This window comes from Heterodontus francisci, chromosome 34 (genome assembly GCF_036365525.1).
Source record: "Heterodontus francisci isolate sHetFra1 chromosome 34, sHetFra1.hap1, whole genome shotgun sequence".
In the NCBI taxonomy this organism is placed as follows: domain Eukaryota; kingdom Metazoa; phylum Chordata; class Chondrichthyes; order Heterodontiformes; family Heterodontidae; genus Heterodontus; species Heterodontus francisci.
The window spans coordinates 3,078,068-3,149,839 of record NC_090404.1 but is presented as its reverse complement, the minus strand read 5'-3'; the positions used below and the strand labels follow the sequence as shown (position 1 = coordinate 3,149,839).

At 49.8% G+C, this 71,772-nt stretch overlaps 2 protein-coding genes across 3 annotated transcripts; both read left to right on the top strand.

The window, feature by feature from the left end:
* The first annotated feature begins 36,603 nt into the window (after nt 1-36,603).
* On the top strand, nt 36,604-68,061 carry LOC137348916 ((Lyso)-N-acylphosphatidylethanolamine lipase-like). 2 transcript variants are annotated; one of them, XM_068014150.1, is made up of 7 exons: nt 36,604-36,755; nt 38,703-38,791; nt 45,031-45,406; nt 46,658-46,812; nt 50,352-50,463; nt 64,686-64,872; nt 67,128-67,425. In XM_068014150.1, the coding sequence occupies exons 1-7, from the start codon at nt 36,733-36,735 to the stop codon at nt 67,329-67,331; spliced, it is 1,146 nt and encodes a 381-aa protein (XP_067870251.1). In that variant the 5' UTR covers nt 36,604-36,732; the 3' UTR covers nt 67,332-67,425. The 2 variants fall into 2 exon arrangements, with proteins under 2 accessions (XP_067870251.1, XP_067870252.1); XM_068014151.1 differs by lacking the exon at nt 64,686-64,872 and having other exon boundaries at nt 67,128-68,061.
* A 577-nt stretch (nt 68,062-68,638) lies between these two features.
* On the top strand, nt 68,639-71,326 carry LOC137348456 (uncharacterized). Its single transcript, XM_068013762.1, has 4 exons — nt 68,639-68,643; nt 69,309-69,819; nt 70,269-70,686; nt 70,746-71,326. Exons 1-4 carry the CDS (start codon nt 68,639-68,641, stop codon nt 71,324-71,326), a joined length of 1,515 nt encoding a protein of 504 aa, XP_067869863.1.
* The last annotated feature ends 446 nt before the right edge of the window (nt 71,327-71,772 follow it).

The following is a 71,772-nucleotide window of genomic DNA, read 5'->3' as shown; positions in this document are numbered from 1 at the left end:
TTCACATGTTTTAGTCAGATTATCACAACCCAGATATTATGAGAGTCTGGGCATCTCTCCTCAGTAATTTACCTCCCCACTGAGGAGTGTATGGAAATGGATTCATGAGTTAGTGATACCAAGGACTATGTGAGACAATATAAATTCTAAATTATATAAAAGTTTATTGTAGAGTCGAACATGCGGTTTACAGGTACTGAAAAGTTCAATCGCAACATTAATAGTTCGAGGACAAGATAGAATGTACCATTTCACTTCTACTTGGGAATACAATTTTTAAATCCAAATGTTGTTACAGTAAAATATTTACTTCGGAAATCCATCAATGATTAAAGTAGAATTAACCTTAAAACCCTGAGCAGAATCTCCAGAATTCGTGAAATATCTCTGTCCCAGTTCAGGGGAGAATTGTCATCGACGCACTCCAACCTTTACTGTGAGAGTGTTTTTTTTCCAAACATATAGTCTATTCATAAAAATCTGTAAAAAAATACATTACAAAACAGCTCCAAGTTGACATTCCAGAAAGTGCAAAGGAAATCAGTTTTCTTCAGTACAGGAGTGAGTTGCCTCACAACCCTTCCACTCCATTTTACATGTCATATACATTTTACAGCAAAACCATATTTTGCTGTACACAGCCCGAGGATTTTCCCAAGGATCAAGCCCCTCAGTTCAGCTTGGTGTGGGTCCTTACACTGTGGTCTTTCCCCATTAAGCTTTGCTGCGGCTGCCCCAAGCTTTTGTGCGTCCCTCAGCACGTAGTCCTGGACCTTGGAATGTGCCAGTCTGCAACATTCGGTGGTGGACAACTCTTTGCGCTGGAAGTCCAGCAAGTTTCGGGCAGACCAAAGGGCGTCTTTCACCGAATTGATGGTCCTCCAGCAGCAGTTGATGTTTGTCTCGGTGTGCGTCCCTGGGAACAGCCCGTAGAGCACAGACTCCTGTGTTACAGAGCTGCTTGGGATGAACCTCAACAAAAACCACTGCATCTCTTTCCACACCTGCTTTGCAAAGACACATTCCAGGAGGAGGTGGGCAACCGTCTCTTCCCCACCACAGCCACCTCGAGGGCAGCGTGCGAAGGGGATGAGACTCCGGGCGTGCAGGAAGGCTCTGACGGGGAGGGCCCTTCTCACCACCAGCCAAGCTACGTCTTGGTGCTTGTTTGAAAGTTCTGGTGATGAGGCATTCCGCCAAATGACTTTGGCGGTCTGCTCGGGGAACCATCCGACAGGATCCACCATCTTCTTTTCCCGTAGGGCCTTGAGGACATTCCGTGCAGACCACTGCCTGATGGACCGGTGGTCAAAGGTATTTTCCCGCAGAAACTGCTCCACGAAGGATAGGTGGTACGGCACGGCCCAACTGCATGGTGCGTTCCGCGCCAATGTGACCAGGCCCATCCTTCGCAACACCGGGGACAGATAGAACCTCAGCACGTAGTGACACTTGGAGTTTGCGTAGTGGGGATCTACACATAGCTTGATGCAGCCGCACACGAAGGTGGTCATCAGGATGAGGGCCATGTTGGGTACGTTTTTTTCCCCCTTATCTGGAGGTTTGAACATCGTGTCCCTGTGGACACAGTCCATTTTCGACCTCCAGATAAAGAGATAGGTAAAAGAAGTGACAGTGACATGAGGAAGAATTAGTTTACACAGCGAGTGGTTCGGATCTGGAATACACTGGCTGAGAGGATGGTGAAGGCAAATTGAATCGAGGCCTTGCAAAGGGAATTGGATAAACAGCTGATGAGAAAGGAACTACAGCGCGATGGAGAATGGGCGGGGAGTGGGGCTTACTAAACTCCTCGGGCAGAGAACCAGCATAGACTTGATCGGCCAAATTGGCTCCTTCTAGAGTCATAGAGAGATACAGCACTGAAACAGGCCCTTCAGCCCACTGAGCCTGTGCTGACCATCAACCACCCATTTATACTAATCCTACAATAATCCATTTTCCCTCTCCCAGCCCCACCTTCCCTCAATTCTCCTACCACCTGCCTACACGAGGGGCAATTTACAATGGCCAATTTTACCAATCAACCTGTAAGTCTTTGGCATGTGATCAGGAACCTGGAGGAAACCCACGCGGTCACAGGGAGAACTTGCAAACTCCACGCAGACAGTATCCAGAACCGAACCTGGATCATTGGAGCTGTGAGGCCGCGGTGCTAACCACTGCGCCGCTGTGAGGCCGCGGTGCTAACCACTGCGCCGCTGTGAGGCTGCTATTTCATTCTGTAAGATGACTTGAGGTGGTGTCCAGCATACTGTCACCCCTGCTGGATTGCCCAACCTCATTGATGATTCAGTAGCTGCCCCCACCCAGGCAGACTGGCCTCGGCATTGCTTGTGGAAGTGGGGTGCAGATCCTGGGTCTCTTCCTGAAGGCCTCTGGTGTCCAGGAATTGTTGTACTGACCCTGGGCTAAGATGCTGGTTCCCCGCGAGAGGGCAGTTCCACCGGAGTGACATTGGTGTGGGGGGTGGGGGGGAGATTGGACTGCCCGCTTTTCCCTCTGATCCTCATCTGGGACATCACTGCTCCCAGATTCCCAGAGCTGGGATGTGCTGGGCTCTTTGCTGCTCCAAGTTTTCCGGAGCTGGGACACATTGGGCAGGTTCACTGATCCAAGTTTTCCGGAGCTGGGACACACTGGGCAGGTTCACTGATGCCAGTTTTCCGGAGCTGGTACACACTGGGCAGGTTCACTGATCCCAGTTTTCCAGAGCTGGGACACACTGGGCAGGTTCACTGATCCCAGTTTTCCAGAGCTGGGACACACTGGGCAGGTTCACTGATCCCAGTTTTCCAGAGCTGGGACACACTGGGCAGGTTCACTGATCCCAGTTTTCCAGAGCTGGGACACACTGGGCAAGTTCACTGATCCCAGTTTTCCAGAGCTGGGACACACTGGGCAGGTTCACTGATCCCAGTTTTCCAGAGCTGGGACACACTGGGCAGGTTCACTGATCCCAGTTTTCCGGAGCTGGGACACACTAGTCAGGTCACTGATCCCAGTTTTCCAGAGCTGGGACACATTGGGCAGGTCACTGATCCCAGTTTTCTGGAGCTGGGACACACTGGGCAGGTTCACTGATCCCAGTTTTCCGGAGCTGGGACACATTGGGCAGGTTCACTGATCCCAGTTTTCCAGAGCTGGGACACACTGGGCAGGTTCACTGATCCCAGTTTTCCAGAGCTGGGACACACTGGGCAGGTTCACTGATCCCAGTTTTCCAGAGCTGGGACACACTGGGCAGGTTCACTGATCCCAGTTTTCCAGAGCTGGGACACACTGGGCAGGTTCACTGATCCCAAAGCTGAGACTAGCTTTCAATGCCAGATTTGTTAATTACATTGACCTAAAATGAACAACTGCCCTGATGCAAGTTGAAATCTAAAGCTTGGGATTACTTGCCTGTACCTGCCACTGGTAACATAAACACAAGGCAGTCAAAACTCCAAACTCCACCGCTTAAAGTTTAGGGACCTGAAAGCACAGTCACAAATAGTGGGGCAATTCGAATAGGAGATGTTTGAGAGGCCAGAATTATAGGAAAGCAGAGATCTCGGAGGGGTGTAGGGGTTGGAGGAGGTTACAGAGATAGGGAGGGGTGTAGACCTGGGGAAGATTACAGAGATAGGGAGGGGTGTAGACCTGGGGGAGATTACAGAGATAGGGAGGGGTGTAGACCTGGGGGAGATTACAGAGATAGGGAGGGGTGTAGGGGCTGGAGGAGATTACAGAGATAGGGAGGGGTGTAGGCCTGGAGGAGATTACAGAGATAGGGAGGGGTGTAGGGGCTGGAGGAGATTACAGAGAGAGGGAGGGGTGTAGGGGCTGGAGGAGATTACAGAGATAGGGAGGGGTGTAGGGGCTGGAGGAGATTACAGAGATAGGGAGGACTGTAGGGACTGGAAGAGATTACAGAGATAGGGAGGGGTGTAGGGGCTGGAGGAGATAACAGAGAGAGGGAGGGGTGTAGGGGCTGGAGGAGATTACAGAGAGAGGGAGGGGTGTCGGGGCTGGAGGAGATTACAGAGAGAGGGAGGGGTGTAGGGGCTGGAGGAGATTACAGAGATAGGGAGGGGTGTAGGGGCTGGAGGACATTACAGAGATAGGGAGGGGTGTAGGGGCTGGAGGAGATTACAGAGATAGGGAGGGGTGTAGGCCTGGAGGAGATTACAGAGATAGGGAGGGGTGTAGGGGCTGGAGGAGATTACAGAGATAGGGAGGGGTGTAGGGGCTGGAGGAGATTACAGAGATAGGGAGGGGTGTAGGGGCTGGAGGAGATTACAGAGATAGGGAGGGGTGCAGGCCTGGAGGAGATTACAGAGATAGGGAGGGGTGTAGGGGCTGCCGGAGATAACAGAGATAGGGTGGGGTGCAGGCCTGGAGGAGGTTACAGAGATAGGGAGGGGTGTAGGGCTGGAGGAGATTACAGAGATAGGGAGGGGTGTAGGGCTGGAGGAGGTTACAGAGATAGGGAGGGGTGTAGGGACTGGAGGAGGTTACAGAGATAGGGAGGGGTGAAGGGACTGGAGAAGATTACAGAGATAGTGAGGGGTGTAGGGGCTAGAGGAGATTACAGAGATAGTGAGGGGTGCAGGGACTGGTGGAGATTACAGAGATACGGAGGGGTGTAGAGGCTGGAGGAGATTACAGAGATAGGGAGGGGTGAAGGGACTGGAGGAGATTACAGAGATAGTGAGGGGTGTAAGGGCTGGAGGAGATTACAGAGATAGGGAGGGGTGTAGAGGCTGGAAAAGGTAACAGAAATGGGGAGGGTTGTAGGGGCTGTAGGAGATTACAGATATTGGGAGTGGTGTAGGGGCTGGAGGAGGTTACAGAGATAGGGAGGGGTGTAGGGGCTGGAAAAGGTAACAGAAATGGGGAGGGTTGTAGGGGCTGTAGGAGATTACAGATATTGGGAGTGGTGTAGGGGCTGGAGGAGGTTACAGAGATAGGGAGGGGTGTAGGGGCTGGAGTAGGTTACAGAGATAATGAGGGGTGTAGGGACTGGAGGAGATAAGAGAGATAGGGAGGGGTGTAGGGGCTGGAGGAGATTACAGAGATAGGGAAGGGCGAGGCCAGGGAGGGATTTGAAAACAAGGAAGTGAATTATCCCGAGAGACACCAACAGAGGGAGATAGAGAAAGATGAAACTGAGTATAAGATATAGAGAGACACCAACTGAGAGAGATAGAGAAAGATGAAACTGAGTATACGATACAGAGAGACACCAACTGAGAGAGATAGAGAAAGATGAAACTGAGTACAGTGATACAGAGAGACACCAACAGAGGGAGATAGAGAAAGATGAAACTGAGTACAGTGATACAGAGAGACACCAACAGAGGGAGATAGAGAAAGATGAAACTGAGTACAGTGATACAGAGAGACACCAACAGAGGGAGATAAAGATGAAACTGAGTACAGTGATACAGAGAGACACCAACAGAGGGAGATAGAGAAAGATGAAACTGAGTATATGATACAGAGAGACACCAACAGAGGGAGATAGAGAAAGATGAAACTGAGTATATGATACAGAGAGACAGCAACAGAGGGAGATAGAGAAAGATGAAACTGAGTATATGATACAGAGAGACACCAACAGAGGGAGATAGAGAAAGATGAAACTGAGTATATGATAGAGAGACACCAACAGAGGGAGATAGAGAAAGATGAAACTGAGTACAGTGATACAGAGAGACACCAACAGAGGGAGATAGAGAAAGATGAAACTGAGTACAGTGATACAGAGAGACACCAACAGAGGGAGATAGAGAAAGATGAAACTGAGTATATGATACAGAGAGACACCAACAGAGGGAGATAGAGAAAGATGAAACTGAGTATATGATAGAGAGACACCAACAGAGGGAGATAGAGAAAGATGAAACTGAGTACAGTGATACAGAGAGACACCAACAGAGGGAGATAGAGAAAGATGAAACTGAGTATATGATACAGAGAGACACCAACAGAGGGAGATAGAGAAAGATGAAACTGAGTACAGTGATACAGAGAGACACCAACAGAGGGAGATAGAGAAAGATGAAACTGAGTATATGATACAGAGAGACACCAACAGAGGGAGATAGAGAAAGATGAAACTGAGTACAGTGATACAGAGAGACACCAACAGAGGGAGATAGAGAAAGATGAAACTGAGTACTGTGATACAGAGAGACACCAACAGAGGGAGATAGAGAAAGATGAAACTGAGTATATGATACAGAGAGACACCAACAGAGGGAGATAGAGAAAGATGAAACTGAGTACTGTGATACAGAGAGACACCAACAGAGGGAGATAGAGAAAGATGAAGCTGAGTATATGATATAGAGAGACACCAACAGAGAGAGATAGAGAAAGATGAAACTGAGTACAGTGATACAGAGAGACACCAACAGAGGGAGATAGAGAAAGATGAAACTGAGTATATGATACAGAGAGACACCAACAGAGGGAGATAGAGAAAGATGAAACTGAGTACTGTGATACAGAGAGACACCAACAGAGGGAGATAGAGAAAGATGAAGCTGAGTATATGATACAGAGAGACACCAACAGAGGGAGATAGAGAAAGATGAAACTGAGTACAGTGATACAGAGAGACACCAACAGAGAGAGATAAAGATGAAACTGAGTATATGATACAGAGAGACACCAACAGAGAGAGATAGAGAAAGATGAAACTGAGTACAGTGATACAGAGAGACACCAACAGAGGGAGATAGAGAAAGATGAAACTGAGTACAGTGATACAGAGCGACACCAACAGAGAGAGATAGAGAAAGATGAAACTGAGTACAGTGATACAGAGAGACACCAACAGAGGGAGATAGAGAAAGATGAAACTGAGTATATGATACAGAGAGACACCAACAGAGAGAGATAGAGAAAGATGAAACTGAGTATATGATATAGAGAGACACCAACAGAGGGAGATAGAGAAAGATGTAACTGAGTACAGTGATACAGAGAGACACCAACAGAGGGAGATAGAGAAAGATGAAACTGAGTACAGTGATACAGAGAGACACCAACAGAGGGAGATAGAGAAAGATGAAACTGAGTATATGATACAGAGAGACACCAACAGAGGGAGATAGAGAAAGATGAAACTGAGTATATGATAGAGAGACACCAACAGAGGGAGATAGATAAAGATGAAACTGAGTATATGATACAGAGAGACACCAACAGAGGGAGATAGAGAAAGATGAAACTGAGTACAGTGATACAGAGAGACAGCAACAGAGGGAGATAGAGAAAGATGAAACTGAGTACAGTGATACAGAGAGACAGCAACAGAGGGAGATAGAGAAAGATGTAACTGAGTACAGTGATACAGAGAGACACCAACAGAGAGAGATAGAGAAAGATGAAACTGAGTATATGATATAGAGAGACACCAACAGAGGGAGATAGAGAAAGATGTAACTGAGTACAGTGATACAGAGAGACACCAACAGAGGGAGATAGAGAAAGATGAAACTGAGTACAGTGATACAGAGAGACACCAACAGAGGGAGATAGAGAAAGATGAAGCTGAGTATATGATACAGAGAGACACCAACAGAGGGAGATAGAGAAAGATGAAGCTGAGTATATCATGCAGAGAGACACCAACAGAGGGAGATAGAGAAAGATGAAACTGAGTATATGATACAGAGAGACACCAACAGAGGGAGATAAAGATGAAACTGAGTACAGTGATACAGAGAGACACCAACAGAGGGAGATAGAGAAAGATTAAACTGAGTACAGTGATACAGAGAGACACCAACAGATGGACGGTGACCGAGTGACTCACACAGACACTGTGTGAGAGAGACTAAAAGGGACTGAAGCTCGGCAGCACACCCACAAACTGCAGTCTGCACTATGTCACCAGGCAACATGAGAATGGGGCATGAATTTTAATTCATGCATCTTCAATCTCGACCTTTCACCATGAGGACAGTAGTAGTGTTGTGGTAATGTCACTGGACTAATAACCCAGCGACCCAGGGTATTGCTTTGGGAACATGGGTTTGCATCCAACAACAGCAGATGGTAACATTTGAATTTAATTAATAAGTCTGAAATTGAAAGCTACTATAATAATAACTATGAAACCATTGTCAGCTATTGTAAAAACCCATCTTGTTCCCTAATGTCCTTTGGAGAAGGAAGTCTGCTGTCCTTACCTGGTCTGGCCTATATGTGACTGCAGACCCACAGCAATGTGGTTGACTCTAACATGCCCTTTGAAATGGCCTAGCAAGCCACTCAGTTGTATCTAACTGCTACAAGGTCAACAAGGAATGAAACTGGACAGACCACCCAGCATTGACCTTGGTACCAGAAATGACAATGGAAAACTGAGGCATGTTGACACTGCAAAGTCCTCTTTACTAACATATTGGGACTTGAGCCAAAATTGGAAGAGCTATCCCACAGACTAGTCAAGTCACAACCTGACATAATCATACACACATCATCATACCTTACATGCAATGTCCCAGCTCCCACTGCTGCTGGCGACGTCCAGGCCGGTCATCCTAGGCGGTGACTTAAACTGCATCATCGATGTAGCTGGACGATCCGGCAGAGACGACAGCAAACTGAGCGCTACGTCCAGATTCCTAATAGAAACAGTTAAAGATGCCAAACTGCACGACGGCTTCAGCAAACCTGCAGACGGAGCGCAGTGCAGATACACATGGTCAAGATTGGACGGGTCTGTCCGTTCCAGGATTGACTTCCTGTTTGTGTCCCGTGCTGTCACGGTCGGATCCACCGACGTCAAGCCGGTGTTCTTCTCCGACCACTGCCTCTTACTGGCCGACTGTCACTTACAGGACGACCAGCGGGTTGGCAGAGGGATGTGGAAGCTCAATGTTACACTGCTGACCCCAGAGAACGTTGAGGAACTCAAAAGGGATTACAAAGGTTGGAGGACCGTGAAACCCCTCTTTGAGTCTCCAGTTTACTGGTGGGAAGCGATCAAGGAGAACATCAAGAGGTTCTTCATCCACAAAGGTGTTCAGAGGGTGAGAGAGAGACAGAGGGAAATGTCCCGACTCCAGAAAATTATGCAAAATCTGCTCCGGTTGCAGTCGATGGGGATCGAGGTCAAGGAGGACCTCCAAGAGGTGAAGAGCCAGCAGGCCTCGCTCTTTGCCAAGGAGGCCTCCAAGATCATCTTCCGGTCCGGAGTCCGCTTTATCGAGCAGGATGAGACGTGCTCGCGTTACTACTTCCAAAAGGTACACAGAGAGAGCTCTGTTATCAGCAGCCTGAAGGAAGAAGATGGCTTGGTAACGTCTTCGCAGTCCAACATACTAAGGATCAGCAAATCCTTTTATGCTGGGCTGTATGACGCGAAGCCCACAGACAGCAGAGCCTCCCAGTCTTTCCTGTCATCTATCACAGAGGTCTTAGATGACAGCAGGAGGGAGAGACTGGACAAGCCGCTAACTCTGCACGAGCTGACAAAGGCCGTCGAGTCCTTCGAGACGAGTAAAACTCCCGGAAGCGATGGCTTATCAGTCGAGTTGTATTCGGCCCTGTGGGACTGGGTCAGCCCGGACATGCTGGAAGTATACGAGAGTATGCTCCTGGCCGGCAGCATGTCAGAATCCATGAGGAAAGGCATCATCACCTTCATTTAGAAGCGGAAGGGGGAGAGGGCAGAAATCAGAAATCGGCGGCCCATCTCACTGCTTAATGTTGACTACAAGATTCTGTCCAAAGTCATAGCCAGTCGAGTCAAGTCTGCTCTGGAGTTGGTGATCCACCCTGATCAGACCTGTACTGCACCCAGCAGGAAGATCTCCAATAGTCTCACGCTACTCAGGGATACGATCGCCTATGTACGGGACAGGAGGGTGGACACCTGCCTCATCAGCCTGGACCAGGAGAAGGCTTTTGACAGGATATCGCACACCTACATGATGGACGTGCTTTCCAAAGTGGGGTTTGGGGAGGGAATCTGCAATTGGATCAAACTGCTCTACACAAACATCAGTAGCGCAGTCTCAATCAACGGGTGGGAATCGGAAAGTTTCCCGATTCAATCTGGAGTCAGACAGGGCTGTCCTCTCTCCCCAGTCTTGTTTGTTTGCTGTATTGAACCCTTTGCTGAGTCTATTAGGAAGGATGTGAGCATAAGAGGGGTGACAATCCCAGGCAGTGGAGGCACTCAGGTCAAAACCTCCCTGTACATGGATGACGTCGCCGTCTTCTGCTCGGATCCGCTGTCTGTGCGCAGACTGATGAGCATCTGCGACCAGTTCGAACTGGCCTCGGGAGCCAAAGTTAACCACGGCAAGAGCGAGGCCATGTTCTTTGGGAACTGGGCTGACCGATCCTTTGTCCCCTTCACCGTCAGGTCAGATTACCTGAAGGTGCTGGGGAAATGGTTCGGAAGTGCCGGGGTATGCACCAAAACATGGGAGGAGCGAGTAGCCAAGGTACAACAAATGTTGGGCATGTGGGGGCAGCGATCTCTCTCCATTGTGGGTAAGAACCTGGTCATCAGGTGCGAGGCGCTCACGTTGTTGCTCTACGTGGTGCAGGTCTGGCCCATACCCCACTCCTGCACTGTGGCAGTCACCCGAGCCATTTTCCACTTCATCTGGGGATCTAAAATGGACCGGGTCCGGAGGGACACGATGTTCAAATCTCTGGACAAGGGCGGGAAAAATGTACCCAACGTGGCCCTCATCCTGATGACCACCTTCGTGTGCGGCTGCATCAAGCTGTGTGTAGATCCCCAGTACGCAAACTCCAAGTGTCACTATGTGCTGAGGTTCTATCTGTCCCCGGTGTTGCGAAGGATGGGCCTGGGCACATTGCCGTGGAACGCTCCATGCAGTTGGACCGTGCCGTACCACCTATCCTTCGTGGAGCAGTTTCTGCGGGAAAACACCTTTGACCACCAATCCATCAGGCAGTGGTCTGCAAGGAATGTCCTCAAGGCCCTACGGGAAAAGGAGATGGTGGATCCTGTCGGATGGTTCCCCAAGCAGACCGTCAAAGTCATTTGGCGGAATGCCTCATCACCAGAACTTTCAAACAAGCAACAAGATGTAGCTTGGCTAGTGGTGAGAAGGGCCCTCCCCGTCAGATCCTTCCTGCACGCCCGAAGTCTCGCCCTCTCCGCACAGTGCCCCTGCGGTGGCTGTGGTGGGGAAGAGACGGTCGCCCACCTCCTTCTGGAATGTGTCTTTGCAAAGCAGGTGTGGAAAGAGATGCAGTGGTTTTTGTCGAGGTTCATCCCAAGCAGCTCTGTAACACAGGAGTCTGTGCTCTACGGGCTGTTCCCAGGGACGCACACCGAGACAAACATCAACTGCTGCTGGAGGACCATCAATTCGGTGAAAGACGCCCTTTGGTCTGCCCGAAACTTGCTGGTCTTCCAGTGCAAAGAGTTGTCCACCACCGAATGTTGCAGACTGGCACATTCCAAGGTCCAGGACTACGTGCTGAGGGACGCACTAAAGCTTGGGGCAGCCGCAGCAAAGGCTCAATGGGGAAAGATCACAGTGTAAGGTCCCCCCACCAAGCTGAACTGAGGGGCTGGATCCATGGGAAACCCCTCGAACTGTATCGGGAAAATTTTCATTTGCTGTAAATGTAAAAATGTTAATGGCATGACAACCGTGAAAGGGAAGGTTTATGAAGAAACTCACAATAGTATAGAAGGAAACTGATCTCCCTTGCATTGTTTGTATTTTTTGGTGCTGTTTGAAACTGTTTGGCAATGTAATTTTTACAGATTTTTATGAATAAAGTATATTTTGGAAATTATAAAGAAAGATGCATGTCTTTGAACCTCAGTGGAACGACACAGAAACACGCTGCAGCCCCGGAATACTCCTCCTCGTTCCTTTGAAGTCTCCACACTTTGATGTTAGTGATGGCCTCGTGCCCAATTCCTGGTAGCAGTCTCCCTTTGTCCTAGTCACGCTTTTATGCAGAGTTTAAGCAAGCTCGATTGGGAAATCTGCTCTGCATGAGATGCCTGCATGTCTTGTGTGGCTGCACTAACAGCCCAGGAGATGGTGCAATGAGAGTGTGTGTAGGAACTGAGAAACTGCACAATACCTGGGACATTATTAATATCAATAATGAGAATGGCAAGAATGGGACTAAAAAGTAATGTTTTAAAAATCTTAATAGAAAGACTGTCACCAGTTATTGTAGCGAAAACAGCAATAAAGTCAATCTTTTTCCAAAAATATACTTCATTCATAAATTTTGCAAAATTACATTACATAGTTCAAATTGGATATTACATAAAGTGCAATACAGATCAATTTCTTTCAATACAGTATATGAGATGCCTCATTACACTTGCCATTCCAGGTTATATTTACAATGTACATTTAAGTCCCATGTCAGACAGTCCCTGCTGGATACAGCCCGAGGGGTTTCCCATGGATCCAGACCCTCAGTTCAGCTTGGTGGGGGGACCTTACACTGTGGTCTTTCCCCATTGAGCCTTTGCTGCGGCTGCCCCAAGCTTTAGTGCGTCCCTCAGCACGTAGTCCTGGACCTTGGAATGTGCCAGTCTGCAACATTCGGTGGTAGACAACTCTTTTCGCTGGAAGACCAGCAAGTTTCGGGCAGACCAAAGGGCGTCTTTCACCGAATTGATAGTCCTCCAGCAGCAGTTGATGTTTGTCTCGGTGTGCGTCCCTGGGAACAGCCCGTAGAGCACAGACTCCTGTGTTACCGAGCTGCTTGGGATGAACCTCGACAAAAAACCACTGCATCTCTTTCCACACCTGCTTTGCAAAGACACATTCCAGGAGGAGGTGGGCGACCGTCTCTTCCCCACCACAGCCACCACGGGGGCATTGCGCGGAAGGGGGCGAGACTTCGGGCGTGCAGGAAGGATCTGACGGGGAGGGCTCTTCTCACCACCAGCCAAGCTACATCTTGGTGCTTGTTTGAAACTTCTGGTGATGAGAAATTCTGCCAAATGACTTTGGTGGTCTGCTCGGGGAACCATTCGACAGGATCCACCATCTCCTTTTCCCGTAGGGCCTTGAGGACATTCATAAGAACATAAGAAATAAGAGCAGGAGTCGGCCATCCAGCCCCTCAAACCTGCCCCGCCATTCAATAAGATCATGGCTGATCTGTCCCAGGCCTCAACTCCTCTTTCGGGCCTGCTCTGCCTAACCCTCAACTCCCCGAGATTTCAAAATCTATCTGCCTCCTTCTTAAATACATTTGGTGATCTTGCCTCCACAACTCTCTGGGGTAGAGAATTCCAGAGATTCACCACCCTCTGAGAGAAGAAATTCCTTCACATCTCAGTTTTAAATGTGTGCCCCCTTATTCTGTAACTATGTCCCCTGGTTCGAGATTCCCCCACTGGCGGAAACATCTTCTCAACATCTACCCTGTCAAGCCCCCTTAGAATCTTATATGTTTCTCTAAGATCACCTCTCATTCTTCTAAACTCCAATGAATATAGGCCTAACCTGTTTAGCCATTCTTGATAAGACAATCCCTTCATCCCAGGAATCAGCCAAGTGAACCTTTTCTGAACTGTCTCCAATGTCAGTATATCCTTCCTTAAATACAGGAACCAAAACTATACGCAGTACTCCAGGTGTGGCCTCACCAACACCCTGTACAGTTGTAACAAGACTTCCCTATTTTTAAACTCTAACCCCCGAGCAATAAAGGCCAAAATTCCATTTGCCTTCTTAATTACTTGCTGCACCTGCATGCTAACTTTTTGTGTTTCATGTACAAGAACACCCAGATCCCTCTGTACTGCAATATTTTGTAGTCTTTCTCCATCTAAATAATAATCTGCCTTTATATTCTTCCTGCCAAAGTGGATTACCTCACACTTTCCCACATTGAACTCCATCTGCCAAGTTTTTGCACACTCACTTAACCTATCTATATCCCTTTGCAGAGCCTTTGTGTCCTCATCACAACATGCCTTCCCACCTATTTTTGTATCATCAGCAAATTTGGATACACTACACTCTGTCCCTTCCTCTAAGTCATTAATATAGATAGTAAATAGTTGAGGCCCTAGGGCCGATCCTTGCGGCACCCCACTAGTTACGGCTTTCCAACCTGAAAAAGACCCATTGATCCCGACTCTCTGCCTTCTGTGTGTTAGCCAATCCTCAATCCATGCCAACACATTACCCCCAATACCCTGAGCTCCTGTTTTGTGTAATAACCTTTTATGTGGCACCTTATCACACGCCTTCTGAAAATCCAAATACACTACATCTACCGGTTCCCCTTTATCCACTCTGCTTGTTATATCCTCAAAGAACTCGAACAAGTTTCTAAAACATGATTTCCCTTTCATAAAACCATGTTGACTCTGTTTGATTGCATTATGTTTTTCTAAATGTCCTGCTAATTCTTCCTTAATAATGGACTATAGCATTTTCCCAATGACTGATGTTCAGCTAACTGGTCTGTAGTTCCCTGCTTTCTGTCTCCCTCCTTTCTTGATTAAGGGTGTCACATTAGCGGTTTTCCAATCTGCTGGGACCCTCCCGGAATCCAGTGAGTTTTGGTGTATTATGACCAATGCCTCCGCTATCTCTGCAGCCTGATGGACAGTAAGGGCAATAATGGCCCTCATTGTTCCAGCAATGTGTCACGCACATATTTGCTAACAGATGAGCATGTTGTTTGTGTTCTGAATCTCCTCTTCCATGCATACCAGCAAGAGCCAATGGTGACGCTGCTTGCTAACATGTTAACTAGGTCACAGGTCACCAACCTTTTTAACAAGTAGAGCCATTTTTAAAAAAATTAGTCAAAAACGCAATATCTTAAGAGTCACAATGCTGTTTCTCAAACGCCAATAATAATGAAAATCATGATGGAGACATACAGGGAATCCAGACAAATTCAGCATGAAGGTGAATGGTCGTCTTGAAATTCTGGGCTTTCATCTTCAATTTTTCTCTTCTTTGTAGCCATTTCAACCCCTCAAATCATGTTTTTTTCTGTTGTGATGAAAACCCCACATGCCAAATGGACAATATTAATTTCTTCATGTGGAACTTGGCTTGAGAGTTTTACTGGAAATTGTTACAAATAACTTTTTAGAGAGAACAGCTAGCAGCCAAGATGGCCACGAACATTTGCATATGGAAAAAAAAAACCAAGGGATTAGACTGGAGACAGACATGATTGACTCAGCCTAGCCAGATCAATTGGGGTGCTCTCCGATTCCAATTATCTGAGATAATCTTATCAATGTGGTCATCAAAAGCCATCGACACCCTTTGACATTGAAAGAGCCAATCGCCAACCCCACCCCACCCCCCCCCAATCTCCTCCCCCACCCCAACCAAGGATGTCTGGGCAACCTGAGGGGAGAGCCTTGAATTTCAGAGACCATTCCAGAAGATTCTCATTCAAACACCAAAAAGTGGTCATATCATGTGACTGCTTGGGTCACTCATCAAGTCATCAAGGGAGCTTCAATCTCTCTCCTCTCTCCCCCTCTCCATAAAAGACCCAGAGAAGCCTCGGCTGCGACGACGACACCTCAAACCTACAGCTCAGCACGGCCAGTAACTAGGGAACAAGGATAAAGCCCCTCTTCTGCTTTCTGGAACCTGAGAAGCAAGCCCGAATCGTGCACGTGACCCGGCGAGGACTTCAGGACTACAATTTCAACTACGAACTCTGGGACTGAGATTCAGTATTTAAATTCCATTTATTACAGACTCTGTTTTTCCCTTTGCAATCTATTGGTGTGTGGATGGATATTGTGTGAATGTGGGACGTGCTTACACAGCGCATTTTAGTCATTTTAACCATGTTAAGGTTAAACAGTGTTAAGGTTAATAAACTTACATCTCTCCTGTTTAAACTCAAGAAAACCTGTCTGATTGGTTCATTTGCAATTATATTAGAGGAGCAAGTGCTCACTGAGGTGGTAAGTTCAATCACTGTGTTAAACAGGATAAACCCTGCTGCAATCAAACCAGAGAAGTGGTGAAAGGGGAGCCTGAGACCCCTTCCTCACCTGGTCATACCACCGTCAAATTAAATTCAAAGGCTACTCAGTTAAAAAAAGATGTCTGTGGATCCTGATATTCCGCAGAGTACTACAGCTGAACATTGTAAACTTCTCCTTCCTGGAATAAATTTAAATATTTTGTATCAAAACAAGGGCCGCAGTTTGTTCCTTTTATGAAACATGCCCGATCAGCTATTAGGCGATGCCCAAACCATGAACATGATGACGCCTGCAGTCATTCTGTTTGGCAAAACAGCAATGGTAACTTGTTTTTTGCTTTTGATCCAAGCAATGGTTTCAACAGAATTTCAGCTTTTCGTGATTAAACATATCACAAGTTCCAGATGTTTTTGGTTAACATATCCATCGCCAAGGAGACTTACAGCTATCTCATATTCCTTTTTTTTTAAATTAGAAACATATTCAGCTAACTATTTTCTCAAAATTGATCAAGAAAAAAAATGCCTCAAGCAATGAAGCTCGGGGTCCACACTCATGAGTCCTGAATGTACCATCTGTGGTTCTGGAGTTACAGCTGCCAACCTTTTTGTTATTCGTTCCTGGGATGTGGGCGTCGTTGGCCAGGCCAGCATTTATTGCCCATCCCTAATTATTCTTGAGAAGGTGTTGGTGAGCTGCCTTCTTGAACCGCTGCAGTCCATGTGGGGTAGGTACACCCACAGTGCTGTTAGGAAGGGAGTTCCAGGATTTTGACCCAGCGACAGTGAAGGAACGGCAATATAGTTCCAAGTCAGGATGGTGTGCGGCTTGGAGGGGAACTTGCAGGTAGTGGTGTTCCCATGTATGTGCTGCCCTTGTCCTTCTAGTTGGTAGAGGTCGTGGGTTTGGAAGGTGCTGTCTGAGGAGCCTTGGTGTGTTGCTGCAGTGCATCTTGTAGATGGTACACACTGCTGCCACTGTGCGTCGGTGGTGGAGGGAGTGAATGTTTGTAGATGTGGTGCCAATCAAGTGGGCTGCTTTGTCCTGGATGGTGTCGAGCTTCTTGAATGTTGTTGGAGCTGCACCCATCCAGGCAAGTGGAGAGTATTCCATCACACTCCTGACTTGTGCCTTGTAGATGGTGGACAGGCTTTGGGGAGTCAGGAGGTGAGTTACTCGCCGCAGGATTCTGAGCCTTTGACCTGCTCTTGTAGCCACGGTATTTATATGACTACTCCAGTTCAGTTTCTGATCAATGGGAGCCCCCAGGATGGCAATGGACCCAGGGTTGTTATTAACTTTACAACTTCCCTTTCCAGTTGACACTTTTGTTTTTGTTATTTGTATTTCTTCCACAAGACAAAATTAGAAAGTAAATAGAAAAGGAATAGGGAGAGAGGGAAGTTGAACACATGGCTGCAGGGATGGTGTAGTTTACTTTAGAGATACAGCACTGAAACAGGCCCTTCGGCCCACCGAGTCTGTGCCGACCATCAACCACCCATTTATACTAATCCTACACTAATCCCATATTCCTACCACATTCCCACCTGTCCCTATATATTTCCCTACCACCTACCTATACTAGGAGCAATTTATAACAGCCAATTAACCTATCAACCTGCAAGTCTTTGGCATGTGGGAGGAAACCGGAGCACCCGGAGGAAACCCACGCAGACACAGGGAGAACTTGCAAACTCCGCAGAGGCAGTACCCAGAATCGAACCCAGGTCCCTGGAGCTGTGAGGCTGCAGTGCTAACCACTGCGCCACTGTGCTACACTGTGTGTAGGAGGGAGGGTTTTGGTTTCCTGGATAATTGGGGCTCTTTCTGGGGTAGGTGGGACCTCTACAAACAGGATGGCCTTCACCTGAACCAGAGGGATACCAATATCCTGGGGGGGAGATTTGCTAGTGCTCTTCAGGGGGGTTTAAACTAATTCAGCAGGGGAATGGGAACCTAAATTGTAGTTCCAGTGTGCAGGATGTTGAGAGTAGTGAGGTCAGGGATAAGGTTACAAGGACGCAAGAGGGCACTGGCAAGCAAGAACTTGGTTTAAAGTGTGTCTACTTCAACGCCAGGAGCATCCGGAATAAGGTGGGTGAGCTTGCAGCATGGGTTGGTACCTGGGATCTCGATGTTGTGGCCATTTCGGAGACTGGGTAGAGCAGGGACAGGAATGGATGTTGCAGGTTCCGGGATTTAGACGTTTCAGTAAGAACAGAGGGGATGGTAAAAGGGGGGGGGTGTGGCATTGTTAATCAAGGAGAGTATTACAGCGACAGAAAGGACGTTTGAGGACTCGTCTACTGAGGTAGTATGGGTCGAGGTTAGAAACAGGAGAGGAGAGGTCACCCTGTTGGGAGTTTTCTATGGACCTCCGAATAGTTCCAAAGATGTAGAGGAAAGGATAGCGAAGATGATTCTCGACAGGGGTGAGAGTAACAGGGTAATTGTTATGGGGGACTTTAACTTTCCAAATATCGACTGGAAATACTATCGTTCGAGTACTTTAGATGGGTCAGTTTTTGTCCAGTGTGTGCAGGAGGGTTTTCTGACACAGTATGTAGACAGGCCAACCAGGGGCGATGCCACATTGGATTTGGTACTGGGTAATGAACCCGGCCAGGTGTTAGATTTAGATGTAGGTGAGCACTTTGGTGATAGTGATCACAATTCGGTTAAGTTTACCTTAGCGATGGGCAGGGACAGGTATATACCGCAGGGATAAATTATAGCTGGAGGAAAGGAAATTATGATGCGATTAGGCAAGATTTAGGATGCGTAGGATGGGGAAGGAAACTGCAGGGGATGGGCACAATCGAAATGTGGAGCTTATTCAAGGAGCAGCTACTGCGTGTCCTTGATAAGTATGTACCTGTCAGGCAGGGAGGAAGTTGTCGAGCGAGGGAGCCGTGGTTTACTAAAGAAGTTGAAGAGCTTGTCAAGAGGAAGAAGAAGGCTTATGTTAGGATGAGACGTGAAGGCTCAGTTAGGGCGCTTGAGAGTTACAAGCTAGCCAGGAAGGATCTAAAGGGAGAGCTAAGAAGAGCAAGGAGAGGACATGAGAAGTCATTGGCGGATAGGATCAAGGAAAACCCTAAGGCTTTCTATAGGTATATCAGGAATAAAAGAATGACTAGAGTTAGATTAGGGCCAATCAAGGATAGTAGTGGGAAGTTGTGTGTGGAATCAGAGGAGATAGGGGAAGTGTTAAATGAATATTTTTCGTCAGTATTTACAGTAGAGAAAGAAAATGTTGTCAAGGAGAATACTGAAATTCAGGCTACTAGGCTAGATGGGATTGAGGTTCACAAGGAGGAGGTGTTAGCAATTTTGGAAAGTGTGAAAATAGATAAGTCCCCTGGGCCAGATGGGATTTATCCTAGGATTCTCTGGGAAGCCAGGGAGGAGATTGCAGAGCCTTTGTCCTTGACCTTTATGTCGTCATTGTCGACAGGAATAGTGCCGGAAGACTGGAGGATAGCAAATGTTGTCCCCTTGTTCAAGAAGGGGAGTAGAGACAGCCCTGGTAATTATAGACCTGTGAGCCTTACTTCGGTTGTGGGTAAAATGTTGGTAAAGATTATAAGAGATAGGATTTATAATCATCTTGAAAAGAATAAGTTCATTAGCGATAGTCAGCACGGTTTTGTGAAGGGTAGGTCGTGCCTCACAAACCTTATTGAGTTTTTTGAGAAGGTGACCAAACAGGTGGATGAGGGTAAAGCAGTGGATGTGGTGTATCTGGATTTCAGTAAGGCGTTTGATAAGGTTCCCCACGGTAGGCTATTGCAGAAAATACGGAAGTATGGGATTGAAGGTGATTTAGTGCTTTGGATCAGAAATTGGCTAGCTGAAAGAAGACAGAGGGTGGTGGTTGATGGTAAATGTTCATCCTGGAGTTTAGTTACTAGTGGTGTACCGCAAGGATCTGTTTTGGGGCCACTGCTGTTTGTCATTTTTATAAATGACCTGGATGAGGGTGTAGAAGGGTGGGTTAGTAAATTTGCGGATGACACGAAGGTCAGTGGAGTTGTGGATAGTGCCGAAGGATGTTGTAGGTTACAGAGGGACATAGATAGGCTGCAGAGCTGGGCTGAGAGATGGCAAATGGAGTTTAATGCGGAAAAGTGTGAGGTGATTCACTTTGGAAGGAGTAACAGGAATGCAGAGTACTGGGCTAATGGGAAGATTCTTGGTAGTGTAGATGAACAGAGAGATCTTGGTGTCCAGGTACGTAAATCCCTGAAAGTTGCCACCCAGGTTAATAGGGCTGTTAAGAAGGCATATGGTGTGTTAGCTTTTATTAGTAGGGGGGTCGAGTTTCGGAGCCACGAGGTCATGATGCAGCTGTACAAAACTCTGGTGCGGCCGCACCTGGAGTATTGCGTGCAGTTCTGGTCACCGCATTATGGGAAGGATGTGGAAGCTTTGGAAAGGGTGCAGAGGAGATTTACTAGGATGTTGCCTGGTATGGAGGGAAGGTCTTACGAGGAAAGGCTGAGGGACTTGAGGTTGTTTTCGTTAGAGAGAAGGAGGAGGAGAGGTGACTTAATAGAGACATATAAGATAATCAGAGGGTTAGATAGGGTGGATAGTGAGAGTCTTTTTCCCCGGATGGTGATGGCAAACACAAGGGGACATAGCTTTAAGTTGAGGGGTGATAGATATAGGACAGATGTTAGAGGTAGTTTCTTTACTCAGAGAGTAGTAGGGGCGTGGAACGCCCTGCCTGCAACAGTAGTAGACTTGCCAACTTTAAGGGCATTTAAGTGGTCATTGGATAGACATATGGATGAAAATGGAATAGTGTAGGTCAGATGGTTTCACAGGTCGGCACAACATCGAGGGCCGAAGGGCCTGTACTGCGCTGTAATGTTCTATGTTCTATGTTCTAAAGTGGGTCAGCCAGGATGTGGAGAGATAGAGGCACATGTGATTGACACTGGCTGTGTGGAAAGTATGATTAAATAAACAAGTAGATTGCAGTGAGATAAGATCTGATTCATGGCCTTTTGCACCGAGGTTCAGACAACTGCAGGGCTTGCCAGTTGTCAGCAAATTCAATTGTACCATAAGGAGGCGAGGCTCGACTTGCAAACACCGAGCTCGTGAGAAGTTCAAAGCAGGTCGGCGCCTTTCCTGCAAAAACCCCATCCTGAAGAGGTTCAAATGTGGAAATGTTCCTGCATTCGCATAGCACCTTGGATGTAGCACAATACCACCCCCTTAGGGGCGGAACCTTGTGCTGGTTCGGCTCGGAGCATGAGTCGGTACCCCTTCCAGGTCGCGACCCCGCTCTGCCAGTCCTTCCTCTAATTCCAGCCTCTTGAACATTCCCTGATTTTAATCTATCCACCATTGGTGGCTGTGTTGCTGCAGTGCATCTTGTAGATGGTACACACTGCTGACACTGTGCGTTGGTGGTGGAGGGAGTGAATGTTTGTGGATGGGGTGACAATCAAGCGGGCTGCTTTGTCCTGGATGGTGTTGAGCTTCTTGAGTGTTGTTGGAGCTGCACCCATCCAGGCAAGTGGAGAGTATTCCATCACACTCCTGACTTGTGCCTTGTAGATGGTGGACAGGCTTTGGGGAGTCAGGAGGTGAGTTACTCACCACAGAATTCCCAGCCTCTGACCTGCTCTTGTAATCAAAGTGTTTATATGGCTACTCCAGTTCAGTTTCTGGTCAATGGTAGCCCCTAGGATGTTGATAGTGGGGAATTCAGTGATGGTAATGCCGTTGAATGTCAAGGGGAGATGGTTAGATTCTCTCCTGTTGGAGATGGGCATCACCTGGCACTCGCGTGGCGCGCGTGTTACTTGCCAGTTTTTGCTGCATTCCTACATGGACTGCTTCAGTATCTGAGGAGTCAGGAATGGTGCTGAACATTGTGCAATCAACAGCGAACATCCCCACATCTGACCTTATGATTGAAGGAAGGTCATTGATGAAGCAGCTGAAGATGGTTAGGCCTAGGACACTACCCTGAGGAACTCCTGTAGTGATGTCCTGGAACTCAGGTGATTGACCTCCAACAACCATAACCATCTTCCTTTGCGCTAGGTATGACTCCAGCCAGCGGAGGGTTTTCCCCCTGATTTCCATTGACTTCAGTTTTGCGAGGGTTCCTTGATGCCATACACTGTCAAATGCTGCCTTGATGTCAAGGGCAGTCACTCTCACCTCATCTCTTGAGTTCAGCTCTTTTGTCCATGTTTGAACCAAGGCCGTAATGATCTCAGGAGCTGAGTGACCCTGGAGGAACCCAAACTGAGTGTTAGGTTATTGCTAAGCAAGTGCCGCTTGATAGCACTGTCAATGACACCTTCCATCATTTACTGATGATTGAGAGTAGACTGATGGGGTGGTAATTGGCCGGGTTGGATTTGTCCTGCTTTTTGTGTACAGGACATACCTGGGCAATTTTCCACATTGCAGGGTAGATGCCAGTGTTGTAGCTGTACTGGAACAGCTTGGCTAGGGGTGCGGCAAGTTCTGGAGCACAGGTCTTCAGTACTATTGCTGGAATATTGTCAAGGCCCATAGCCTTTGCAGTATCCAGTGCTTTCAGTCGTTTCTTGATATCACGCGGAGTGAATCGAATTGGCTGAAGTCCGGCATCTGTGATACTGGGGATTTCAGGAGGAGGCTGAGATGGATCATCAACTCGGCACTTCTGGCAGAAGATTGTTGCAAATGCTTCTGATGTGCTGGGCTCCCCCATCATTGACGATGAGGATATTTGTGGAGCCACCTCCTCCAGTTAGTTGTTTAACTGTCCACCACCATTCACAACTGGATGTGGCAGGACTGCAGAGCTTAGATCTGATCCATTGGTTATGGGATCGCTTAGCTCTGTCTGTCACATGCTGTTTATGCAGTTTGGCATGCAAGTAATCCTGGGTTGTAGCCCATTCACACAGAGACACACACACATACACACACACAGAGACACACACAGACACACATTCACACAGAGACACACACACAGATACACACACAGAGACACACACACGCACAGAGACGCACACACAGACACTGACGCTCATTCACACAGAGACACACACACAGATACACACACACAGAGACACACACACGCACAGAGACGCACACACAGACACACACACACACAGACACTGACGCTCATTCACACAGAGACACACACACAGATACACACACACAGAGACACACACACGCACAGAGACGCACACACACAGACACAGACACACACACAGACACTGACGCCCATTCACACAGAGACACACGCACAGATACACACACACAGAGACACACACACGCACAGAGACGCACACACAGACACACACACACACAGACACTGACGCTCATTCACACAGAGACACACACACAGATACACACATACAGAGACACACACATGCACAGAAACACACACACACAGACACAGACACACACACAGACACTGACGCCCATTCACACAGAGACACACGCACAGATACACACACAGACACTGACGCCCATTCACATAGAGACACACACACAGATGCACACATACAGAGACACACACACGCACAGAAACACACACACAGACACAGACACACACAGACACACACACAGACACTGACGCCCATTCACACAGAGACACAAGCACAGATACACACATGCACAGAGACACACACAGATACACACACACACAGACACATACAGACACTGACGCCCATTCACACAGAGACACACACACAGATACACACACACAGAGACACACATACGCACAGAGTCACACACACAGACACACACGCACAGAGACACACACAGACACACACACACAGACACACACATGCACAGACACACACACAGATACACATAGACACTGACGCCCATTCACACAGAGACACATGCAGAGATACACACGCACAGAGACACACACAGACACTGATGCCCATTCACACAGATACACACACACAGATACACACACACACACAGACACACACGCACAGACACACACACAGATACACAGACACATACAGACACTGACGCCCATTCACACAGAGACACACACACAGACACACACACACAGACACACACACGCACAGACACACAGATACACACAGACACACACACCCATTCACACTGAGACTTATGCACAGACATACACACCTACAGACATCCATTCACACTGAGACACAGCACACACGCACGCACCTACAGACACAGACACACATAGAAACACACACTGTACAGACACACACACCTGCAGAAACACACACTTACAAATACACACACACCCTACAGATAGACATACACACCTGCAGATACAGACACACCCTACAGATCCCCACACCTGCAGAAACACATGCATACAGACACACACACACGGACCTGCAGAAACACATGCTTACAGATACACACATACCCCTACAGATACCCACATACACACATTACAGGTACCGAAACACACGCCTATAGATACACACACACCTATAGACAGACAGATGCACACACACACCTGCAGAAATACATGCCTACAGATACACACACAGGCACACCTGCAGACACACACACCTCTACAGACACCCAGACACAAACCTGGAGACACACAGACATAATTGGGAATGGTAGCTTGGCGGTAATGTTACTGAACTATTAATTTGAGGCCTGGACAAATACTCACTGGAGACATGAGTTCAAATCTCACCACAGCAATGGAAAGATTTAGGGGGAGAGGGTGGTGTCATGGTAATGTCACTGGAATAGTAATCCAGAGTCCAGGTTAATAGTGGAATTTAAATTCAACTAATTAATAAAAATCCGGAATTGCCAGCTGGTTCCATGGCACCGTTACTGAAAATATCATCAATTGTTGTAAAAACCCTTCTGGTTCACCAATGCCCTTCCGGGAAGGAAATCTGCTGTCCTTACATGGTCTGGTCTACATGTGACTCCAGACACACAGCAATGTGGCTGACTCTTAACTGCCCTCTGAAATGGCCTAGCAAGCCACTCAGTTGTCAAGGGCAATTAGAGGTGGGCAACAAACCATCACTAAGACCACGTATTTCCACCTCTGTAATATTTCCCTGTCTTATCTCTTCTGCTACTGAAACCCTCATTTATACCTTTGTTACTGCCAGACCTGTGGAAAGGATGTTTCCCCTTGTGGGAGAATCTCGAACTAGGGGGTCACTGTTTAAAAATCAGGCATCACCCATTTCAGACAGAGATGAGGAGAAATTCTTTCTCTCAGAGGGTCGTGAGTCTTCGGAATTCTCTTCCTCAAAAAACAGTGGAAGCAGAGTCTTTGAGTATTTTTAAGGCAGAGGTAGATAGATTCTTGATAAGCGAGGGGGTAAAAGGTTATCAGGGGTAGGTGGGAATGTGGAGTCCAGGTTACAATCAGATCAGTCATGATCTTATTAAATGGTGGAGCAGGATCGAGGGGCCGAGTGGCCTACTCCTGCTCCTAATTGGTCTGTACGTATGTATTTCTGCTGGTCTCCCACATTTGATCCTCTGTAAACTCGAGGACATTCTGCTCCATCTAGTGGTGGTAGCTGTCCTGGTCCTGCGGCAGTATCTTCAGACCCCCCCCCCCCATATCGCTTGATGCCTCTCCACAGATGCTGCATGACCTGCTCTGTTTTTTCCACATTGCTCTAATTTCATTTCACATTTTTGACATCTGCTGTAATTTCTTGGTTGTATTCGCTGCTGCCTGCGAAGGCAGAGGGAGCAGCTGGGTGTTGGAAAGATGAAACAAGCCCAGCAGCTGCTGGCACTGGAGAATTCATCGTGAAATTTATTTTCAGTTGGGCTCTAGGAGACCTCCTTCATGACGGTAACATATCTCAGCACCGCATTCTGGGAGCACTGGACACGGAGACACTCCTCTGTCTTTCTCTTCATCACCCTGCACAATTCTCTCCCTCCCTCTCTCTTTCTATCCCTCTGTTTCATTCTGTCTCTCTCAGTAACCATTCACACCTGTCACTGTCTCGATCTCATCACTCCCAGCTCTGACTGTCTCTGTCTCTCACTCTTTCTCTGTCTCCCTCTCTTTCTCTGTCTCTCTCTCTCTCACTCTGTCTCTCTCCCTCTCTCTCAATGTGTGTGTGTCTCTCTCTCTCTCTTCCCACCTCTGTCTGTCTCTTCATCAATGTCTCTCTACCTCTCTCTGTCTCTATCTCTCTCCACCTCTGTCTGCCTCTGTCTCTCACGCTGTGACTTCATCTCTCTCTCTCACTCTGTCTCTCTCTCTCTGTCTCAGTCACTCCACCTTTGGGAGGCACAGTGGCGCAGTGGTTAGCACCGCAGCCTCACAGCTCCAGTGACCCGGGTTCAATTCTGGGTACTGCCTGTGTGGAGTTTGCAAGTTCTCCCTGTGTCTGCGTGGGTTTCCTCCGGGTGCTCCGGTTTCCTCCCACATGGCAAAGACTTGCAGGTTGATAGGTAAATTGGCCATTAGCAATTGCCCCTAGTATAGGTAGGTGGTCGGGAAATATCGGGACAGGTGGGGATGTGGTAGGAATATGGAATTAGTGTAGGATTAGTATAAATGGGGGGTTGATGGTCGGCACAGACTCGGTGGGCTGAAGGGCCTGTTTCAGTGCTGTATCTCGAAACTAAACTAAAACCTTTGTTTCATTCTTTCTCTCACTCTTTTACTCTCTGTTTCTGTCTCTCTCTCTCTGTCCCTGTCTCTGTCTCTCTCTCTCTGTCTACCTCTATCTCTCTCTCTACCTCTCTCTCTCTCTCTGTCTGTCTGTCGGCTTCTCTATCCCTCTCTCTCCCTGCCTCACATTCTACCTGCCAGTTAAACAGAGAGTGGATAAAAATGTGTAACGTGCAGCAGATCACATTGATGTCGTCACCTGCGGAGAGAAGCTTGCCGTGAGCATGAGGGACAAAGGGGTTGTTATGACCAGCTGAGAAAGGTGTCGAGGGGTCTTTCTCAGCCTTCACCTGGTCTTGTAACAGGGTTTAATTTTTAAACGCACTGTGTTTGGAGCTCCCCCTTGGTGAATCCTTGTTCACCACTTTCCAATTACAAGGCAAAGAAATGAACACAAACAGGCTTTCTTAGGTTTAAAGAAGAAAAGTGACATTTATTAAAACTTAAACTTGAATTTGGCTAGCGCCTATGGACACATGCCGCACCACACGCGAGCATGTACATGTACATGATATACATATGCAAATAGGTACAGAAAAGAGAAGAAAAAATAGAGAGGTTTGAGGCAATCTGAAAAGAGTTTCCTGTTACTGTGCTTTGAGCTTACTGTCGGTAGTTCTTGCTTTTCAATGAGGCACATTAAATCTTGTTCACCAGAGCAGACTTTTCACTCTTAGGGTTCATGTGTCTTCAATGGAGTCTAGAGCTGGTGAGAAAGAGATGAGAAGATAGGAGAGAGGATGCGGCAAGCCAGGCACGAGAGGTCTTTACCAGTCCAGGAGTAAACAGCTTTCTGTGTTCCAATTCTCTGTGCCAAGCTCAAATTCAAAAAGCTCCAACAGTCAGTTAGTCATGTGGCTAAACTGATCTGACCAGGTCTTCTGTGCATGAGGGAAGCAGGGACTGGGTCCTTTGTTCCAACTCTGTCTGCTAGCATGCAAAAAAGGGTCTTTCCGCCGAGGGACCTGGCAGTTCCTTGTGATAGGCCCTCTTTTCTTCCCAGCAATAATTTTAAGTTTAATGTTTATGTGGTGAAATGACGTGCCTCATTCTCGGCAGGTGGGGGACTGCAAGACAAGGGGGGGTTAAGGGGAAAGAGGGAAGTAGAGTGGGAGGACGCTGTATGCGGAGTAGACAGTGGCACAGACCATGACGATGCACCCTCCCATCTCTAGGCCCAATGTGCTAGTGTGGGCCATCAGTTGCAAGGTTCTGGGTCCAGAGACCAGAGCTCCATAATCCAGATAACAAATCCCAGTGCTCGTACTGAAGGAGCACCGCACTGTCGGAGGGACAGTACAGAGGGAGAACCGCACTGTCGGAGGGTCAGTACAGAGGGAGCACCGCACTGTCGGAGGGTCAGTACAGAGGGAGCACCGCACTGTCGGAGGGTCAGTACAGAGGGAGTGCCGCACTGTCGGAGGGACAGAACAGAGGGAGAACCGCACTGTCGGAGGGTCAGTACAGAGGGAGCACCGCACTGTCGGAGGGTCAGTACTGAGGGAGTGCCGCACTGTCGGAGGGTCAGTACAGAGGGAGCACCGCACTGTCGGAGGGTCAGTACTGAGGGAGTGCCGCACTGTCGGAGGGTCAGTACAGAGGGAGCACCGCAATGTCGGAGGGTCAGTACAGAGGGAGCACCGCACTGTCGGGGGGTCAGTACTGATGGAGCACCGCACTGTCGGAGGGTCAGTACTGAGGGAGAACCGCACTGTCGGCGGGTCAGTACAGAGGGAGCACTGCACTGTCGGAGGGTCAGTACAGAGGGAGCACCGCACTGTCGGGGGGTCAGTCCTGATGGAGCACCGCACTGTCGGGGGGTCAGTACAGAGGAAGCACTGCACTGTCGGAGGGTCAGTACTGAGGGAGTGCCGCACTGTCGGAGGGTCAGTACAGAGGGAGCACCGCACTGTCGGAGGGTCAGTACAGAGGGAGCACCGCACTGTCGGGGGGTCAGTACTGAGGGAGCACCGCACTGTCGGAGGGTCAGTACTGAGGGAGCGCCGCCCTGTCGGAGGGTCAGTACTGAGGGAGCACCGCACTGTCGGAGGGTCAGTACAGGGGGAGCACCGCACTGTCGGAGGGTCAGTACTGAGGGAGCACCGCACTGTCGGAGGGTCGGTACTGAGGGAGTGCCGCACTGTCGGAGGGTCGGTACTGAGGGAGCGACACACTGTCGGAGGGTCAGTACTGAGGGAGCGACACACCGTCGGAGGGTCAGTACTGAGGGAGCGACACACCGTCGGAGGGTCAGTACTGAGGGAGCACCGCACTGTCGGAGGGTCGGTACAGAGGGAGCACCGCACTGTCGGAGGGTCGGTACTGAGGGAGCGACACACTGTCGGAGGGTCAGTACTGAGGGAGCGACACACTGTCGGAGGGTCAGTACTGAGGGAGCGACACACCGTCGGAGGGTCAGTACTGAGGGAGTGCCGCACTGTCGGAGGGTCGGTACTGAGGGAGCACCGCACTGTCGGAGGGTCGGTACAGAGGGAGCACCGCACTGTCGGAGGGTCGGTACTGAGGGAGCGACACACTGTCGGAGAGTCAGTACTGAGGGAGCGACACACTGTCGGAGAGTCAGTACTGAGGGAGTGCCGCACTGTCGGAGGGTCGGTACTGAGCGAGCGACACACTGTCGGAGGGTCAGTACTGAGGGAGCGACACACCGTCGGAGGGTCAGTACTGAGGGAGCGCCGCACTGTCGGAGGGTCGGTACTGAGGGAGCACCGCACTGTTGGAGGGTCGGTACTGAGGGAGCGACACACTGTCGGAGAGTCAGTACTGAGGGAGCGACACACTGTCGGAGAGTCAGTACTGAGGGAGCGCCGCACTGTCGGAGAGTCGGTACTGAGGGAGCACCGCACTGTCGGAGGGTCGGTACTGAGGGAGCGACACACTGTCGGAGAGTCAGTACTGAGGGAGCGACACACTGTCGGAGAGTCAGTACTGAGGGAGCGACACACTGTCGGAGAGTCAGTACTGAGGGAGCGCCGCACTGTCGGAGGGTCGGTACTGAGCGAGCGACACACTGTCGGAGAGTCAGTACTGAGGGAGCGCCGCACTGTCGGAGAGTCGGTACTGAGGGAGCGACACACTGTCGGAGAGTCAGTACTGAGGGAGCAACACACTGTCGGAGGGTCGGTACTGAGTGAGCGACACACTGTCGGAGAGTCAGTACTGAGCGAGCGACACGCTGTCGGAGAGTCGGTACTGAGGGAGCGACACACTGTCGGAGGGTCGGTACTGAGTGAGCGACACACTGTCGGAGGGTCAGTACTGAGAGAGTGATGCACTGTCGGAGAGTCGGTACTGAGGGAGCGACACACTGTCGGAGGGTCAGTACTGAGAGAGCGCCGCACTGTCGGAGAGTCAGTACTGAGGGAGCGACACACTGTCGGAGGGTCAGTACTGAGGGAGCACTGCACTGTCAGAGGGTCAGTACTGAGGGAGCGACACACTGTCGGAGGGTCAGTACTGAGGGAGCACCGCACTGTCGGAGAGTCAGTACTGAGGGAGCGACACACTGTCGGAGGGTCAGTACTGAGGGAGCACCGCACTGTCGGAGGGTCAGTACTGAGGGAGCACCGCACTGTCGGAGAGTCAGTACTGAGGGAGCGACACACTGTCGGAGGGTCAGTACTGAGGGAGTGACACACTGTCGGAGGGTCAGTACTGAGAGAGTGATGCACTGTCAGGGGGTCAGTACTGAGAGAGTGACACACTGTCGGAGAGTCAGTACTGAGGGAGCGACACACTGTCGGAGGGTCAGTACTGAGGGAGCACTGCACTGTCAGAGGGTCAGTACTGAGGGAGCGACACACTGTCGGAGGGTCAGTACTGAGGGAGCACCGCACTGTCGGAGAGTCAGTACTGAGGGAGCGACACACTGTCGGAGGGTCAGTACTGAGGGAGTGACACACTGTCGGAGGGTCAGTACTGAGAGAGTGATGCACTGTCAGGGGGTCAGTACTGAGAGAGTGACACACTGTCGGAGGGTCAGTACTGAGAGAGTGACACACTGTCGGAGGGTCAGTACTGAGAGAGCGACACACTGTCGGAGAGTCAGTACTGAGGGAGTGCCGCACTGTCGGAGGGTCAGTACTGAGAGAGTGACACACTGTCGGAGAGTCAGTACTGAGGGAGTGCCGCACTGTCGGAGGGTCAGTACTGAGAGAGTAATGCACATACACTTACACTCTTTATTTTCTTCCCTAACTTTATTCTTTCACTCTCTCCCACACACTGTGATACCCATCTGCCTCCTGTGTGTGAAACATCCTGTAATGTCTAACAGTAGATCAGAAATACACTGACTGCAGCCATCCACACAGCCACACACTTCCTCTTTCTGCACCCGGCCCCAGCACCAATACATGCCCCCATCCCAAAGTGCCACACACACCCACCAACTGCTGTTAAATATACCAGCGCTGTCTCCCTGATAGTGCCAGCTTTCGATAAAATCTGGCAGGTGTATGGGAGCAGTGGAAAGGAGCATCGATAACACATCACCCCTCCGGGCTCCCTCTCTGTCACTGCTCAGACAGCCAAATCCCAGAGGAGGAGTCAGCAGGGAAGGCCAGTCTGCTCATCAGACTGTTAAATCAACCCGACCTCACCCACACATCTCAATATCATCTTCACTTAGAGAGTGCTGAGACTGTGGAACTCGCTGTCACAGGGAGTGGTTGAGAAAAGTGTTGTTTTATTTTATTCATTCCTGGGATGTGGGCGTCACTGGCCAGGCCAGCATTTATTACCCATTCCTAATTGCCTTTGAGAAGGTGGTGGTGAGCTGCCTTCTTGAACCGCTGCAGTCCATGTGGGGTAGGTACACCCACAGTGCTGTTAGGAAGGGAGTTCCAGGATTTTGACCCAGTGACAGTGAAGGAGCGGCGATATAGTTCCAAGTCAGGATGGTGTGTGGCTTATAGGGGAACTTGCCCTTGTCCTTCTCGTTGGTAGAGGTCGCGGGTTTGGAAGGTGCTGATTAAGCTTTGGTGTGTTGCTGCAGTGCATCTTGTAGATGGTACACACTGCTACTACTGTGTGTCGGTGGTGGAGGGAGTGAATGTTTGTGGATGGGGTGACAATCAAGTGGGCTGCTTTGTCCTGGATGGTGTCGAGCTTCTTGAGTGTTGTTGGAGCTGCACCCATCCAGGCAAGTGGAGAGTATTCCATCACACTCCTGACTTGTGTCTTGTAGATGGTGGACAGGCTTTGGGGAGTCAGGAGGTGAGTTACTCACCACAGAATTCCCAGCCTCTGACCTGCTCTTGTAATCAAAGTGTTTATATGGCTACTCCAGTTCAGTTTCTGGTCAATGCCAGTGAATGTAATAGATTTAAGGTGGAAATCAGGTAAGCACATGAGGGAGAAAGGGAGAGAAGGATATATTGATAGGGTCAATTGAAGTAGGCTGGAGAAGAATAAACACTGACATGGAGCAGTCAGGCTGAATGGCCTGTTTTTCTGCTGTATACTGTATACAATTCTATTCATTCTAATCTCTCGCTGCCTCTTTTCTACACCATTCTCACTAACTCTCTACTCTCAATCCCTTTCTCTCTGTCTGTCTCACTCTATCTATTTGCAAATGGTCTGTTAGAGAATCATAGAATGGTTATAGCACAGAAGGAGGCCATTCGGCTCATCATGTCTGTGCCAGCACTCTGTAAGAGCAATTCAACTAGTCCCATTACCCCCGCCTCCTCTCCATAACCCTGCACATTCTTCCTTCTCATATGACTGTCTAATTCCCTTTTGAATGTTTCAATTGAACCTGCCTCCACCACGTTCTCAGGCAGCGCATTCCAGACCTTAACCACTCGCTGTGTGAAAAATGTTTTTCCTCATGTCACTTTTGTTTCTCTTACTAAATACTTTCAATCTGTGCCCTCTCGTTCTCGATCCTTTCACGAGTGGGAACAATTTCTCTCTATTTACTCTGTCCAGACCCCTCGTGACTTTGAATACCTCTATCAAATCACCTCTCAGCCTTCTCTTCTCCAAGGAAAAAACAGTCCAAACTTCTCCAATCTATCTTCACAACTGAAATTCCTCATCCCTGGAACCATTCTCCTGAATCTTTTCTGTACTCTCTCCAACGCCGTCACGTCTTTCCTCAAGTGTGGTGCCCAGAACTGGACACAATACTCCAGCTGAGGCCGAACTAGTGTTTTATACAAGTTCAACATGACCTCCTTGCTCTTGTACTCTATGTCCCTATTAATAAAGCCCAGGATACTGTGTGCTTTATTAACCACTCTCTCAACCTGTCCTGCCACCTTCAATGACTTATGCACATATACACCAGGTCCCTCTGCTCCTGCACCCCCTTTAGAATTGTACCCTTTATTCTATATTGTCTCTCCATGTTCTTCCTACCAAAATGAATCACCTTACATTTCTTCACATTGAACTTCATCTGCCCCCTGTCTGCCCATTCTACCGACTTGTCTGTGTCCTTTTGAAGTTCGACACTATCCTCCTCACAGTTCACAATGCTCCCAAGTTTTGTGCCATCTGTTAATTTGCCCCGTACACCCAAGTCAAGGTCATTAACATACATCAAGAAAAACAGTGACCCTAATACTGACCTCCGGGAACCCCAGTGTATATCTTCCTCCAGTCAATCATTCACCACTACTCTCTGTTCCCTCTCACTCATATCTTTCCCACCAGTTGGCTGCCTATCGAATACACCCAGCAGTGTAATGGTACCTCTATTGTTTCTTAGCTCTAACCAAATAGATTCTGCCCTTGACCCCTCTCGGACACCCTCTCTCTCCAACACTGTAATGTTCTCTTGAATCGGTACTGCTACCCCTCCTCCTTTCCTTCCTTCCCTATCTTTCCTGAACACAACTTACATTTATATAGCGCCTTTAATGTAATAAAACATCCCTAGGCGCTTTCCAAGAGCATTATAAAACAAAGTACGGCACCGAGCCTCATAAGGAGACATTAGGTCATGTGACCCAAAGCGTGGTCAAATAGGTAGGTTTTAAGGAGTGTCTTGAAGGGGGAAAGTGAGGCGAAGAGGTTGGCGGAGGGTATTCCAGAACTTGGGTCCTCGGCAACTGAAGGCACGACTGCTAATGGTGGAGCGAATAAAATCGGGGACGCTCAAGAGGCCGGAATTCGAGGAACACCAGGAATACATAGTACCCAGTCGTGCCTTTTTTTTGGAATGAATTCATGTTACCACCACATCATTATATTTCCACATGGCTTTCTGCACCTGTAACTCTGCTACCTTATTTATCACACTCCCAGCATTCATATAGATGCACATGAAAGTTAATTTATGATCTTATTACATTTCCTCTTACTCTGACCCCACCTAATACTTTACTTTTTTCTGCTGCAGTGACATCAGTCTCTCCCAATTCTCTGGTGTACCTTGGCTTCCTTCTCTAGTATTACCTGATGGTTCCCTAAACTAGCATTCCAAAGACCCAGGCTACAGCCCCAGGGAAATGGGTTCAAACCCCACCATGGCAGCTGGTGGAGTTTTAAATCAGTTCATTAATAAATTTAATTAACTAATAAAAATCTAAAGATGAAAGTTCGGCTCAGCACTGGTGCCATGAAACTATCGATTGTTGCAAAAACCCATCTGGTTCACTTATGTCCTTTAGGCAAGGAAATGTGTCCTCCTTACCTGGTCTGGCCTACATGTGACTCCAGACCCACAGCAATGTGGTTAACTCTGAACTGCCCTCTGAAATGGCCCTAGCAAGTCACTCAGTTATCAAAGGCAATTAGGGATGGGCAACAAGTGCTGGCTTTGCCAGTGACGCCCAAATCCCATGAAAGAATTTTTTTTAAAAACTGTCTCATCTGTTCCTGTCTCTCTAAACCTCAATCGGTTACTTTCTCTCTCTTTGCTTTTTTTTTTATTTCCAAAATATACTTTATTCATAAAAATCTGTAAAAATTACATTCCCAAACAGTTTAAAACAGCATCAAGTCAAAAAATACAAACAGTGCAAAGATGATCAGTTTCCTTCCATACAATCATGAGTTGCCTCACAACCCTTCCATTTCATTGTCATGCCATATACATTTTTACATTTACAGCAAATGAAAATATTAACGATACAGTTCGAGGGGTTTCCCATGGATCCAGCCCCTCAGTTCAGCTTGGTGGGGGGACCTTACACTGTGGTCTTTCCCCATTGAGCCTTTGCTGCGGCTGCCCCAAGCTTTAGTGCGTCCCTCAGCACGTAGTCCTGGACCTTGGAATGTGCCAGTCTGCAACATTCGGTGGTGGACAACTCTTTGCGCTGGAAGACCAGCAAGTTTCGGGCAGACCAAAGGGCGTCTTTCACCGAATTGATCGTCCTCCAGCAGCAGTTGATGTTTGTCTCGGTGTGCGTCCCTGGAAACAGCCCGAAGAGCACAGACACCTGTGTTACAGAGCTGCTTGGGATGAACCTTGACAAAAACCACTGCATCTCTTTCCACACCTGCTTTGCAAAGGCACATTCCAGGAGGAGGTGGGCGACCGTCTCTTCCCCACCACAGCCAACGCGGGGGCACTGTGCGGAGGGGGCGAGACTTCGGGTGTGCATGAAGGATCTGACGGGGAGGGCCCTTCTCACCACCAGCCAAGCTACGTCTTGGTGCTTGTTTGAAAGTTCTGGTGATGAGGCATTCCGCCAAATGACTTTGACGGTCTGCTCGGGGAACCATCCGACAGGATCCACCGTCTCCTTTTCCCGTAGGGTCTTGAGGACATTCCGTGCAGACCACTGCCTGATGGACCGGTGGTCAAAGGTGTTTTTCCGCAGAAACTGCTCCACGAAGGATAGGTGGTACGGCGCCGCCCAACTGCATGGTGCGTTCCGCGGCAATGTGACCAGGCCCATTCTTCGCAACACCGGGGACAGATAGAACCTCAGCACGTAGTGACACTTGGAGTTTGCGTACTGGGGATCTACACATAGCTTGATGCAGCCGCACACGAAGGTGGTCATCAGGATGAGGGCCACGTTGGGTACATTTTTCCCGCCCTTGTCCAGAGATTTGAACATCGTGTCCCTCCGGACCCGGTCCATTTTAGATCTCCAGATGAAGCGGAAAATGGCTCGGGTGACCGCCACAGCGCAGGAGTGGGGTATGGGCCAGACCTGCGACACGTAGAGCAACAACGTGAGCGCCTCGCACCTGATGACCAGGTTCTTACCCACAATGGAGAGAGATCGCTGCCCCCACATGCCCAACTTTTGTTGTACCTTGGCTACTCGCTCCTCCCATGTTTTGGTGCACGCCCCGGCCCTTCCGAACCATATCCCCAGCACCTTCAGGTAGTCTGACCTGACGGTGAAGGGGACAAAGGATCGGTCAGCCCAGTTCCCAAAGAACATGGCCTCGCTCTTGCCGTGGTTAACTTTGGCTCCCGAGGCCAGTTCGAACTGGTCGCAGATGCTCATCAGTCTGCGCACGGACAGCGGATCCGAGCAGAAGACGGCGACGTCATCCATGTACAGGGAGGTTTTGACCTGAGTGCCTCCGCTGCCTGGGATTGTCACCCCTCTTATGCTCGCATCCTTCCTAATAGACTCAGCAAAGGCTTCAATACAGCAAACAAACAAGACCGGGGACAGAGGGCAGCCCTGTCTGACTCCAGATTGGATCGGGAAACTTTCCGATTCCCACCCGTTGATTGACACTGCGCTACTGATGTTTGTGTAGAGCAGCCCATAGAGCACAGACTCCTGTGTTACAGAGCTGCTTGGGATGAACCTCGATAAAAACCACTGCATCTCTTTCTCTCTCTTTTCCCCACCTCTGTCTCATTCTATCTCTCCCTGTACCTTTAAACCTCATCTGTAACTCTGTACCTCAAATCCTCTCTATCTGATTCTCTCTGTCTCTCTCGATTTACCAGCCAGCCCAGTGAGAGGCACTGACTCGTGACCCGTTCTGGCCCCGCCCCCTCATTAACATTCAGGGGGCCCGGTCAGCTGACTGTTGTCAACGTTCCAACCCATTGATACATTGTGTCTCCGTTCTGTCCCATTGATACATTGTGTCTGAGCGTTCCAAAGCCTCTCAAACTCCGGGGGGATTCCTGATCAAAGGCGGAAGCCGAATGGAAGAGGATGCGGAGCAAGTGTGAGTGTCGCTGCTGTCCCATCTTCCGGGTCCTTTCCACTCGGGATCTGCCCGGGAGGAAGAGCCGTTGCCCTGGCCCAGAAATGTTCCTCTCAATCCCCCCCCACCGCCCCTCAATTCCACTCCCCCCCCCCCCCCCCGCCCCTCAATTCCACTCCCCCCCCCGCCCCTCAATTCCACTCCCCCCTTTCCCCCTCAATTTCCCTTTCCCCGTCAATTACCCCCCAATTCCTCCCTAACCCCCTCCCCCTCTCCGGGGCAGCTAAGATCGTGTTCAGAAATCGCAATTATTTACAGGCGGCTTCCTGCCAATTTTTTTTGTCGGTTCAGTCATATCGATTTGATGTCAAAAGCCTGTCAGATTCATGTCGATTTCAAGTTAATAGTCTCAGATTCATGTCAAAAGCCAAGTGGCCTCTTCCTGTGTCAAACTTTATGATTCTAAAGGCCTGTCAGATTCATGTCGCTTTCATGTCGCTTTCATGTCAGTAGCCTGTCAGATTCATGCCAATTTCTTGCTAATATCCTGTCAGTTTTCCATACTTTATGCCCATTTCTTGTCCTTTCCCCATCGGTTTCTGTAGGTTTTTGTTGTCGATTTTATGACAACTCCTTGCCAATTTAGTGTGGCTTCTCCAGCTCAGTCTTTGTGAAACCTGTTCAGTGAGTATTATCAGTTTCCGTTCCTCTCTTTCACTTCCTCCGAGGTGTTTTATTTGAGTGTGTGTGGTGGGGATTTCTACAACTGTGTATGTGGTCCAAAAAGGGATGTTTGGAGAAGTGGAACAATTCAGGAAAGTTCTAGACTGTTTTGGGAACTCGTCAGTAAGTCTTAATGGAGCCAGGTTCACTTTATTTCCTCCCATTTTCCGAGCTTGAAAGCACTGACACTGGCACCTCGTCCAAGTGGCACATGCGTGAGGCCATGCAGCTGTTCAACCATGGGGGCATCACAGCCGAGCCTGATTCTGTCCTTGCCCAACTTTGCAGCAGGATAGTGATCAGCAGGAGTTCCTGGCTGATTTCCCTCCCCTGTCTCCCCCTCCCCAAGCCCAGGGATACAAAGGTTAATACAGTGTTAGCTGGGTGGAGATTCTAAGAAACTGGAATGAATTGGTCATCCGAAAATGTAACCATAACTTGCATTTGTGTAGCACCTTGACGGAAATAATAGGGTGTGGGACTGGAGGAGATTACAGAAATAGGGAGGGGTGTAGAGGCTGGAGGAGATTACAGAGATAGGGAGGGTTATGGGACTGGAGGAGGTTACAGGGATAGGGAGAGGTGTAGGGGCTGGAGGAGGTTACAGAGATAGGGAGGGTTATGGGACTGGAGGAGGTTACAGGGATAGGGAGAGGTGTAGGGGCTGGAGGAGGTTACAGAGATAGGGAGAGGTGTAGGGGCTGGAGGAGGTTACAGAGATAGGGAGGGTTGTGGGACTGGAGGAGGTTACAGAGATAGGGAGGGTTGTGGGACTGGAGGAGGTTACAGAGATAGGGAGGGTTATGGGACTGGAGGAGGTTACAGGGATAGGGAGAGGTGTAGGGGCTGGAGGAGGTTACAGGGATAGGGAGAGGTGTAGGGGCTGGAGGAGATTACAGAGATAGGGAGAGGTGTAGGGGCTGGAGGAGGTTACAGGGATAGGGAGAGGTGTAGGGGCTGGAGGAGGTTACAGGGATAGGGAGGGTTGTGGGACTGGAGGAGGTTACAGGGATAGCGAGGGGTGTAGGGACTGGAGGAGGTTACAGGGATAGGGAGGGTTGTGGGACTGGAGGAGGTTATAGGGATAGGGAGGGGAGCCTCTCTTCCCCACCTCTCCTCCCCCCCCTTTCCCTCGCTCTCTCCTCGCAAATCCCTCTTCCTGGTCTCTCACTGGTCACTGTCAGGAGGGTCCCGCGGTTTATGCCAAATCTCCACGGTTACCACGTGCTCTCCGTTCTCTCCTAGGACCCAGAGTTGGTTGTCTAGCTGGTTGCCTGCCTGGTGCCCCACCTCCATGGCACAGCTGAAGGCTGTCGAAGCCCGGATCCTGGCAGGTAAGACGTTCAAAGTTTGGATCCTTTCTTTGTTCACTTACAACAACAACTTGCACCTTCAGTGGAGAATAACATCCCCCAAGGTGTTTCATGGGAGATGCCCTGAATTCGGGAGGAAAATTAGAAAAAGTGATTTTTTTTCTTTAATTGGTGAGAAACAGGGAAGTGTTGATATTTAGAGGGACCTGGGTGTTATTGTACACAAATCACAGAAAGTTAACATGCAGGTGCAGCAAGCAATTGGGAAAGTAAATGGTATGTTTTCCTTCAGATCAATCCCTTCGAATTCAGCAAAGGAGGACCAAGGGATTGATTAAGAAGGGGAAAATAGAGTACGAGAGTAAGCTTGCAGGGAACATAAACACTGACTGTAAAAGTTTCTATAGGTAGGTGAAGAGAAAAGGATTGGTGAAGATAAATATAGATCCCTTACAGTCAGAGACAGGGGAATTTATTATGGGGAACAAAGAAATGGCTGACCAACTAAATGCATACTTTGGTTCAGTCTTCACAAAGGAGGACACAAATATCATACCAGAAATGTTGGGGAACACAGGGCTTAGTGAGAGAGAGGAACTGAAAGAAATCAGTATTAGTAGAGAGATGGTGTTGGGGAAATTGATGGGATTGAAGGCCGATAAATCCCCAGGGCCTGATAATCTACACCCCAGAGTACTTAAGGAAGTGGCCCTAGAAATAGTGGATGCATTGGTGGTCATCTTCTAAGATTCTATAGACTCTGGAACAGTTCCGACAGATTGGAGGGTAGCTAATGTAACCCCACTATTTATCGAGGGAGGTAGAGAGAAAGCAGGGAATTATAGACCAGTCAGCCTGACGTCAGTAATGGAGAAAATTCTGGAGTCCATTATAAAAGATTTTATAGCAGAGCACTTGGAGAACAGTGATAGAATCAGGCAGAGTCAGCATGGATTTACAAAAGGGAAATCATGCTTGACAAATCTACTGGAATTCTTTGAGGATGTAACCAGTAGAGTTGATGAGGAGGAGCCAGTGGATGTGGTTTATTTGGACTTTTAGAAGGCTTTCGACAAAGTCCCACATAAGAGATTAGCGTGTAAAATTAAAGCGCTTGGGATTGGGGGTAGTGTATTGCGATGGATAGAAAATTGGTTGGCAGACAGGAAACTAAGGATAGGGATAAATGGGTCTTTTTCCGAATGACAGGCAGTGACTAGTGGGGTACCGCAGGGATCTGTGCTCGGACCCCAGCTATTCACAATATACATTAATGATTTAGATGAGGGAACTAAATGTAATTTCTCCACATTTGCAGATGACACAAAACTGGGTGGGGGGTGAGTTGTGAGGAGGATGCAGAGAGGCTTCAGGGTAATTTGGATAAGTTGAGTGAGTGGGCTAATGCATGGCAGATGCAGTATAATGTGGATAAATGTGAGGTTATCCACTTTGGTAGCAAAAACAGGAAGGCAGATTCTTATCTGAATGGCTATAAACTGAGAGAGGGGAATATGCAGCGAGACCTGGGTGTTCTCATACACTAGTCGCTGAAGGTAAGCATGCAGGTGCAACAGGCGGTAAAAAGGGCAAATGGTATGTTGGCCTTCATAGCGAGAGGATTCGAGTACAGGAGCAGGGATGTCTTGCTGCAATTATACAGGGCCTTGGTGAGGCCACACCTGGAATATTGTGTGCAGTTTTGGTCTCCTTACCTAAGGAAGGATGTTCTTGTCTTGGAAGGAGTGCAATGAAGGTTCGCTAGATTGACTTCAGGGATGAGGGGATTGTCCTATGAGACATTGAGTAGAATGGGCCTATCTACCCTCGAGTTCAGAAGAATGAGAGGTGATATCATTGAAATATAAAGACTCTTAAGGGGCCTGATAGAGTAGATACTGAGGGGCTGTTTCCCATGGCCGGGAAGTCACAAACTAGGGGACATAGTCTCAGAATAAAAGGTCAGTCATTCAGGACCGAAAAGTGGAGAAATTCCTTCACTCAAAGGGTTGTGGATCTTTGGAATCCTCTACCCCTCAGTCATTGAGTATATTCAAGACAGAGATCAATAGATTTGTGGGGATTAAGGGATAGTGTAGGAAGGTTAAAGGTCAGTCATGATCATATTAAATGGTGGAGTAGGCTCAAAGGGCCGAATGGCCTACTCCTTCTCCTATTTCTTATGTTCTTATCTTATCCCATGGGAATAACTGCAGCAGTTTGTCTTTGATACTCTATCCACCTAATGGACTTCATGCCCTCCTCACCTGTCTCCAATGCTTGGTTCCCTCCTATTCCTCATCGACATGCTGCCCCTCGGCGACATCATCTGAAAACACAGCATCAGTTTACACATGTACACTGAAGACACCCATCTCTACCTTAACCACCACCTCTCTCGGACCCTCTGTTGTCTCTAAACTCTCTGTTTGCTTGTCCGACAGCCAGTACTGCATGAATGGAAATTTCTTCCAGTGAAATATTGGGAAAACCAAAACCATCGTCTTCGGACCCCACCAAAGACTCCGTTCCCCCTTCACTGACTCTATCCCTCTCCCTGGTAACTCTCTGAGGCTGAGCCAGATTCTCGGCAACCTTGGTGTCACATTTGACCCCCAGTTGAACATCTGACCACATATCAGAGCCATGACTTAGATCGACCTCCATAACATCACCCACCTCCCAGCTTCAGCTCATCTGCTGCTGGGACCCTCGTTCCTGCCTTTGTTACCTCTAGACTTGACTATCCCTGCCTGGTCACCCACATTCTACCCTCTGTAACCATCTGCACATCTTAAACTCTGTTGTTCGTGTCCTAACTCACACTGAGTCCCGTTCCCCCTATCACCCCCTGTGCTCACTGACCTACACTGGCTCCCGGTCAAGCAACACCTCGATATTGGAGCTTAAGGCCCAGGTGGCTGAAGGCACGGCCACCAACCGGAGAGGCAGGAATTTGAGGAGATTACAGAGATAGGGAGGGGTGAAGGGACTGGAGGAGGTTACAGAGATAGGGAGGGGTGTAGGGACTGGAGGGGATGACAGAGATAGGGAGGGGTGAAGGGACTGGAGGAGGTTACAGAGATAGGGAGGGGTGTAGAGGCTGGAGGAGATTACAGAGATAGCGAGGGGTGTAGGGACTGGAGGAGGTTACAGAGATAGGGAGGGGTGTAGAGGCTGGAGGAGATTACAGAGATAGCGAGGGGTGTAGGGACTGGAGGAGGTTACAGAGATAGGGAGGGGTGTAGAGGCTGGAGGAGATTACAGAGATAGCGAGGGGTGTAGGGACTGGAGGAGGTTACAGAGATAGGGAGGGGTGTAGGGGCTGGAGGAGATTAGAGATGGCTTACCGGTCGAGTTGTACTCGGCCCTGTGGGACTGGGTCGGCCCTGACCTGCTGGAAGTATACGAGAGTATGCTCCTGGCCGGCAGCATGTCAGAATCCATGAGGAAAGGCATCATCACCCTCATTTACAAGTGGAAGGGGGAAGAGGGCAGAAATCAGAAATTGGCGGCCCATCTCACTGCTTAATGTTGATTACAAGATTCTGTCCAAAGTCATAGCCAGTCGAATCAAGTCTGCTCTGGAGTTGGTGATTCACCCTGATCAGACCTGTACTGTACCCGGCAGGAAGATCTCTGATAGTCTCGCGCTACTCAGGGATACGATCGCCTACGTACGGGACAGGAGGGTGGACACCTGCCTCATCAGCCTGGACCAGGAGAAGGCTTTTGACAGGATATCGCACACCTACATGATGGACGTGCTTTCCAAAGTGGGGTTTGGGGAGGGAATCTGCAATTGGATCAAACTGCTCTACACAAACATCAGTAGCGCAGTCTCAATCAATGGGTGGGAATCGGAAAGTTTCCCGATTCAATCTGGAGTCAGACAGGGCTGTCCTCTCTCCCCTGTCTTGTTTGTTTGCTGTATTGAACCCTTTGCTGAGTCTATTAGGAAGGATGCGAGCATAAGAGGGGTGACAATCCCAGTCAGTGGAGGCACTCAGGTTAAAACCTCCCTGTACATGGATGATGTCGCCGTTTTCTGCTCGGATCCGCTGTCCGTGCGCAGACTGATGAGCATCTGCGACCAGTTCGAACTGGCCTCGGGAGCCAAAGTTAACCACGGCAAGAGCGAGGCCATGTTCTTTGGGAACTGGGCTGACCGATCCTTTGTCCCCTTCACCGTCAGGTCAGATTACCTGAAGGTGCTGGGGATATGGTTCGGAAGGGCCGGGGCGTGCACCAAAACCTGGGAGGAGCGAGTAGCCAAGGTACGACAAAAGTTGGGCATGTGGGGGCAGAGATCTCTCTCCATTGTGGGTAAGAACCTGGTCATCAGGTGCGAGGCGCTCACGTTGTTGCTCTACGTGGCGCAGGTCTGGCCCATACCCCACTCCTGCGCCGTGGCAGTCACCCGAGCCATTTTCCGCTTCATCTGGGGATCTAAAATGGACCGGGTCCGGAGGGACACGATGTTCAAATCTCTGGACAAGGGTGGGAAAAATGTACCCAACGTGGCCCTCATCCTGATGACCACCTTCGTGTGCGGCTGCATCAAGCTGTGTGTAGACCTCCAGTACGCAAACTCCAAGTGTCACTACGTGCTGAGGTTCTATCTGTCCCCGGTATTGCGAAGGATGGGCCTGGTCACATTGCCACGGAACGCTCCATGCAGTTGCACTGTGCTGTACCACCTATCCTTCGTGGAGCAGTTTCTGCGGGAAAACGCCTTTGACCACCGGTCCATCAGGCAGTGATCTGCACGGATTGTCCTCAAGGCCCTACGGGAAAAGGAGACGGTGGATCCTGTCGGATGGTTCCCCGAGCAGACCGTCAAAGTCATTTGGCGGAATGCCTCATCACCAGAAGTTTCAAACAAGCACCAAGACGTAGCTTGGCTGGTGGTGAGAAGGGCCCTCCCCGTCAGATCCTTCCTGCACGCCCAAAGTCTCGCCCCCTCTGCACAATGCCCCCGTGGTGGCTGTGGTGGGGAAGAGACGGTTGCCCACCTCCTCCTGGAATGTGTCTTTGCAAAGCAGGTGTGGAAAGAGATGCAGTGGTTTTTGTCAAGGTTCATCCCAAGCAGCTCTGTAACACAGGAGTCTGTGCTCTACGGGCTGTTCCCAGGGACGCACACTGAGACAAACACCAACTGCTGCTGGAGGACTATCAATTCGGTGAAAGACGCCCTTTGGTCTGCCCGAAACTTGCTGGTCTTCCAGCGCAAAGAGTTGTCCACCACCGAATGTTGCAGACTGGCACATTCCAACGTCCAGGACTACTGAGGGACGCACTAAAGCTTGGGGCAGCCGCAGCAAAGGCTCAATGGGGATAGACCACTGTGTAAGGTCCCCCCACCAAGCTGGACTGAGGGGCTGGATCCATGGGAAACCCCTCGAACTGTATCCAGAAAATTTTGTCTCGTGTCAAATGTAAAAATGTATATGGCCTGACAAATGTGAAATGGAAGGGTTGTGAGGCAACTCATGATTGAACAGAAGGTAACTGATCATCTTTGCACTGTTTGTATTTTTTGACTTGGTGCTGTTTGAAACTGTTTGGGAATGTAATTTTTTTTTACAGATTTTTATGAATAAAGTATATTTTGGAAATAAAAAAAAAAGTTCAGAGAAGGTTCACTGGGCTGATTCCTGGGATGAGGGGTTTGTATTAAGAGGAAAGGTTGAGCAGGTTGGGTCTGTACTCTGGAGTTTCGAGGATTGAGAGCTGATCTGATTGAAACATATGATTCTGAGGGAGGTTGACAGGGTAGATACAGAGAGGGTGTTTCCCTTCATGGGGGAATCTAGTATTAGGCAGTAGAGTTTCAAATGAAGGAGTCTCCCATTTAAGATGGAGATGAGGAAGAATTTCTTCTCTCAAATGGTCATTAGTGTTTGGAATTTTCTTCCCCAGCGAGCAGTGAGGCTGGGTCAGGAATATGTACAAGGCTGTGTTAGACAGATCTTTGATTGACAAGGGAGTCAAGGGTTATGGGGGGCCAGCAGGAAAGTGGAGTTAAGTCTGCAATCAGACCAGCCATGATCTTATTGAATGGCGGAGCAGGATCGAGGGGCTGAATGGCCTCATCCTGCTCCTATTTCCTATGTTTTCCCTCTCTCCCTCCCTTCCTCTCTCTCTCTCTCTCTCCCTCCCCCTCTCTCTAGTGCCGACCACACTGTTATCCCTCTAACCACTCACTGTGTTATGTTGTGTTATCCCTGCACCCCCTACCCCCCCCCCACCCCTTCCAGGTATCAAGACACGTTTCGAGTCGCGCTACGTCACGTTGCCGAGCGACCACCGGATCTGGACCCTGAGCCTGAGCCCGCAGTACGGGAACAGAAGCACGCCCCTGGTGCTGGTGCACGGCTTTGGGGGGGGCGTGGGGCTGTGGGTGCAGAACCTGGAGTCTCTGAGCCTCCGACGGCCACTCCACGCCTTCGACCTGCTGGGCTTCGGTCGCAGCTCCCGGCCCACCTTCCCCAGCGAGCCCGAGGCCGTGGAGGCCGAGTTTGTCCGCTCCATCGAGGACTGGAGGGCCCAGTTGGGTTTGAGGGACATGATCCTGTTGGGCCACAGCCTGGGCGGTTACCTGGCAGCCAGCTACACCATCAAGCACCCTGAGAGGTGAGGAGGAGGTCAGAGGGGGGGGGGGTGGTTGGTGGTGAGGAGGTCAAAGAGAATGCAAGAAGGTCAAAGGGGAGGGGTTGATGCAAGGTGTTTAATGGGTGGGGGATTTTGGGGAAGAACCGCGTTCTCTCACCGCCTGGCGATCTCTGCCCTCAAACATTGTGTCAACACTCACTCCTCTGAGTCAGAATGTTGTGGGTTCAAGGTTCAACCCAGACGCATCATCCAGGTCAATGTTTACCCCCGGTGCCCATAACTGTCGGAGGGTCAGTACTGAGGGAGTGCCGCACTGTCGGACGGTCAGGACCGAGGGAGCGCCGCACTGTTGGAGGGTCAGTACTGAGGGAGTGCCGCACTGTCGGAGGGTCAGTACTGAGGGAGTGCCGCACTGTCGGAGGGTCACGACTGAGGGAGTGCTGCACTGTCGGAGGGTCAGTACTGGGGGAGTGCTGCACTGTCAGAGGGTCACGACTGAGGGAGTGCTGCACTGTCGGAGGGTCAGTACTGAGGGAGTGCCGCACTGTCGGACGGTCAGGACCGAGGGAGCGCCGCACTGTTGGAGGGTCAGTACTGAGGGAGTGCCGCACTGTCGGAGGGTCAGTACTGAGGGAGTGCCGCACTGTCGGAGGGTCACGACTGAGGGAGCGCCGCACTGTCGGAGGGTCACGACTGAGGGAGCGCCGCACTGTCGGAGGGTCAGTACTGAGGGAGTGCCACACTGTCGGAGGGTCAGGACCGAGGGAGCGCCGCACTGTTGGAGGGTCAGTACTGAGGGAGTGCCGCACTGTCGGAGGGTCAGTACTGAGGGAGTGCTGCTCTGTTGGAGGGTCAGTACTGAGGGAGTGCTGCTCTGTTGGAGGGTCAGTACTGAGGGAGTGCTGCACTGTCGGAGGGTCAGTACTGGGGGAGTGCTGCACTGTCAGAGGTGCTGTCTTTCAGGCGGGGACATTAAAGCATGGCTCCCCCATTTGCTCTCTTGGTTGGGTGTTTTCGGTGCTGTATCAGTGTTGGGAGGAGCAGCCAGACTGTATCCTGGTGTCTATGGACCAATATTTATCCCTCAGCCAACATCACACATGATGTGGCCATTTTACCTCATTGCTCCTTGTGGGATCTTGCTGTGCACAAATTGGTTGCCCCTTTTCCCTGGTGTGTACAGTTGTGAGAACAGCAGTACTTCATTGGGTGTAACGGTGTCGGGGATCTCATCGCCTGTTGGAAACACACATCTTTATCTCTTGGACACAGAGTGAAGCATCTCATCCTCGTCGATCCGTGGGGTTTCCCAGAGCGACCGGCCGACCTATCAGAGACCTGGAAGCCCCCCATGTGGGTGAAGGCTGCTGCCACCATCCTGGGCCGTTTCAACTTCCTGGCTGTGCTTAGGGCAGCAGGACCATGGGGTAAGGGAGCGTCTTCAATATACACAGTGCAGGAAGGGAGTGTCCACAATTAACACTGTGCAATAAGGGGGCTCCTACAGTTTACATGCTGTGCAGTAAGAGAGCGTCTACAATTTACACTCTGTGCAGTCAGGGAGCATCTGTAATTTAAACACTGTGCAGTGTGGGAGAGTCTGCAATTTACACTGTGCAGTAAGGGAGCATCTACAACTTGCACAGTGCAGAAAAGGAGTGTCTACAATTTACAGGCTAAGCCATCAGGGAACACCTACAATTTACACAGTGCAGTAAGGGAGCGTCTACAATTTACACAGTGCAGTAAGGGAGCGTCTACAATTTACACAGTGCAGTAAGGGAGCGTCTACAATTTACACAGTGCAGTAAGGGAGCATCTACAATTTACACAGTGCAGTAAGGGAGTGTCTACAATTTACACTCTGTGCCATAAGGGAGCGTTTACAATTTACACTCTGTGCCATAAGGGAGCGTTTACAATTTACACTCTGTGCCGTAAGGGAGCATTTACAATTTACACTCTGTGCAGTAAGGGAGCGTCTACAATTTACACAGTGCAGTAAGGGAGCGTCTACAATTTACACAGTGCAGTAAGGGAGTGACTACAATTTACACTCTGTGCCGTAAGGGAGCGTTTACAATTTACACCCTGTGCAGTAAGGGAGCGTCTACAATTTACACAGTGCAGTAAGGGAGCGACTACAATTTACATTCTGTGCCGTAAGGGAGCGTTTACAATTTACACTCTGTGCCGTAAGGGAGCGTTTACAATTTACACTGTGCAGTAAGGGAGCATCTGCAATTTACACAATGAAGATTAAACAAGATGTCCCAATTTACCATGTAGAATAAGCAAAAAGGGACTGAATACATTTACACTCCAAGATCACATCCAGTGAGAATGCGACCATCCTTATTTCACACCCAGTGAGTAAGGGAACGTCCCATGTTTCATACCCAGCAAGTTGGGGACCATCCTTATTTCACTCCCAGTGAGTAATTGACAGGCTGCATTTCACACCCAGTGAGTAAGGGACCATCTTTATTTTAAACAGTGAGTAAGCGATTGTCCGTGTTTCACTCCCAGGGAGTAAGGGACCGTTGGGATTTGCACTTAGTGGGAAAGGGACCATCTGTGTTTCACACACAGTGATTAAGGGACTGTCCGTGTTTCACACCCAGTGAGTAAGGGACAATCTGCGTTTCAGACCCATTGAGTAAGGGACCGTCCTTATTTCACATCCATTGAGTAAGGGACCATCCATGTTTCCCAGCCAGTGAATAAGGGACCGTCCTTATATCACACCCATTGAGTAAGGGACCATCCGTATTTCACACCCATTGAGTAAGGGACCATCCGTATTTCACACCCATTGAGTAAGGGACCGTCCGTATTTCGCACCCATTGAGTAAGGGACCATCCGTATTTCACACCCAGTGAGTAAGGGACCATCCGTATTTCGCACCCATTGAGTAAGGGACCATCCGTATTTCACACCCATTGAGTAAGGGACCGTCCGTATTTCACACCCAGTGAGTAAGAGACCGTCCGTATTTCACACCCAGTGAGTAAGAGACCGTCCGTATTTCACACCCATTGAGTAAGGGACCATCCGTATTTCACACCCAGTGAGTAAGGGACCATCCGTATTTCGCACCCATTGAGTAAGGGACCATCCGTATTTCACACCCATTGAGTAAGGGACCATCCGTATTTCACACCCAGTGAGTAAGGGACCATCCGTATTTCACACCCAGTGAGTAAGGGACCGTCCGTATTTCGCACCCATTGAGTAAGGGACCATCCGTATTTCACACCCAGTGAGTAAGGGACCGTCCGTATTTCACACCCAGTGAGTAAGGGACCGTCCGTATTTCACACCCAGTGAGTAAGGGACCGTCCGTATTTCACACCCAGTGAGTAAGGGACCGTCCGTATTTCACACCCAGTGAGTAAGGGACAGTCCGTATTTCTCACCCAGTGAGTCAGGGACCATCTTTATTTCAACCCCAGTAAAAAGGGACCATCCGTATTTCCCAGCCAGTGAATAAGGGACTGTCCTTATTTCACACCCAGTGAGTAAGTGACCCTCCGTGTTTCACACCCAGTGAGTAAGGGACCGTCCGTATTTCACACCCAGTGAGTAAGGGACCGTCCGTATTTCACACCCAGTGAGTAAGGGACAATCTGTGTTTCAGACCCATTGAGTAAGGGACCATCCATGTTTCCCAGCCAGTGAATAAGGGACTGTCCTTATTTCACACCCAGTGAGTAAGTGACCCTCCGTGTTTCACACCTAGTGAGTAAGGGACTGTCCTTCATTCACACCTAGTTATAAGGTACCGTCCATGTTTCCCTCCTCGTGAATAAGAGACCATTCTTATTTCACACCCAGTGAGTAAGGGACTGTCCGTGTTTCCCAGCCAGTGAGTAAGGGACTGTCCGTGTTTCCCAGCCAGTGAGTAAGGGAGTGTCCGTGTTTCCCAGCCAGTGAGTAAGGGAGTGTCCGTGTTTCCCAGCCAGTGAGTAAGGGAGTGTCCGTGTTTCCCAGCCAGTGAGTAAGGGAGTGTCCGTGTTTCCCAGCCAGTGAGTAAGGGAGTGTCCGTGTTTCCCAGCCAGTGAGTAAGGGAGTGTCCGTGTTTCCCAGCCAGTGAGTAAGGGAGTGTCCGTGTTTCCCAGCCAGTGAGTAGGGGAGTGTCCTTATTTCACACCCAGTGAGTCAGTGACCATCCGTGTCTCACACCCAGTGAGTAGGGGACTGTATGCAATTCACACCTAGTGAGTAAGGGATCATCTGTTTTTCACACCCAGTGAGTTAGGGACCGTCCTTATTACACAGCCAGAGAGTGGAACCGTCCGTGTTTCCCACCCAGTGAGTTAGGGACCATCATTATTTCACACCCAGTGAGTAAGGGACTGTCCGTATTTCTCACCCAGTGAGTCAGGGACCATCTTTATTTCAACCCCAGTAAAAAGGGACCGTCCTTAGTTCACACCCAGTGAGTAAGGGACTGTCCTTATTTCACACCCAGTGAGTAAGGAACCGTCTGTGTTTCACACCCAGTAAGGGACCATCATTATTTCACATGCAGTGTGTAAGGCACTGTCCATGTTTCACTCCCTGTGAGTAATGGACCATCTATATTTCACACCCAGTGAGTAAGGGACCGTCTGTGTTTCGCACCCAGTGAGTCAGGGACTGTTAATATTTTACACTAGCTTATTCAGGGCATCATTTTTCACTGGGTAAGGGACCGTCCTTATTTTACGCTGCACCGATGAAGGAACTGTGCTTATTAAATGCTGGGTGAGTAAGGGACTGTCTTTATTTTACACTGCCGTGTGTTATGGGCCGTACATCACAATACCCCAGCAGGAGAGACACCCTGTGTAAAGTCTCTCTGGGAGTTTGGGTGGAGTATGGGGTGGCCCACAGTTCAGGTGATGGGCTGGGTGGGGAGTGTGGTGGGGGTGCGGGGAGGGGTGTCAGCCTGCTGCTTTCACCTCTGTGTCTCTTCCGCAGGCCCCTCCTTGGTCCAACGATTCCGGCCAGACTTGAAGATAAAGTACGCCGAGAGGTTTGAAGATGACACAATATTGGAATATGTTTATCACTGCAATGCACAGACCCCAAGGTGAGATGGTCCAGTGGTGAGGGGAGGGGATTGTTGCTACTCGAATAATGTTACAACCGAGGTGTGAGGAGTGCACTGTTAATTCAGTCCCACTTCACCACAGGGCACAACATATCAATAAATTTTCCCACTTACCCAGACAATCATAGACTCTTTTTCCCCAGAATAAAACACACCAACCAGGTGTCATTAATTATCAGTTTATTATAAAACTAATTTAACTAATAATGAGGTAAATCATAAACACACAGATTGAAATTTTAAAGTTCCCTTTTTACCTTTCTCACACACACACACACACACACACACACACACACACACACGCACACACACACCTGTTAACCGGGAAAATAAAAGGGGATTTTTTGTTTAAAGCCCAGAAAAAAAAAGAACAGGAAAAACCCCACTTAGGCTGAATACGTGATCAGACCTGAAGACAAAAAAAAAAGAAATGGGAAGATGTCCTTTGTGTTTGATTTGACAGCTGTCTGTTACTAGGATCTTCCGAGAACAGTTCTTTCCAGGAGATGATGATCAGTTTGGGTAGGCTTTCCAAGCGATGAAGCTACAGAGGATTAAAATAGGTTTTACAGCAGGAATGCAGCGACAGGGTTTTAGTTCCCACACATCCGATATGCAGGGTTTCTTCAAATACAGTTGGAAATAGGAAGCTGAAACTCTGTATGCAGGATTTCTTTTTGAGAGAGAGAGCTGGGTCTTCATTCGGGGGACAAAAACCCACTGCCTGTTTTAAAAGTTCAAACTGAAACTAAACCCTTCCAGAAGTCAAGTCTCCTGACATCTATAAATCTTGGCCTGTCACTTCTTTGTAAACATCACCCCGAGTCAAAAACAACCCCTGCTGGGTGATTATCCACAGACAGGTGCCGTCCAGGAAAATTTGTTTACAAGCCAAATTCAGGAACCTTCTGGTGACTTCTTTTTTTAAAAAAACATAAAGTTTAGCATATCTTCAAGATTCCAGATAATTCAGTGTCCATAATTCAAATATTGGTCCTTAACTTTAGTTTACAAAAGAAATGGAAGCAATCTCATAACAATACATCGCTGCCCCCTCTCCTGACATAACAAGGGATGTCTGCCACACGTAGACAAGTCCCCCATGAGTCTCTCTGGCCCCGTCCCCAGCAGGCACGGCTCTGAGGTCCACAATATGAGCAGGAAGATCCCAGTGCCCATTTCCAGCCAGTGTTGGGTAGGGGGGGTGGGTACTGAGACCCACGGTGCACAGGAAGATCCCAGCTCCAGTTCCATGTTGAGCGATCTGATCTTGGCTGAGGAGGGCAGTCGGAGGGCAAAAGTCACACCTCTGGTTTAGCGCCAGTGATTCCACTGGCTGCCAAGACGGATCGTACGTTGACGGGAGATCTTGCGTGCTGGGTCCGTGGGTCTTAACCATTTCAATAGTGTTTCTCGCGACGTCAGCACAAATCACAAACCCTGTGCAGCCAGCAAGGTATATTCCAAAGTGTCATCACGGTTACAATGTAGGAAACTCAGCAACGAATTTACGCACAGCAAGATCCCAAGAACAGCAATGTGATACAATGACAATATCATTTGGACTGATGTTGATAGAGGGATAAATATTAAACCCAGGAACCGGGGAGAACTCCCTCCCTACCGACCCTCCGACAGTGCGGCGCTCCCTCAGTACTGACCCTCCGACAGTGCGGCGCTCCCTCAGTACTGACCCTCCGACAGTGCGGCGCTCCCTCAGTACTGACCCTCCGACAGTGCGGCGCTCCCTCAGTACTGACCCTCCGACAGTGCGGCGCTCCCTCAGTACTGACCCTCCGACAGTGCGGCGCTCCCTCAGTACTGACCCTCCGACAGTGCGGCGCTCCCTCAGTACTGACCCTCCGACAGTGCGGCGCTCCCTCAGTACTGACCCTCCGACAGTGCGGCGCTCCCTCAGTACTGACCCTCCGACAGTGCGGCGCTCCCTCAGTACTGACCCTCCGACAGTGCGGCGCTCCCTCAGTACTGACCCTCCGACAGTGCGGCGCTCCCTCAGTACTGACCCTCCGACAGTGCGGCGCTCCCTCAGTACTGACCCTCCGACAGTGCGGCGCTCCCTCAGTACTGACCCTCCGACAGTGCGGCGCTCCCTCAGTACTGACCCTCCGACAGTGCGGCGCTCCCTCAGTACTGACCCTCCGACAGTGCGGCACTCCCTCAGTATGACACGAAAATTAGTGGTGTCGTAACTAGTGAGGAGGAAAGCCTTAGATTACAGGACGATATAGATGGGCTGGTAAGATGGGCGGAGCAGTGGCAAATGGAATTTAATCCTGAGAAGTGTAAGGTGATGCATTTTGGGAGGACTAACAAGGCAAGGGAATATGCAATGGATGGTAGGACCCTAGGAAGTATAGAGGGTCAGAGAGACGTTGGTGTACTTGTCCACAGATCACTGAAGGCAGCAGCACAGGTGGATAAGGTGGTTCGGAAGGCATATGGGATACTTGCCTTTATTAGCTGAGGCATAGAATATAAGTGCAGGGAGGTTATGATGGAGCTGTATAAAATGCTAGTTAGGCCACAGCTGGAGTACTGTGTACAGTTCTGGGCACCACACTATAGGAAGGATGTCATTGCACTGGAGAGGATGCAGAGGAGATTCACCCGGATGTTGCCTGGGCTGGAGCATTTCAGCTATGAAGAGAGACTGAAAAGGCTAGGGTTGTTTTCCTTAGAGCAGAGAAGGCTGAGGGGGACATGATTGAGGTATACAAAATTATGAGGGGCATTGATAGGTGAGATAGGAAGAGACTTTTCTCTGAGCAGAGGGGTCACTAACCAGGGGGCATAGATTTAAGGTAAGCAACAGGTGGTTTAGAGGTGATTGAGGAAAAATGTTTTCCCCCAGAGGGTGGTTGGAATCTGGAACACACTGCCTGAAGGGGTGGTAGAGGCAGGAACCCTCACAACATTTAAGAATTATTTAAATGAGCACTTGAAACACCATAGCATACAAGACTACGGGCCAAGTGCTGGAAAATGGGATTAGAATAGATGGGCTGAATGGCTGGCACGGACACGATGGACCGAAGGGCCTGTTTCTGTGCTGTCTAACTCTGTGACTCTGAGTACTGGGACCAGGGAATGTCAGCTTGAGTTACAGGGCATGATTCCTCAAACCTTCCGACATGGAGGCGAGAGAGACAGAGAGAGAGACAGTGACCCCATTGAGCCTTGGCTGACACTCAAATGAATCACCTCAACACTCACAATAACCATTGAATCAGAGAAAAATTACCGCACTGAAGGAGGCCATTCAGCCCATTGTGTCCGCCCCGGCCGAAGAAACTATCCGCCCAATTTAATCCCACCTTCCAGCACCTGGTCCGTAGCCTCGCCGGTTACAGCACTTCAGGTGCAGGTCCAGGTACCTTTTAAATGAATTGAGGGTTTCGTCCTCATGTCCCCTGTCATCCTTCCACCAATCATCTTAAATCTGTGCTCCCTGGTAATTGACCTCTCCGCTAGGGGAAACAGGTCCTTCCTGTCTACTCTATCTAGGCCCATCATAATTTTGCACACTTCTATTAAGTGAGCCCTCAGCCTCCTCTGTTCTAAGGAAAACTACCCTGGCCTGTCCAATCTTTTTTTTTATTTCCAAAATATACTTTATTCATAAAAATCTGTAAAAATTACATTGCCAAACAGTTTCCAAACAGCACCAAAAAATACAAACATTGCAAGGGAGATCAGTTTCCTTCAATACTGTCATGAGTTTCTTCCCAACCCTTCCGTTTCACAATTGTCATGTCAATTACAGTTTTACATTTACAGCAGAACAGATACTTTTTTTTAATTATTTCCCAAATATACTTTATTCATAAAAATCTGTAAAAATTACATTGCCAAACAGTTTCCAAACAGCACCAAAAAATACAAACATTGCAAGGGAGGTCAGTTTCCTTCAATACTCTCATGAGTTTCTTCCCAACCCTTCCGTTTCACAATTGTCATGTCAATTACAGTTTTACATTTACAGCAATTGAGAATATTAACGATACAGTTCGAGGGGTTTCCCATGGATCCAGCCCCTCAGTCCAGCTTGGTGGGGGAACCTTACACTGTGGTCTTTCCCCATTGAGCCTTTGCTGCGGCTGCCCCAAGCTTTAGTGCGTCCCTCAGCACGTAGTCCTGGACCTTGGAATGTGCCAGTCTGCAACATTCGGTGGTGGACAACTCTTTGCGCTGGAAGACCAGCAAGTTTCGGGCAGACCAAAGGGCGTCTTTCACCGAATTGATAGCCCTCCAGCAGCAGTTGATGTTTGTCTCGGTGTGCGTCCCTGGGAACAGCCCGTAGAGCACAGACTCCTGTGTTACAGAGCTGCTTGGGATGAACCTTGACAAAAACCACTGCATCTCTTTCCACACCTGCTTTGCAAAGGCACATTCCAGGAGGAGGTGGGCGACCGTCTCATCCCCACCACAGCCAACGCGGGGGCACTGTGCGGAGGGGGCGAGACTTCAGGTGTGCATGAAGGATCTGACGGGGAGGGCCCTTCTCACCACCAGCCAAGCTACGTCTTGGTGCTTGTTTGAAAGTTCTGGTGATGAGGCATTCCGCCAAATGACTTTGACGGTCTGCTTGGGGAACCATCCGACAGGATCCACCGTTTCCTTTTCCCGTAGGGCCTTGAGGACATTCCTTGCAGACCACTGCCTGATGGACCGGTGGTCAAAGGTGTTTTTCCGCAGAAACTGCTCCACGAAGGATAGGTGGTACGGCGCCGCCCAACTGCATGGTGCGTTCCGCGGCAATGTGACCAGGCCCATCCTTCGCAACACCGGGGACAGATAGAACCTCAGCACGTAGTGACACTTGGAGTTTGCGTACTGGGGATCTACACACAGCTTGATGCAGCCACACACGAAGGTGGTCATCAGGATGAGGGCCACGTTGGGTACATTTTTCCCACCCATGTCCAGAGATTTGAACATCGTGTCCCTCCGGACCCGATCCATTTTAGATCCCCAGATGAAGCGGAAAATGGCTCGGTGCTGGCCTGTCCAATCTTCCCTCATAGCTGCAACTTTCGAGCCCTGGCAACATTCTTGTAAATCTCCTCTGTACTCTCTCCAGAGCAATTATGTCCTTTCTGTAATGTGGTGACCAGAACTGTACGCAATACACCAGCTGTGGCCTAACCAGCATTTTATACAGTTCCGGCATTACATCCCTGCTTTTGAATTCTACACCTCGAACAGTAAAGGAAAGCATTCCATATGTCTTCACTACTCTATCTACCCATCCTGCCACCTTCAGGGACCTGTGGACATGCACTCCAAGGTCTCTCACTTCTTCTACCCCTCTCAATATCCTCCCTTTTATTGTGTATTCCCTCGCTTTATTTTCCCTCCCCAAATGCATTACCTCACACTTCTCGGGATTGAATTCCATTTGCCTCTTTTTCGGCCACTCAACCAAACCATTGATATCATTCTGGAGTCTACAGCTATCCTCTTCACTATCAACTACACAGCCAATTTTTGTGTCATCAGCAAATTTCCCAATCATGCCTCCCACATTTGAGTCCAAATCATTAATATATACCACAAACAGCAAGGGACCCAACACTGAGCCCTGTGGAACGCCACTGGAAACAGCTTTCCATTCACAAAAACATCCATCGACTACTACCCTTTGTTTCCTGTCCCTGAGCCAATTCTGGATTCAACGTGCCACATTCCCCTGTATCCCATGGGCTTTTATTTTACTGCTATGTGGGTTCTTGTCAAATGCCTGACTAAAATCCATGTAGACCACATCCACTGCACTACCCTCATCAATTCTTCGTGTTACATAGAAACACAGAAAATAGGAGCAGGAGTAGGCCATTCGGCCCTTCGAGCCTGCTCCGCCATTCAATATGATCATGGCTGATCATCCAAACTCAGTACCCTGTTCCCGCTTTCTCCCTGTATCCCTTGATCCCTTTAGCCCTAAGAACTATATCTAACTCTTTCTTGAATATATTTAATGATTTGGCCTCAACTGCTTTCTGTGGTAGAGAATTCCACAGGATCACCACTTTCTGGGTGAAGAAATCTCTCCTCATCTCAGTCATAAATGGCTTACCCCTTATCCTTAGACTGTGACCCCTGGTCCTGGACTCCCTGCCATCGGGAACATCCTTCCTACATCTAGTCTGTCCAGTCCTGTTAGAGTTTTGTAGGTTTCTATGAGATCCCCTCTCATTCTTCTAAACTCTAGTGAATACAAGTCTAATCGATCCAATCTCTCTTCATACGTCAGTCCTGCCATCCCAGGAATCAGTCTGGTAAACCTTCACTGCACTCCCTCTATAGCAAGAACATCCTTCCTCAGATAAGGGGACCAAAACTGCACACAATATTCCAGGTGTGACCTCACCAAGGCCTTGTACAATTGCAGCAAGACATCCCTGCTCCTGTACTCGAATCCTCTTGCTATGAAGGCCAACATACCATTTGCCTTCTTAACTGCCTGCTGCACCTGCATACTTACTTTCAATGACTAGTACACGAAGACACCCAGGTCTCGCTGCACTTCCCCCTTTCCCAATCTATCGCCGTTCAGATAATCTCCCTTCCTGTTTTTGCCACCAAAGTAATAACCTCACATTAGGATTATTTTCATTAGAAAGGCGGAGGTTGAGGGGGGACCTGATTGAGGTGTACAAAATCATGAGAGGTATAGACAGGGTGGATAGCAAGAAACTTTTTCCCAGAGTGGGGGATTCAAATACCAGGGGTCACGAGATCAAAGTGAGAGGGGCAAAGTTTAGGGGGGATATGCGTGGAAAGTTCTTTACGCAGAGGGTGGTGGGTGCCTGGAACGCGTTGCCAGCGGAGGTGGTAGACGTGGGCACGATAGCGTCTTTTAAGATGTATCTAGACAGATACATGAATGGCAGGAAGCAAAGAGATACAGACCCTTAGAAAATAGGCGACATATTTAGGTAGAGGATCTGGATCGGTGCAGGCTTGGAGGGCCAAAGGGCCTGTTCCTGTGCTGTAATTTTCTTTGTTCTTATCCACATTATACTGCATCTGCCATGTATTTGCCCACTCACTCAACCTGTCCAAATCACACTGGAGCTTCTCTGCATCCTCCTCACAGCTCACACTCCCACCCAGCTTTGTGTCGTCTGCAAGGGTCCAGTTACTTCCTCAAAAAACTCAATTAAGTTAGTAAGACATGACCTTCCTTAACAAATCAATGCTGACTATGCCTGATGAATCCGTGCCTTTCCAACTGGCAGTTTATCCTGTCCCTCAGAATACATTCTCACAAGTTACCCACCACTGAGGTCAGACTGACCAGCCTATAATTATTTGGCCTATCCCTTCCACCCTTTTTTAACAATGGTACAACGTTCGCAGACCTCCAATCATCTGGTACTTCTCCTGTATTCAGTGAGGATTTGAAGATGATTTTTTTCCAAAAATATACTTGATTCATAAAAATCTGTAGAAAAAAAAAATGCAGTACAAAACAGTTTCAAATGGACATTCCAGAAAGAGCAAAAGCAATCAGTTTTCTTCAATACAGAACGTGAGTTGCCTCACAACCCTTCCATTCCAATTTACATGCAATGTTTTACACAGCAAAGCCATATTTTGGTGTATACAGTTCAAGGGGTTTCCCATGGTTCCAGCCCCTCAGTTCAGCTTGGTGTGGGTCCTTACACTGTGGTCTTTCCCCATTGAGCCTTTGCTGCGGCTGCCCCAACCTTTAGTGCGTCCCTCAGCACGTAGTCCTGGACCTTGGAATGTGCCAGTCTGCAACATTCGGTGGTGGACAACTCTTTGCGCTGGAAGACCAGCAAGTTTCGGGCAGACCAAAGGGCGTCTTTCACCGAATTGATAGTCCTCCAGCAGCAGTTGGTGTTTGTCTCGGTGTGCGTCCCTGAGAACAGCCCATAGAGCACAGACTCCTGTGTTACAGAGCTGCTTGGGATGAACCTCGACAAAAACCACTGCATCTCTTTCCACACCTGCTTTGCAAAGACACATTCCAGGAGGAGGTGGGCGACCGTCTCTTCCCCACCACAGCCAACGCGGGGGCACTGTGCGGAGGGGGCGAGACTTCAGGCGTGCAGGAAGGATCTGACGGGGAGGGCTCTTCGCACCACCAGCCAAGCTACGTCTTGGTACTTGTTTGAAAGTTCTGGTGATGAGGCATTCCGCCAAATGACTTTGACGGTCTGCTCGGGGAACCATCCGACAGAATCCCCCGTCTCCTTTTCCCGTAGGGCCTTGAGGACATTCCATGCAGACCACTGCCTGATGGACCGGTGGTCAAAGGTGTTTTCCTGCAGAAACTGTTCCACGAAGGATAGGTGGTACGGCGCCGCCCAACTGCATGGAGCGTTCCGCAGCAATGTGACCAGGCCCATCCTTCGCAACACCGGGGACAGATAGAACCTCAGCACGTAGTGACACTTGGAGTTTGCGTACTGGGGATCTACACACAGCTTGATGCAGCCGCACACGAAGGTGGTCATCAGGATGAGGGTCACGTTGGGTACATTTTTCCCGCCCTTATCCAGAGATTTGAACATCGTGTCCCTCCGGACCCGGTCCATTTTAGATCCCCAGATGAAGTGGAAAATGGCTCGGGTGACTGCCACGGCGCAGGAGTGGGGTATGGGCCAGACCTGCACCATGTACAGCAACAACGTGAGTGCCTCGCCCCTGATGACCAGGTTCTTACCCACAATGGAGAGAGATCGCTGCCCCCACATGCCCAACTTTTGTCGTACCTTGGCTACTCGCTCCTCCCAGGTTTTGGTGCACGCCCTGGCCCTTCCGAACCATATCCCCAGCACCTTCAGGTAATCTGACCTGACAGTGAAGGGGACAAAGGATCGGTCAGCCCAGTTCCCAAAGAACATGGCCTCACTCTTGCCATGGTTAACTTTGGCTCCCGAGGCCAGTTCGAACTGGTCGCAGATGCTCATCAGTCTGAGCACGGACAGCGGATCCGAGCAGAAGACGGCGACATCATCCATGTACAGGGAGGTTTTACCTGAGTGCCTCCACTGACTGGGATTGTCACCCCTCTTATGCTCGCATCCTTCCTAATAGACTCAGCAAAGGGTTCAATACAGCAAACAAACAAGACCGGGGAGAGAGGACAGCCCTGTCTGACTCCAGATTGGATCGGGAAACTTTCCGATTCCCACCCATTGATTGAGACTGCGCTACTGATGTTTGTGTAGAGCAGTTGGATCCAATTGCAGATTCCATCCCCAAACCCCACTTTGGAAAGCACGTCCATCATGTAGGTGTGCGATATCCTGTAAAAAGCCTTCTCCTGGTCCAGGCTGATGAGGCAGGTGTCCACCCTCCTGTCCCGCACGTAGGCGATCGTATCCCTGAGTAGCGCGAGACTATCGGAGATCTTCCTGCCGGGTACAGTACAGGTCTGGTCAGGGTGGATCACCAACTCCAGAGCAGACTTGATTCGACTGGCTATGACTTTGGACAGAATCTTGTAGTCAACATTAAGCAGTGAGATGGGCCGCCAATTTCTGATTTCTACCCTCTCCCCCTTCTGCTTGTAAATGAGGGTGATGGTGCCTTTTCTCATGGATTCTGACATGCTGCCGGCCAGGAGCATACTCTCGTATACTTCCAGCAGGTCTGGGCCGACCCAGTCCCACAGGGCCGAGTACAACTCGACCGGTAAGCCGTCGCTCCCGGGAGTTTTACTCGTCTCGAAAGACTCGACGGCCTTTGTCAGCTCGTCCAGAGTTAGCGGCTTGTCCAGTCTCTCCCTCCTGCTGTCATCTAAGACCTCTGTGATAGATGACAGGAAGGACTGGGAGGCTCTGCTGTCTGTGGGCTTCGCGTCATACAGCCCAGAATAAAAGGATTTGCTGATCCTTAGTATGTCCGACGTGAACACGTTAGCAAGCCATCAATGGAGCGGACTCTGGACCGGAAGATGATCTTGGAGGCCTCCTTGGCAAAGAGCGAGGCCTGCTGGCTCTTCACCTCTTGGAGGTCCTCCTTGACCTCGATTCCCATCGACTGCAGCCGGAGCAGATTTTGCATAATTTTCTGGAGTCGGGACATTTCCCTCTGTCTCTCTCTCACCCTCTGAACACCTTTGTGGATGAAGAACCTCTTGATGTTCTCCTTGATCGCTTCCCACCAGTGAACTGGAGACTCAAAGAGGGGTTTCACGGTCCTCCAACCATTGTAATCCCTTTTGAGTTCCTCAACGTTCTCTGGGGTCAGCAGTGTCGCATTGAGCTTCCATGTCCCTCTGCCAACCCGCTGGTCGTCCTGTAAGTGACAGTCGGCCAGTAAGAGGCAGTGGTCGGAGAAGAACACCGGCTTGACGTCGGTGGATCCGACCGTGACAGCACGGGACACAAACAGGAAGTCAATCCTGGAACGGACAGACCCGTCCGATCTTGACCATGTGTATCTGCGCTGCGCTCCGTCTGCAGGTTTGCTGAAGCCGTCGTGCAGTTTGGCATCTTTAACTGTTTCTATTAGGAATCTGGACGTAGCGTCCAGTTTGCTGTCGTCACTGCCGGATCGTCCAGCCGCATCGATGATGCAGTTGAAGTCACCGCCTAGGATGACCGGCCTGGACATCGCCAGCAGCAGTGGGAGCTGCTGGAAGACGGTCAGCCGCTCGCTGTGTTGTACCGGGGCGTACACATTGATCAACCGGAGAGGAGCGTTGTTGTACATTACGTCTGCTACGAGGAGGCGACCGCCCACCACCTCCTTAACTTCGGAGATGTTGAAGTTACCTCCCCGCAGCAGAATACCCAGGCCGGAGGAACGGCAGTCATTACCCCCCGACCAGATCGATGGCCCGTGGGACCACCATCGCGACCACTGCCTGTAGGTGCTGAGGTGTGGTATTCCACACTCCTGCAGAAACAGTAGGTCGGCTTTGACCTTGGCAAGGTAATCCAAGGTTGAAACACATCGTGGATTTAATGCTACGCACATTAATGGAAGCAATCCTTACACCCATTTTTTAAAAGTTAGTTGTTGCTTCCCATACCATTTGTCCTCGCTAGTCCCAGTCCTTTGGGATGTTCCTGCATACCCATAGTGTGAGCAAGCAGTTTCTCATTCGTTGGGCTCAGAAACCCCTCCTGGTTACTCTTGGGGGTTTTGTTCCACTGGAGTGACATCGGGAGGGGGGGGGTGCATCATGATGGCAGCAAGGATTGGACTGTCGTCTGCTGGTGGTGTCTTTCCCCTCTTCCTCCTCGTGGGCGTTTCTGCTCCCGGCTTCCCGGAGCTGAGGTGCGCCAGACGTGTCTTTGCTCTCGGTGTCCCGGAGCTGGGGAGCACTGGACATGTCACTAGGTTTGGCACTTTGGGTTTGGGGCGTGCTGGGTCCCTCACAGTTTCCAGGGGCTGGGGGTCTTTATCTCCCAGCTCCTTTGAGTTCTGCTGCTTCTTTTGAAGGGGCTGTCATACCAGCAGTCCCCCGTCCAGTGAAGAGGAGCTGTTGCAGTCTGATTCAGAAGGTAGCCTCCACTGGTTTGGGTGGTGGCCTGTTCTGCTTTTGGAGGTTTTTTCTTTGTGGTTTTCCTTTGTACCACTTCTCCTCCATTGATTCTGTCTGTGGAGGAGGGGTTTCCGGGTGCTGGGTCGCTGGTTTCAGCTGCCTCCCCTTCCTTCTCCTTCTCAGGTAGAAGTTCCTCACTGCGGAGAAGGTTGCTTGTCTCCTTTCGAACACCGGACGCCTTTGTCGAACCTTCTCCCGGCCTTTCCTTGGACCTCGCTGCCTGAGCATAACTGAGGCAGCGTTTGGGGCAGGTTTTGTAGAGGTGGCCTGCCGCACCGCACAAGTTACAACACTTCCTCTGTTTCCAGTCCTTGGTCTGTTTAGTTTATGTTTATGTTTATGTTTAGAGATACAGCACTGAAACAGGCCCTTCGGCCCACCGAGTCTGTGCCGACCATCAACCACCCATTTATACTAATCCTACACTAATCCCATATTCCTACCACATCCCCACCTGTCCCTATATTTCCCTACCACCTACCTATACTAGGGGCAATTTATAATGGCCAATTTACCTACCAACCTGCAAGTCTTTTTGGCTTGTGGGAGGAAACCGGAGCACCCGGAGGAAACCCACGCAGACACAGGGAGAACTTGCAAACTCCACACAGGCAGTACCCGGAATCGAACCCGGGTCGCTGGAGCTGTGAGGCTGCGGTGCTAACCACTGCGCCACTGTGCCGCCCAAAGGTCTGATGTCCTTCCTCCTTGCAGATGACTGTCCTGCAGTTTGCTGCCACGTGACCAGATTTGCCACAGGTGCGACAAACTTTTTTTTTAAATGTTCTCTTGAATGTAGTTCAAGAATTTTGTCCCTTCACACTGTTTGTATCCCAGTTGATATTGGGGGAGTTGAAATCCCCAACTATAGTTTTTGCACTCCCAAATCTGCCTACATATTTGTTCTTCGACCTCCCTCTCACTATTTGGGGGTCTATAGTACACTCCTAATATTGTGGCTGCCCCTTTTTTATTTCTGAGCTCCACCCACATGGCTTCATTTGATGATTCATTTCGCATATCATCCCTCCTCAAAGCTGTTATTGATTCCTTAAGTAATAATGCTACACCTCCTTTTTTATCTCCCTCTCTATCCCGCACCAGGGATGTTGAGTTGCCATTCTTGCCCTTCCTTAAGCCAAGTTTCCATTATAGCAACAATATCATGTTGCCATGTGTCTATCTGTGCCCTTAGCTCATCGGCTTTATTTACTGTCCTCCTTGCATTTAAATAAATACTCTAACCCTGCCAAATTCCTCTGCTGCACACTTTTTAACCTTTGCTTCTTCTGTCTTTCAGAGTCACTCATTAATTTTCTGCCTCCTGTTCCCTGCCCTGAAATTTTCCTATCTAAGACTGCGTTCAGGCTCCCATCCACCTGTGAAGCTAGTTTAAACCATCCCTAACAGCACGAGCAAACCTTCCTGCAAGGATATTAGTCCCAGTCCTGTTCAGGTGCAGACCGTTCAACTTATACAGGTTCCATCTTTCCCAGAACCGGTCCCAATGCCCCAGAAATCTGAAGCCCTCCCTCCTGCACCATCCCTCCAGCCACACATTCATCTGGTGTATTTTCCTATTTCTATACTCACTAGCATATGGCCTTGGGAGTAATCCATAGATTACTATCTTTGAGGTCCTGCTTGCTAATCTCGTTCCTAACTCCCTAAACTCAGCCTGCAGGACCACATCCCTCTTTCTTCCTATATCATTGGTATCAATGTGGACCATGACCTCTGGCTGTGCATCCTTGCCCTCCAGAAGGTCCTGTAGCCACTCGTGATATCCATGCCCCTTGCACTAGGGAGGCAATATACTATCCTGGAATGACGTCTGTTCCCCTAACTATAGACTCCCCTATCACTATTGCTCTCTTGGCCTTTCTCCTCCCTCCCTGCACAGCTGAACTACCTCTCGCTGCACTCTGGTCATGACTCTCACTGCACTCTCCAGAGGAATCCTCTCTCCCATCAGTACTCAGAACTGAATACCGGTTAGAAAGTGGGATGCCCTCTGGGCACTCCTGTACTACCTGCCTTGACCTTCTTGTCTGTCTGGCAGCCACCCAGTCCCTCTCTACCTGTGCTCTCTGAAGCTCCGGTGTGACTACCTCCTGAAACGTGTTATCTACGTAGTTCTCTACCTCGCGGAAGTGCCACAGTGACTCCAGCCGCCACTGGAGTTCCGCCACCTGGAGCTCAAGCTTCTGCAGCCGGTGACACTTCCTGCAGATGTGTTTGTCAAGGACACATGGTGCGTCCTCGACTTCCCACACGCCACAGGAGGCACATTCTGCTTGGCCAAGAATTAAAATCTCTCCTGTCTGGTCTTTGACCCTCTGTAAGATCACGCTGTGAACTACCTGGCAGATTGCCTTTGTGCCCCTCACACGGGGCAATTGAACTTTGATGGAGGTGAGCTCCCCAGTGTCACAGAGGCTTCAGGGGGCCCTGAGGAACTAGGGGCGTGATGCCTTTCATGGTCGAATAGTCAGGATCTGATTGAGAGGGATGTCACAGTGGAACCAATGACACAGCCAGAGAGAGAGAGAGAGAAGGGAAACATGTGAAGTGTTTATTTACTCAGCCATTCTGCCTGACCGAGTCCCATCTGTTAACCAGCCACCCCATTTAATCACCCCCTGCACAGTGGCGAGGCAGCCTTCAAGGTGCTTTCCGAATCCTTTGGCTGGGCGAAGCGACCGATGCTGGGAAGGATCCACCTGATCCCGAAGGAAGTTCCCATCACCCTAATCTATGGGTCCCGCTCCTGGATTGAGCCCAGCAGTGGAGAGAAGGTGAAAAATCTGCGGCCGGACTCGTACGTGCAGACCATGGTAAGTAGCAGAAAATTCCCTCTACACTGTCCCCATCAAACACTCCCAGGACAGGTACAGTACGGGGTTAGATACAGAGTAAAGCTCCCTCTACACTGTCCCCATCAAACACTCCCAGGACAGGTACAGTACGGGGTTAGATACAGAGTAAAGCTCCCTCTACACTGTCCCCATCAAACACTCCCAGGACAGGTACAGTACGGGGTTAGATACAGAATAAAGCTGCCTCTACACTGTCCCCATCAAACACTCCCAGGACAGGTACAGGTAAAAAAACAAAAAACGGGGGTTAGATACAGAGTAAAGCTCCCTTTACACTGTCAGAGGAACAGTAGGCCATTCAGCCCATCGAGCCTGCTCCACCATTCGATATGATCATGGCTGATCATGCACTTCAATGCCTTTTTCCCACACTATCCGCAGAAACTGTCAATCTCTGCTTTTAACATACTCAATGACTGAGCTTCCACAGCCCTCTGGGGTATTTTCATATAACTGTCTAATTCCCTTTTGAATGTTTCAATTGAATCTGCCTCAACCACGTTCTAAGGCAGCGCATTCCAGACCTTAACCACTCGCTGTGTGAAAAAGTTTTTCCTCATGTCACTTTTGCTCCTCTTACTAAATACTTTCAATCTGTGCCCTCTCGTTCTCGATCCTTTCACGAGTGGGAACAGTTTCTCTCTATCTACTCTGTCCAGACCCCTCATAATTTTGAATACTTCTATCAAATCACCTCTCAGCCTTCTCTTCTCCAAGGAAAACAGTCCTAACTTCTCCAATCTATCTTCATAACTGAAATTCCTCATCCCTGGAACCATTCTCGTGAATCTTTTCGGTACTCTCTCCAATGCCCTCACGTCTTTCCTAAAGTGTGGTGCCCAGAACTGGACACAATTCTCCAGCTGAGGCTGAACTAGTGTTTTATACAAGTTCAACATAATTTCCTTGCTCTTGTACTCTATGTCCCTATTAATAAAGCCCAAGGTACTGTGTGCTTTATTAACCACTCTCTCAACCTGTCCTACCACCTTCAATGATTTGTGTACATATACACCAGGTCCCTCTGCTCCTGCACCCCCTTTAGAATTGTACCCTTTATTCTATATTGTCTCTCCATGTTCTTCCTACCAAAATGAATCACTTCACATTTCTCTGCATTGAACTTCATCTGCCACCTGTCTGCCCATTCCACCAACTTGTCTATGTCCTTTTGAAGTTCTACGCTATCCTCCTCACAGTTCACAATGCTCCCAAGTTTCGTATCATCTGCAAATTTTGAAATTGTGCCCTGTACACCAAGGTCTAGGTCATTAATATATATCAGGAAAAGCAAGGGTCCCAACACTGATCCCTGGAGAACTCCACTACAAACCTTCCTCCAGCCCGAAAAACATCCATTAATCACTCCTCTCTGTTTCCTGTCACTCAGACAATTCCGTATCCATGTTGCTATCGCTCCTTTTATTCCATCAGCTACAGATTTTCTCACAAGTCTGTTGTGTGACACTGTATCAAATACCTTTTCTGAGTCCATGTACACCACATCAACAGCATTGTCCTCATCAACCCTCTCTGTTACCTCCTCAAAAAAACTCCAGCAAGTTAGTTAAACATGATTTTCCCTTCACAAATCTGTGATGGCTTTCCCTAATTAACTCGTATTTGTCCATGTGACTATTGATTTTGTCCTGAATTATTTTTTCTCGAAGTTTTCCCACCATTGAAGTTAAACTGACTGGCCTGTAGTTGCTGGGCTTATCTTTATACCCTTTTATGAACAAGGGTGTAATATTTGCAATTCTCCAGTCCTCTGACACCACCCCCGAGTCTAAGGAAGACTGGAAAATTATGGCCAGTGCCTCTGCGATTTCCACCCTCACTTCCCGCAGTATCCCTGGATGCATCTCATCCGGTCCTGGTGCTTTATCCACTTTAAGTACAGACGGCCTATCTAATACTCCTCTTTATTGATTTTAAACCCCTCTAGTTTCTGAATTACCTCCTCTTTCGCCATTGCCTGGGTTGCATCTTCTTCCTTGGTAAAGACAGATGCAAAGTATTCATCCAATGCCTCTGCTCTGCCCTCTGCCTCCATGTGTAAATCCCCTTTCAGTGTTTCTTCCCCTCTCCATTCCTGTCAATCTCAGCCCACGTTCCGGCAGGTTATGTAGTTTTGTTGTCCGCAGGTCGTGACTCTTCATCTTTGAACTGAACTTTGACCCCAGCTGCTTTCTCTTGCCTTTCCCTTTCAGGCCATCGAGGGAGCCTCACACCACGTCTACGCCGACCGGCCGGAGGAGTTCAACACCGCCGTTCTCAACATTTGCGACTCGGTCCCCGATTCGCCCTCCCGTACTCTTCCCTCCTCCACTTCCTCCTCCTCCTCCTCCACCTCCACCCCTCTCCCTCGTTGCGTGCCTTCCGCTCCTCTGCTGTCAAACACTGCCTTGGAATAAAATGAAGTCTTGTGTCTACGCCAACAGCTGGCCCACTCCCCGCCACTCTTCAGAGACTCTGCCACCATTACCCCTCCGACTCGGGGCTCGGGCCCATCTGCCACACCTCCAGCAGGTTCTCAGCATGTCCAGGCTCGGCCCTGCCACCACCAGGTGAATTGTTCCCCCACCCACTCACCCCTCTCTTCATTGCCCCTCTCCCAGTTTGTTTCAGCTGTGAGGCTGTCACTCCAAAGTGACTTTTGATGAAAGGTTGCAGTCTTTTACTCAAGAGTCGACAGCCTTTCTGGCTGTTTGGGATTGGAGTCACCTAGAGGCACAGAGTATGTGAAGATGTCCACCTTTACAGTGACGTTGTTGGTGTTTTTCTTTTAAACGCTCCAACAATCTGAGCAGCTTCACGATCACTTTTCCCGACGCCGCAGGGACCCCCTTCCCCATTGTGTTCGGGATTCGCTGCATGGCCTGTTGGGATCTGAGCTTGACATGTCCACATCGCTGGTCCCTGAGGGAATGCCGCACTGTCGGAGGGTCAGTACTGAGGGAGTGCCGCACTGTCGGAGGGTCAGTACTGAGGGAGCGCCGCACTGTCGGAGGGTCAGTACTGAGGGAGTGCCGCACTGTCGGAGGGTCAGTACTGAGGGAGTGCCGCACTGTCGGAGGGTCAGTACTGAGGGAGCGCCGCACTGTCGGAGGGTCAGTACTGAGGGAGCGCCGCACTGTCGGAGGGTCAGTACTGAGGGAGCGCCGCACTGTCGGAGGGTCAGTACTGAGGGAGCGCCGCACTGTCGGAGGGTCAGTACTGAGGGAGCGCCGCACTGTCGGAGGGTCAGTACTGAGGGAGCGCCGCACTGTCGGAGGGTCAGTACTGAGGGAGTGCCGCACTGTCGGAGGGTCAGTACTGAGGGAGTGCCACACTGTCGGTGGGTCAGTACTGAGGGAGCGCCGCACTGTCGGAGGGTCAGTACTGAGGGAGCGCCGCACTGTCGGAGGGTCAGTACTGAGGGTGTGCCGCACTGTCGGAGGGTCAGTACTGAGGGTGTGCCGCACTGTCGGAGGGTCAGTACTGAGGGAGCGCCGCACTGTCGGAGGGTCAGTACTGAGGGAGCGCCGCACTGTCGGAGGGTCAGTACTGAGGGAGCGCCGCACTGTCGGAGGGTCAGTACTGAGGGAGCGCCGCACTGTCGGAGGGTCAGTACTGAGGGAGTGCCGCACTGTCAGAGTGACGGTCTTTCGGGATGAGATGTTAAGCAATGGGCCCCTGTCACCTCTGTTTAAAAAAAAAAATGGGCACAATTTGGAAGACGATGGGGTGGGAAGTTCGGAGGGGTTGGGTTGATCTCACTTATGTCCTGGGGCCAATATTTATTTCTTAACGTCCAACATCACTTTTTAAAAAAAAAGATGAGCATCTCGCTGCTTGTGGGATCATGCTGTGTAAATTGGCTGCCCCTTGCAACAGTGGTGACACTTTGGAAAAATACCCCTTGACTCTGAAGCGTGTTGGGTGTGTGTTGAGGACGGGAAAGGTGCGATATCAATGCACCCTCTTTCAATCCCGGATTACACGTTTGGTTAACATAAGCACTACACTATGGTACTGTCTCCTGCTGTCTGTATAAAGGGGATTGTGAGCCCAGGATCGATAGTGACAGAGAAAAGCATTCTATTATATTAGAATCAGTCAGCTGAGTACAGTTTACATTCTGCTCCTGTCAGGTAGCAGCCTGAGTGGACAAGTTTACCTGGTCTGTGTGTGTATGTGTGATCTGTCTCTTCCACTGTCTCGATTCTTCTCTCTCTCTGAATATCTCTTTGCCTCTATCGCTCTCGGCCTCTCTCTGTCTGTTGCTCGGTGCCTTGGTCCCTCCCTCTCCATCTCTTTCTCTCATTCTCTGTTTGTTGCGCTCTCTCTCTATCTCTTTCTCTCTCTCTTTCACTGTCTCCCTCTTCCTCCACCTTCCTTTGCCACTTCAGGTTTGTGGGCTCATCTGCCAGCAGGAGTGCCAGTCTGCTGGAGGAGAGCCCCCTCACTTCCAAACCCAGCAGGAGTGCCAGTCTGCTGGAGGAGAGCCCCCCCCCTTCCAAACCCAGCAGGAGTGCCAGTCTGCTGGAGGAGAGCCCCCCCACTTCCAAACCCAGCAGGAGTGCCAGTCTGCTGGAGGAGAGCCCCCCCACTTCCAAACCCAGCAGGAGTGCCAGTCTGCTGGAGGAGAGCCCCCCCACTTCCAAACCCAGCAGGAGTGCCAGTCTGCTGGAGGAGAGCCCCCCCCCTTCCAAACCCAGCAGGAGTTTCAGTCTGCTGGAGGAGAGCCCCCCCACTTCCAAACCCAGCAGGAGTGCCAGTCTGCTGGAGGAGAGCCCCCCTTTCCAAACCCAGCAGGAGTGCCAGTCTTCTGGAGGAGAGCCCCCCACTTCCAAACCCAGCAGGAGTGCCAGTCTTCTGGAGGAGAGCCCCCCCCCCTTTCCAAACCCAGCAGGAGTGCCAGTCTGCTGGGGGAGAGCCCCCCCCCCTTCCAAACCCAGCAGGAGTGCCAGTCTGCTGGGGGAGAGTCCCTCCTCCACACCAGCCCTTTGCCCCCTGTTCTCTGCCAAATAGCCAGCACAGTCCTTGCCCTGGGTGAGGATGGTCCAAATGTTGTGAAATCGAAAGCTTTAATCTGATTCTCTGAGACTGCCTGTGAATTTCAGTGCTGCAAAGATGTTGCTTGTAGGAACTCACTGGATGATCAGCAAAAGGAACTTGGGGAGGATTAGTGAGGTGGAGGGGACTGATAGTCACCTCTGGCATATACAAAGCTGAGTACAGCTGGGGAAGGGCCCTGGGATCTTCCTGCTCTGTGTTGGAGGCTTAGTACCACACTGGGTGGTGGACGCGGGGCCCTGGGAACCCCCCTGGTCTCTGTGTGGGACTCAGTACCGCACTGGGTGGTGTAGGTGGGATCTGGGATCCCCTGGTCTCTGTGTGGGACTCAGTACTGCACTGGGTGGTGTAGATGGGACCTGGGATCCCCCTGGTCTCTGTGTGGGACTCAGTACTGCACTGGGTGGTGTAGATGGGACCTGGGATCCCCCTGGTCTCTGTGTGGGACTCAGTACTGCACTGGGTGGTGTAGATGGGACCTGGGATCCCCCTGGTCTCTGTGTGGGACTCAGTACTGCACTGGGTGGTGTAGATGGGATCTGGGATCCCCCTGGTCTCTGTGTGGGACTCAGTACTGCACTGGGTGGTGTAGGTGGGACCTGGGATCCCCTGGTCTCTGTGTGGGACTCAGTACTGCACTGGGTGGTGTAGATGGGACCTGGGATCCCCCTGGTCTCTGTGTGGGACTCAGTACCGCACTGGGTGGTGTAGGTGGGACCTGGGATCCCCTGGTCTCTGTGTGGGACTCAGTACTGCACTGGGTGGTGTAGATGGGACCTGGGATCCCCCTGGTCTCTGTGTGGGACTCAGTACTGCACTGGGTGGTGTAGATGGGACCTGGGATCCCCCTGGTCTCTGTGTGGGACTCAGTACCCCATTGGGTGGTGTAGATGGGACCTGGGATCCCCCTGGTCTCTGTGTGGGACTCAGTACCCCACTGGGTGGTGTAGATGGGACCTGGGATCCCCCTGGTCTCTGTGTGGGACTCAGTGCCACACTGGGTGGTGTAGATGGGACCTGGGATCCCCCTGGTCTCTGTGTGGGACTCAGTGCCACACTGGGTGGTGTAGATGGGACCTGGGATCCCCCTGGTCTCTGTGTGAGACTCAGTACCCCACTGGGTGGTGTAGATGGGACCTGGGATCCCCCTGGTCTCTGTGTGGGACTCAGTACTGCACTGGATGGTGTAGATGGGACCTGGGATCCCCCTGGTCTCTGTGTGGGACTCAGTGCCACACTGGGTGGTGTAGATGGGACCTGGGATCCCCCTGGTCTCTGTGTGGGACTCAGTACTGCACTGGGTGGTGTAGACAGGCCCTGGCATTCACCCCCACCCCAGGCAGGAAACTGATGCAACATGATAGGGTATGACACCTTCTCAGAAGATGCTGGAACTTCGTAACTGATTCTTATAAATGCAACTGATTGTCATTTTGGGGATGTGGGTATCACTGGTAAGGAAGACATCTATTACCCATCCCCCGCTGTTGTTAGTAGCACCTGGTTAACTGCCCGGAGAAACGTCTGCAATCTATTCCCCAGGATATGACCAGAACAGCAGTAATGGAGGGGAGTGAGGGTGGGCGTGGTGGGGGTGGGGTGGGGAAACGGTGCAGAGAATGATCCCAGGGAGCTCGCGAGTTGAATCGGATCAGCGGGAGATCTTTAGCCTTGCAAAAGGTGCTGGCTGTGACTGAGTGGTGAGTGGTGTCACCTCCACCTCAGAAAGTGCAAGATCGAGCTGCTCCACCACACTTCCAGAAACGACAATCCTGGAATCCAGGGCCAACACTTCCC

Coding starts and splice junctions, on each gene's coding strand:
- LOC137348916 (XM_068014150.1), top strand. CDS start 36,733: ATGGAAGAGGATGCGGAGCAAGT. Junction 38,792..45,030: donor CGAAGCCCGGATCCTGGCAG/GTAAGACGTTCA, acceptor CACCCCTTCCAG/GTATCAAGACACGTTTCGAG. Junction 45,407..46,657: donor ACCATCAAGCACCCTGAGAG/GTGAGGAGGAGG, acceptor TCTTGGACACAG/AGTGAAGCATCTCATCCTCG.
- LOC137348456 (XM_068013762.1), top strand. Junction 69,820..70,268: donor CAAACCCAGCAGGAGTGCCA/GTCTGCTGGGGG, acceptor TGGGTGGTGTAG/GTGGGATCTGGGATCCCCTG. Junction 70,687..70,745: donor TACCGCACTGGGTGGTGTAG/GTGGGACCTGGG, acceptor TGGGTGGTGTAG/ATGGGACCTGGGATCCCCCT.